At 39.3% G+C, this 57144-nt stretch overlaps 2 protein-coding genes across 3 annotated transcripts; both read right to left on the bottom strand.

Moving 5' to 3' along the window:
- Nucleotides 1-6483: 6483 nt before the first annotated feature.
- pi4kaa (phosphatidylinositol 4-kinase, catalytic, alpha a) lies at nt 6484-41983 on the bottom strand. 2 transcript variants are annotated; one of them, XM_063477981.1, is made up of 54 exons: nt 41785-41983; nt 38185-38301; nt 37989-38082; nt 37814-37902; nt 37467-37539; nt 37091-37353; nt 36936-37002; nt 36657-36805; nt 36515-36580; nt 36329-36425; nt 35234-35425; nt 35045-35145; nt 34451-34580; nt 34236-34365; nt 33569-33664; nt 33313-33496; nt 32656-32756; nt 32129-32297; nt 31535-31585; nt 31320-31428; nt 28291-28427; nt 28069-28202; nt 27839-27921; nt 27687-27757; nt 27023-27147; nt 26835-26916; nt 26674-26757; nt 26302-26391; nt 26098-26217; nt 24399-24491; nt 23181-23337; nt 22934-23061; nt 22685-22843; nt 22434-22585; nt 22234-22341; nt 21514-21641; nt 20506-20661; nt 20073-20152; nt 19783-19982; nt 18821-18908; nt 18567-18734; nt 16971-17024; nt 16587-16707; nt 14152-14281; nt 13976-14046; nt 13061-13133; nt 12778-12958; nt 12579-12683; nt 11608-11733; nt 10624-10744; nt 10203-10362; nt 9925-10014; nt 9494-9577; nt 6484-9276 (listed from the first exon to the last, which is right to left on the bottom strand). In XM_063477981.1, the coding sequence occupies exons 1-54, from the start codon at nt 41881-41883 to the stop codon at nt 9225-9227; spliced, it is 6288 nt and encodes a 2095-aa protein (XP_063334051.1). In that variant the 5' UTR covers nt 41884-41983; the 3' UTR covers nt 6484-9224. The 2 variants fall into 2 exon arrangements, with proteins under 2 accessions (XP_063334051.1, XP_063334050.1); XM_063477980.1 differs by having other exon boundaries at nt 21421-21641.
- Nucleotides 41984-42469: 486 nt separating this feature from the next.
- slc25a1b (slc25a1 solute carrier family 25 member 1b) lies at nt 42470-53615 on the bottom strand. The gene is made up of 9 exons (XM_063480543.1): nt 53253-53615; nt 49721-49828; nt 48186-48285; nt 47441-47579; nt 46216-46300; nt 45925-46029; nt 45708-45823; nt 45550-45623; nt 42470-43946 (listed from the first exon to the last, which is right to left on the bottom strand). The coding sequence occupies exons 1-9, from the start codon at nt 53362-53364 to the stop codon at nt 43832-43834; spliced, it is 954 nt and encodes a 317-aa protein (XP_063336613.1). The 5' UTR covers nt 53365-53615; the 3' UTR covers nt 42470-43831.
- Between the last annotated feature and the right edge of the window lie 3529 nt (nt 53616-57144).

Genomic DNA, 57144 nt, shown 5'->3' on the forward strand with positions numbered 1-57144 from the left:
CGAGAAGCTTCTTCAGTTCTAAGGTCAAATGGCCGAGAGTCCCAGATTTAAACCCAGTGGGAGTATCCCCCCAAAGAGGGACAAAGGACCCCCTGGTGATCCTCTAATCACATGAGCCAAGGTGTGAAAGCGGGTGTGGGACCTAATCAGCCAGGGTTTCGGGTGAGCTCATTGTGAAACCTGGCCCCACCTTGTCATGTGAATTCCTGAGGTCAGATGGCCCAGGATGTGAGTGGGCGCTAAGGCGTCTGGGGAGGGAACTCAAAACTGGATTATAGATGGCAGACAGTTGGTGTCGTAAACCACCGCCTCTGTTCAAAGATGGTCGCTCACAGTGGACATAGATTGCCTCTTTCACTCCTCTTTCAAACCATCTGTCCTCTCTGTCCAAAATGTGAACATTGGCATCCTCGAAAGAGTGACCTTTGTCCTTAAGATGCAGATGGACTGCTGAGTCTTGTCCTGTGGAGGTGGCTCTTCTATGTTGTGCCATGCGCTTGTGAAGTGGCTGTTTGGTCTCTCCAATGTAGAGGTCTGGGCATTCCTCGCTGCACTGTACAGCATACACCACGTTGTTAAGTCTGTGTTTTGGAGTTTTGTCTTTCGGGTGAACCAGTTTCTGTCTGAGTGTGTTGCTGGGTCTGAAGTACACTGGGATGTCGTGCTTGGAGAAAACTCTCCTGAGTTTCTCTGATAGAGAACTTTTCAGACCGGAATCTCACTGAACCTGAAAAGAGGGTTTTAGCCAAAGGACTCAATTTCGCCATTTCTCCGCAACAGTTGCCCATAGTGGACCTCATCACAGCCACAGAAACCGCCATACGGATTAATAAATTATCACAGACAGAAGCAGAGCAAATCAGGATGAAAGTCTCAGCCACCCTTTCCAGTGCGAAAGTCCCTCCGTCTAACCTTACATTACAAGAAAAGAAGGCCGTCGCTTCCCTGAGCAAAGACCACAACATCACTATATTACCAGCGGATAAGGGAAGGTGCACCGTGGTCCTAAACACAACAGATTACCACACAAAGATCACTACTCTCCTCAGTGACAACAACACCTACGAAGCTTTAAAGCGAGACCCCACAAGCAGCTACAAAAAGAAAGTTATAGCTTGCCTTCAAGACCTTGAAAAGGACAAAATCATTGACCGCATTACATATCACCGCCTTTATCCAGGGGATGCCATACCCTGCATTTATGGACTTCCTAAAATCCACAAGGAAGGGGTCCCACTCAGACCCATAGTCAGTAGCATAAACTCAGCCACTTAAAACGTTGCGAAACACCTTGCTACCATCCTTGCACCTCTGGTGGGGAACACCCCACACCACATCAAGAACTCCACCCACTTCACCGACAAGGTCCAGAAACTTACCCTGGATCCAGATGAAACCATGGTGTCCTTTGATGTAGTCTCTCTCTTCACTTGCATACCCACCACGGAAGCAGTGGAGACTGTCAGAAAACGACTACAAGAAGACAGCTCCTTGGAAGACAGGACCAACTTCACACCCGATCAGATTTGCACACTGTTAGACCTCTGCCTTACCACAACATACTTCAAATACAACGAAGGCTTCTACAGACAAAAACATGGCTGTGCCATGGGCTCCCCCGTGTCACCTATTGTAGCCAACCTTTACATGGAGGAAGTGGAAAGGAAGGCTCTTGGCTCTTTCAAAGGAAGAGTACCCAGCCACTGGTACAGATATGTAGATGACACCTGGGTCAAAATCAAGACACAAGAAGTGGAATCCTTCAAGTTCACCAGGGAAGACACAAAGGATAACTGTTTGCCTTTCCTGGACTGCGCCGTGCACATTGAAGAGAATGGCAACCTCAACATCGAAGTTTACCGGAAGCCCACACACACGGACCAGTACCTCCTCTTTGACTCCCATCACCCTCTGGAACACAAACTTGGAGTAATTAGGACCCTACACCACCGGGCAGAACATGTTCCCTCTAAGCCTGAGGGAAAAAAGAAGGAACACACACATGTAAAGGAAGCACTCAAAACATGCGGTTATCCTAACCGCATGTTCATAAACCGGGTGTTCATAAAGTCAGCAAAGAGGCACAGAAAAGAAGATCAGACACCAGCGAGGGAGGATAAGAAAGACAGACGCAACAACGTTGTCATCCCCTATATAGCCGGTGTATCAGAGAAACTCAGGAGAGTTTTCTCCAAGCACGACATCCCAGTGTACTTCAGACCCAGCAACACACTCAGACAGAAACTGGTTCACCCGAAAGACAAAACTCCAAAACACAGACTTAACAATGTGGTGTATGCTGTACAGTGCAGCGAGGAATGCCCAGACCTCTACATTGGAGAGACCAAACAGCCACTTCACAAGCGCATGGCACAACATAGAAGAGCCACCTCCACAGGACAAGACTCAGCAGTCCATCTGCATCTTAAGGATAAAGGACACTCTTTCGAGGATGCCAATGTTCACATTTTGGACAGAGAGGACAGATGGTTTGAAAGAGGAGTGAAAGAGGCCATCTACAGTGGCTTGCAAAAGTATTCGGCCCCCTTGAACTTTTCCACATTTTGTCACATTACAGCCACAAACATGAATCAATTTTATTGGAATTCCACGTGAAAGACCAATACAAAGTGGTGTACACGTGAGAAGTGGAACGAAAATCATACATGATTCCAAACATTTTTTACAAATAAATAACTGAAAAGTGGGGTGTGCGTAATTATTCAGCCCCCTGAGTCAATACTTTGTAGAACCACCTTTTGCTGCAATTACAGCTGCCAGTCTTTTAGGGTATGTCTCTACCAGCTTTGCACATCTAGCGACTGAAATTCTTGCCCATTCTTCTTTGCAAAACAGCTCCAGCTCAGTCAGATTAGATGGACAGCATTTGTGAACAGCAGTTTTCAGATCTTGCCACAGATTTTCCATTGGATTTAGACACCAGACAGGTCAGGGATAAAGTTATTGTGAAATTTAAAGCAGGCTTAGGCTACAAAAAGATTTCCCAAGCCTTGAACATCCCACGGAGCACTGTTCAAGCGATCATTCAGAAATGGAAGGAGTATGGCCCAACTGTAAACCTACCAAGACAAGGCCATCCACCTAAACTTACAGGCCGGACAAGGAGAGCGCTGATCAGAAATGCAGCCAAGAGGCCCATGGTGACTCTGGACGAGCTGCAAAGATCTACAGCTCAGGTGGGGGAATCTGTCCATAGGACAACTATTAGTCGTGCACTGCACAAAGTTGGCCTTTATGGAAGAGTGGCAAGAAGAAAGCCATTGTTAACAGAAAACCATAAGAAGTCCCGTTTGCAGTTTGCCACAAGCCATGTGGGGGACACAGCAAACATGTGGAAGAAGGTGCTCTGGTCAGATGAGACCAAAATGGAACTTTTTGGCCAAAATGCAAAACGCTATGTGCGGCGGAAAACTAACACTGCACATCACTCTGAACACACCATCCCCACTGTCAAATATGGTGGTAGCAGCATCATGCTCTGGGGGTGCTTCTCTTCAGCAGGGACAGGGAAGCTGGTCAGAGTTGATGGGAAGATGGATGGAGCCAAATACAGGGCAATCTTGGAAGAAAACCTCTTGGAGTCTGCAAAAGACTTGAGAGTGGGGCGGAGGTTCACCTTCCAGCAGGACAACGACCCTAAACATAAAGCCAGGGCAACAATGGAATGGTTTAAAACAAAACATATCCATGTGTTAGAATGGCCCAGTCAAAGTCCAGATCTAAATCCAATCGAGAATCTGTGGCAAGATCTGGAAACTGCTGTTCACAAATGCTGTCCATCTAATCTGACTGAGCTGGAGCTGTTTTGCAAAGCAGAATGGGCAAGAATTTCAGTCTCTAGATGTGCAAAGCTGGTAGAGACATACCCTAAAAGACTGGCAGCTGTAATTGCAGCAAAAGGTGGTTCTACAAAGTACTGGCTCAGGGAGCTGAATAATTACGCACACCCCACTTTTCAGTTATTTATTTGTAAAAAATGTTTGGAATCATGTATGATTTTCGTTCCACTTCTCACGTGTACACCACTTTGTATTGGTCTTTCATGTGGAATTCCAATAAAATTGATTCATGTTTGTGGCTGTAATGTGACAAAATGTGGAAAAGTTCAAGGGGGCCGAATACATTTGCAAGCCACTGTATGTCCACTGTGAGTGACCATCTTTGAACAGAGGCGGTGGTTTACTACACCAACTGTCTGCCATCTATAATCCAGTTTTGAGTTCCCTCCCCAGACGCCTTAACGCCCACTCACATCCTGGGCCATCTGACCTCAGGAATTCACATGACAAGGTGGGGCCAGGTTTCACAATGAGCTCACCCGAAACCCTGGCTGATTAGGTCCCACACCCGCTTTCACACCTTGGCTCATGTGATTAGAGGATCAGCAGGGGGTCCTTTGTCCCTCTTTGCGGGGATACTCCTACTGGGTTTAAATCTGGGACTCTCGGCCATTTGACCTTAGAACTGAAGAAGCTTCTCGGATGAGAGGTGAAACGTCTTCAAGCAACTTAAAGAAGTCCAGACGCTTTTCTTTGCAAACTCCTTTGACTATCCAATGATGAGTCATCACAAACAGAACCCAATCCAAACTTTATACCTAATGATGGGTTGTGGCAACCAGAGCCCAGTGCCCACTTTATACCCAATGATGGGCAGTGGCATTACTAAACTAGATCATTCTCAGGCCCAAAATGAGACACTCCACGAGATTGTGCAAGAAAAACACATAAAGGAGGCCAGCAATACCAAACAAGAAAATCCAGAGGCCAAAGATGAAAACATGTCCAAAAAGAAAAAGAAAAAGAAGCTCTGCTGGCTGCTTAGACTATTCACTTAACTGACTTCAACTCCATTTCCTATAAAATAATCAATTATACACCACTAAATATTAATAGCAAATAACTGTATTAACCAGAGAGTTACTTCCAGTGCCTAAAGGTCAATTTTAAGGCATATTTGCTTTAATTTTCTCACATATATAACCCCCTCCCCCCAAACCGCAGCAGATGCCCACCCGTTCCCCAGCCTGGTACTTTGGGATGTTTTCATTTCCACTGTCGCCAAGTGCTTGCTCACAAGGGATTGTTGTTTTTTTTATCTTTAATTCAGTTGTATGAAAATTCTGCTGAATTGATTAACTTCCGCTTATCCTTTTCAGGGTCGCAGGGGGCGCTGAAGCCTATCCCAGCTGTCTTAGGGCGAGAGGCAGGGTACACCCTGGACACCAGATCAACACATAGACCCACTTTCACACCTATGGGCAATTTAGTGTTTCCAATTAACCTAACCAAACACAGGAAGAACATGGGAACTCCAAACAGAAAGACCCTAGCCTGATGGTGGAATTGAACTGAAGACCTTCTTGCTGTGAGGCAACAGTGCTAACCACCTTAACTTAACACTAGAAATAAATATCTACTGTTGATAACCTTTGGAGCAATATTAATGAAATCCATATAACAACATGCCTGGCTCAATGGTTCATGGAACTATTAACAGTTAATGCACAAAAATATTATGCATTATTGATTTCAATATATTGATTTTTGTATCTTGCTACTAGCTAGCACTAAGTCCAGTTTTCAGAGTTTCAGCAAGACCAACTTGAACAAGAAGATGAAGAGTTCAGTTCTGCCAGCTATTTGTCTTGGGGCTTCTTTGTGAATGACAATTCATCCCACAATCATCGTGTTCTTTGTGCTACTGGTATAAACCACCAGTCTCTGTGATGCCCAGTGTTAAATAAAGGTTTGTTATTTTACAAATTTTTGGTTATTTTTATGGATATCAGATGACCACATTTAGAACATAATTACAGAAATTAAAAAAATCACATTGTTTAAGTATGGGGAAAAAACCTACTAAAATTAAACAACTGCACTTTGTGCTTCTTATTATTCCAACTGTTGTAAGGAGTCTGCTTAAGTTTCTTCAGATAGGTCAAAGGTCAGTGCCGTTGGCTTTATGGTCTTCCAACTCTTCCTTCTTGCTTGTCTTCATTCAGTGGTTGCCAGGCTCACATAACCTAACATTATCTGATACCTTCAAACACTATTATTTTAAGGAAAGTTTGATTTTCCAAAATATGTTTGCTATTTATCCCTGACCACTTTTTTACTGTTTGTTTTGTCTGCTATGATTGTCTGGTTTTTTTTACTTTTTTGTTTTTAAACTTTTCTTCTTTCTTTTTTTTCACCTCAGAAAGAAATGAAAAAAAGGAGTAGAGAAAAAATAAAAGAAAGGGGTAAAAGAAATAAACATTAACAAAGAAAAGTGACAAAAAGTATGTAAAAGAATGAAATGAAAAAGAAAACAAGGACGAAAAAAAGAAAACAAAACAAGGAACAGTTAAAAAAAGAGCCAATGTAAGGAGAAAGGAAACATGACAATGAAAGACAAAAAAAGAATTAATGATACACTGACAGTCTGATTCTGGTGAAATGTTGACATTTAATCTGACAATAACAAGTTTCCACACATTAGCAGGAAAAAAACGGATGCTCATCTAAACAATGCACTAAACAACTGTCCCCCCCCCCCCCCCCCCACACACACACACACACACACACACCCCATATGGCTATTTCTATGAGGGCATTAATGAATGCACTCCCAGGCCCTTAATCCTGACCCATACTTAGTTCTGTTCTGAACCCTAGAACAGCTCAATGAAGGTCTGTCACAAATGATGACCAGTTCAAATTCCCTGACTTCACTCCCAGCTAAAACCCAGACTGTACCTCACAAAGACAACCATATATGGGTAAAGCATGCAAGATGACCAAAGCTTCAGAGAGATATTGGTTAACATAAGGGATGACTTACATGTTTAAAATAACAGAATTTCAGTAAAACCTACTACTGACCTCAGCAAGGACATTCTCCCATTTAATTTCCATATACTCAAACACTTTGAGAAATACAATAAGAAAACATGGCTGCAGCATTAAACTTTTCACACAAGGACTAGGACAGAGGGAATCATTGCAATTTCATTTGCAGAACACAACACACAGATACAACATTAATACACATAAATATATATTGCATAAAGTTATTTTTATGTCAAGTATTACTACAGTTGTGATTCTACCATGGGAAGGAGAAATGGCTTTTTAGGTATAATCATCATCTGCATCAGTAAGCCAAGAGGATTGTTTTGATACAAAGATTAATAATAATGTTAATATGAGGAATGCTTCCAAACAGGGTTTTGCAGACATGTTGCATACATGTATTCTGACACATGCTATCAGACAGACAGAACAGTAGTAACCAATGGGTCATGGTCCAGCCTGTGTGCTGTATTTAAGCATTTAATACTACACGTGGGGGAAAAAAATGTAAAAACAAACAAACAAATAGTGCAGAAGAAATAAAGAAAAAGACAAGAAAAAGAAAACGAGATGGAGAAATAAAGAATTAAAGTAATAAGAAATGATAGAGTGACGTAAAGCTAAGTAGGAAAGAAAACTGAAAGAAAAAGGGATCGGAATGAAAAAATTAAAAATGGAGAGAAAATTTGGAAGAAGGGTAAAGAGCAAAGTAAAAAGTGAAAAGAAATAAGGAAGTAGTAAAAAGAAACTGAAAAAGTAGGAAAAATGAATTTCTTGGTTAAGTTTGTGGGCCTATTTTAGGTCTATTCACTACAACACCTTGTGCTTTTATTTCTAGTGTTCTCTAACCTGGAACTCCTTTCTGGTGTAGCAGCTGATTCAAGTTTGGCTCCTCTCGAGTAATAAAGTAGGCAACAGATGTTAAGCACTGTGTTTCAGTGTACAGGGAATTTCACATTTGGACTACCTGGTTTTGCCACCTTTTTGGATCCATTCCAAGAGTTTATAAAAATTTCAGTGAAACCAAAGATACATTATTTGCTCTTTTCCTCTTGGAAAAATATTGCTGCCACCAAATTGTTCGGGCTCTTATTCATTGCATTTAATGTACTAGCACCATGGCCCCTCAAGTAACGACAACCTATAACCACTATAAAGTAATCTTATTTTTTTGCTCATTAACACTGTAAGTCAAGATAAGATAAGGTTCACTTTTCTTTTTTTTTGTCTCAGTTGTGCCTCTATTTTCTAATCTAAAGACAGGCAGTAGCAAGAAAAGACGCACAGTCCTGCACAATAAACGCTGCATGAAAGTCTTTTAATATTGCTCATATTCGCGTATGTTAATGTAACTATTTTGTTCATACAAAATAAGTTTTGTATTTTGATTGTGAGTAACATATGCCATGCACATTCCAGCTGCAACACTTGCTCTCTTTATGTGTTATTTAACAGTAATTACTTGTACTAACGTGAGCTGTTTTGCAGATTAAGTAAGTGCTACTTAAATGTATAACCTCGCAGAACTTTCTACTGTGTGCATCTGCTCTAGACAAATAGAGATACAATGACAACTATTGGTAAATTAGTGGAAACAAAAGGCTCAACCAGAACCAGTTTAGTGTAAAAATGCCTCCATACAACAGATATGACATATAAAGACTCGCATGAAAAGGTGTAACCATCAAAGTCGCACAGTTAAAAGTTTGTCACACATAACTCTACACATACATCACAGAAAACCGCCTGTGCTGATGTGATTCTACAGCAAATAATCTACAGTACAAGCTACAGCATAAGTATGTCTGATTCTCTAAACACCTTAACATTTCTAAAGACTACTGTTAGGTTAAATGTTGATTGACTGCTGCATTCATTTTGGATGAATTTAAAAACATCTACATTTCTTCAGAGTATTTTAATGTCTTACATTTCAGCTTTAATCTCTCGACTGTAGGCAGGTGAAGCTGCAGAAATACTGTACTCAATAAAGTGCATCAAAATGGGTAACAGCATAGGAACAAAATGATAACAGCTGCTTTTTACAAACACTGTAAAGATGGCTCCCTTTTAGGCCAAGTTCCTCTAATGTGACCCTTAAGTTAGTGTTTGCACAGTAACAAGTAACAGCATCAAGAAAATACTTAAAGGGCGTTTCAGATACCTGTTTAGTAAACGACACACATCATTTTTCAGTCTTGTGTAAGTAATTACATGAGAATGAGATGATTTAGCGTTAAAGTGCATCATTTTTGCCAAACTCTGAGGAGCAGAGTAGTGTTCGGGACCGCCACCTCATTCAGTTTTATAAAAACACAGCATTGCTCGTTTGTTCTGGATGCACAGTGGAAGGCTGGCAGATGATCTTCAGTATGGAATCTGGTTTTGGTAATACTGCAGCATGTCGTATGTCTTGCTCCTGTTAAAATGAAGTTAACAAATATTTATTAGAAGGAACAATGTTAAAGGAAAAAGGTGTTTATATATTTTTATTATTAACTATGGGTGTGTTAATAAAGTTCTTTAATATCCCAAAATGACACTATACAATATTTGACCAATTTTGGCAATAGGCTTATACATTTGTCTTCTGTAACAACTGCAGCACAAATTAAGTAATGCAAGTATTTTGTCACCTGCTACTGAGGAAACAGCTTTGGATGACTTTGATGATGAATGCTGCCGCTTCTTTTTCACTCATTTGTGGATTAAAACGTCCTCTGACAAAAAACAAAAGAAAAAACAATCAATGTGAACACATTTTGGGTGGAAATAACAGTTTCACAGTCCAGTGGCACTGGAAGTGTGCCTTACATGCTGCACTCATTGTTTTTTTTAACTCCAGGTGGCTGCGCTTTGTTTGTCTTCCTTTTTTGACACCTACAGAATAGCTGTCAAAACACATATTACCAAATATTTATTTCTATACTATTTTTTAATAGTGCTCTAGTCTCAGATAAATTGGCAGGATTTTACTGCATGGGAGATTTTTGACATAATATTGACTACATACAATATAACTCACCATAGAAGCAAAAACACTCGGATGTCACACTGTTGAACTTACTTGAGAAGTTTTATGGTTTGTCCTCTGAAACATGGGAGTCCAGTGTCCAGCATAAGGGTCACCAGAGAAACTACTGCATCCATGTATGGGCTGTTTGACCAGAGAAAACACAACATAAAGTTACAATACCGACAACTTCTTGGCCACTACTTTCTTCACAGATGAATCCCATGTAGCACAAAAATGAATTGACAGAAACCTTTAAACAACCATGAAAGCCTTTTTGTTTTCTAAAAAGTACTTGAGACACTTGTTTGTTTGTTTTTTCAGCTTCATACCGTACAGCCAGATATCCTCTGACACACATCTCCATGAACCATTTAAAAGGTGTGGCCTCCATCTTGCCTCCCATGATCATCACCATCTCATCTGTCAGCTTGATGTCTGGCTCCCAGCCCAGGTTACCTCCAGGAGAGCTCTCAAACATGAAGCCAAAATCTGCAAACAAAATATGCCAAACCTTCACCATTACTCTGTAAAATTGATGAAACTACTCTCTGGTGTGTACAATCTTGTTTTAAAACATTGTGCCCAGATTTGAGCAATAATTAATAAAAGTTAATAATGATCATAATTACTGAAACAATAATAACTACTGTCCATCAAGTGTGGACATTCAAGAAGCTTACAGTTTAAAAAAAATCATAAAATAATAATAGTTGAAAAAGGAAACATCCAGATCAAACCCATACACCCCACCTATGTGAATAAGGTGGCCCTTGCTGTCCAGCATGATGTTGCCATTGTGTCTGTCTTTGATTTGCAGCAGGAACAGCAAAAGGCTGTAAGCGGCCATACTGCGGATGAAGTTGTAACGAGCCTGCAGAAAGAACATACATGTGATAATGAGGTATAATTATGCCCATTTCTCACCACATTCAAAAATCTCTCAGATGACAGTCCATGAGCGTGTTCCCCAAAGCATTCACACAAGGATCATGGATATGCCTTTTTCTTTTCATGTCAGGAACTCATTATTAATTTTATACACATCTTATCCATTCTCACAAGGAACATCATAAAGAGTAAAGAGTGGCAGGTGTCAGATTTTACTAGTGTTTCAGTACAGTTTTAGATAAGAAGGTTAAGTTTGTCTATTAAGAAAAGTGACTGTTAAGAAAGCTTCACAACAAAATTATTTTTCAGTTAGGTCTTTTGTATGGCTGGTTACACTCAACTATAGCTTGATAAGTAGTTAGTTTAGTTTGTCTCATAAGATGGCTCCTGTGTCACGCTAAGAGATAAGAGAGTCATATATCTCTGCTGTGACCACACAAACAATGTATGTGCCATTTGTGATTTCTCTCGCTTAAACCACAATCTTGTGTGTTGAAAACTGCTTTGTGCTACTATTGGTCCACACATGCTGGTGACTGTTACTGATGTTTAGGAGTCTTAGCAGACTAAGCTAGCAATATACACCTTGCTTAAAATGGCAGACCGCAAACCACCAACCACAACGTGTCCCTGTGATTACTAAATTTCAGATTAAGACACTCATGATACATGTCTGTAGCCATATGGCTATTCCACTTTTACTTTGAAAAGACTTTTTGGCAGGCCATCCTACTAGGCTAGCCTGTCATACTAGAACCATCTATGAATCCTTCTGAAGTATTAATAAATCCTCATTATGAAATATGCAAAACTGATTTGAACAGTCCCATAATTTAAGCTCCATACCTTCTGGAAGGCGAGGGTGGATTCATCACCATACTGATTCCGGAAGTAATCATACATCCCAAAGTCAGTCTGTCTACCGAGCTGGTCTCTGGATTTACAATCTGGGATGCACTCAATCACACCACACTGAGGAAGAGAAGATGTGATGATGTGTGACGTTTATCAGAATATCCTCCATTATTATCCCAAATCAGCTACAGAAGATTACAGGAAAAGTAACTTTGTGGCAGATGCACAAAATGTCAAGTCGACAATTTTCTCTGATGTACATTAGTTTGTAAAACATACACCATGTTTAGGGTCACTTTCCAACATGGTCTGTCTTTAGAATAACAACTACAACAACAAAACTGGATATGCTCATTTACAGTATTAAAAAAATAATGTGGAAGCTTACTGGCATTTGTTTTACACTTAAAGATGATATTTTATACAAAATTAATGTTTTCATTGTTTTAGAGTACAATTACAAAGTATGTAATATGACGATAGCATTGTTTTTTCTTTCTGTGTATCTGAACACTGTACTGGTTTACAGTGATGTCAAAACAGGACAGGTATGCACAGCTGGAACAGAGCCAAACTGGCAGTTGCTTTGCATTCTAGCATTATATTTATTTTTACTGAGTAACTAGAAGAGTTGTTCTAGCATGTTCCAGTTTGTCAAGATGCTGCTGACCTGCACAAACACTGAAACAATAGGGGGATGTAGATGTGTCAGAATGAATTTTACATGGTATTTTAAGCTGTAAATAAAAGAAAACATTTTGGGGACAATGCAATTTGAATTAGAGCTACATAGAGCTGTATTCCATTCCTATAGTGTTCTATTTGGATTGTTTTATTATTTTTATAAATAAAATTATGAAAAATCTTTAAAAAAAAAAACCATTACATTTTTAATACTTAGTACTGAAGTAAATGGGGAAAGGAGATGAAAGCAGAAGAGATAATAGAGAAAAGAGCCATACCCCTGGTGCAGTAGCCACCACTCTGTAAGGGAAGACGAACAGATCCAGGCCGACCAGCTGGAAGATATTCTTAAAAAGCCCTATGATCTGCAGTGCAAGCATATCCTGGAGAAAAGAGAAAAACACAAAGGGAAATTAGTCTGAGTATGAAGTATGAAATGTCAGACATTGATCAGACAGTCAAAGAAAAATGTTGTACCTGTCTGCAGTCATCTCCCACTTTGAAGATGGCTGCCTGCCAGCAAACCTTCTTTGACCCATCTGGATTCTCCTCTCCATCTTCCAGAGAGTCTGATAGGCAGCGGAGACCCTCCCTCTCTAGTTCACTCACTCCGCAGCGCTTCACCTTGAACTTGGCCAGATAGGGAGCCTTGGCAGCACTGCAAACACAGAAAACACACACAAACACAAACTCCCATAAGTTACAGTCATACTTATCATTGAAACTACTCTATGAAACACAAATAAAGACCCAACACTACCTCTGCATAGGTGTTCCAGACTTGTAATCAATGTCCAGTACTATGGCTTCAGGATTACTAGGCAGGTAACAACCTAGAAAACAGCAAGACAAGATACAAACATAAGACTCAAACTCTGAAAGGACAGAAGGGCCTGAAGCACAATGATTAATTCACAGCTTCTGCCCTTGCAAGCAGACTAACATTTCAGCACTGCTGTGTCTTTGTCAGAGTAAACAGAGCAGTGTTGTAACCTTAAATCTGTTTGCAAAATTAAAGGGTGTAAATTAAGCACTTTAATCTGTCCCTTCAAAGCTTGCTCTCCTAAGAAGCACACTATATAGGCAGGAAGAAATGCCTGACCTTATAAGAATACACCTTTATTTTACAACACAAAGGGCTTATGCAATGTTTTAATATCACAACACAGGCATGTGTTTGTCTGTATGGACAAAAGGTATTATATATTGGCCAAGTGGTTGGAAACAAAACAAACTGATTCTGTGAAGATATTTTATCAATATCATTTGACACAATGAAAGAACATTATGTCAGTCTTTAAGGGACAGTCTGTAAATAAATAGCTGCAGGATCCTTATTCAGACCCATACAATATGACTAAGAGCAAGCAAATACATTTATTCATCTTCATATTGATATTTTTTCTTTTTTTGTGTTCGGTACAAGCTCTGTGTACAGAGTTTTACGTTATAATGTATTATAATGAATGTAAAGTACTGGTGGATGCTCATAATAAACATGACCAAAGTCATTTTTTCTACTCTCTATATGATGTCATTTTGAGCACCCCACCCTGTTTATACAATGTGATTTTAAAATATTTAGATTAAAACTGTTTTCACAGAAGATTTAACTGAAGTTTACAGTTTACAGAGTCAAATAGGCACCCATATTTACTCTCAGACAGTTCCTTACCTGGCTGCACTTTGATATCGGACAGAGCTTTGAGGCAAGCTCTCTTTCTCTCCTCGCCCTTTGGAACTGGCCTGGGGAAAAACGCAAGCAGCAAACACAGCAGAATTTAAACTTCTCTGTGGTTGTGGCACATACATGACCCTGACGAATAGCAGAATACTAGCTAACAGACTTACTTGATAATAGCAGAAACGTTGGTGATTTTGTTGAAGAAGTCAAACTCTCTCTGGTAGAAATCTTTGGCAGGACCTGACAGTGAACCTGTGATCTCCTCAACCATCTGCTCCAACAGCTCCCCAATGTCAGCTATGCAGAAACATTCAATTTTAATTTTAATTTTTTCTACTCTACTTGAGAACGCTCTTTATACAGCGTGTCTTATTCACACACACACACACACACACACACACACACACACACACACACACACACACACACACACACACACATGCGTGTGGGTTTGCTATCCTCGTGGGGACATCCCATTGACATAATGCTTTCCCTAGCCGCTTACCCTAACCCTAACCATCAAAAATGAATGCCTAACCCTGACCCTTACCCTAAACCTAACCATAACCTAATTGTAACCCTGACACTAAAACCACATTTTGAGTGTGAAAATTGCTTTCAAAGCAATTTTCAATGTGGGTCCCCACGGTGCAGAAAGTCCCCACCAGGATAGTAAATGTCAGGTTGTGGTCCCCACCAGGATAGTAGAAACCCGTACACACACACACACACACACACACACACACACACACACACACACACACACACACACACACACACACACATTTTTCTATGTCTAAGTTCTTTATATATATATTTCACACAGATTCACATTTTGAGAAACACAGTAGGGGCAACTCATGTATCATGCCCAAGGATACTTTAGTATGCAGACTGGAGCAACAATCAACTTTAATGGTAATTAATAGATGACCTGCTCTGCCTTCTGAGCTAAAGCCACCCAAAGCTGGTATTTAGCATTGTGACCAATATCTAAAACAAGCTGGACATAACACAGTATTAGTTTGGACTGGTTACATGGTTGATGTGGTTGATTTCGGAAGAGAGCACAAATAGCCTCCACTTTGCTTGGCTTGGTTTCATCTGAAGGGTGAATTACCCTTTAGTACGCTTAAATGTCTGATGTCAATAGGAGATCAACTATGGTTTCTCTTTAGTGCAGCAGGGAATGTGGCTGAAGACAATATCGCGGGAGCATTTCTCTGGTTTCCAGACAGTCGATCGTACCAGCAAAAGTCGATCGTACTGGTGGTGAAAATATTCACCACCAGTATCTGTCTATAATTTGAACTGAAGAACTAGGGCTGGGGAGCGTGGGCTCTATTGCTGGTGCTTCACCACTTCATTTGTCTCATGGGTTGTGGCCTTACAGAACACATGACTGGACTTTTCAATAGTGGGCATGAGGTACAGCACCTATGTCGATAGACATAACTGGTAAGAACTGCAGAGCTGATCTTGAATAGTGCAGTAAAGAATTAACTTCAAATTCAAATTCAAATTTTATTTGTCACATACACAGTCATACACAGTACGATATGCAGTGAAATGCTTATACAACTGCTCATTTCACTGCATGAAATGAGCAGTTGGTAGCTTGGTCTAGTAGCTTTGGTGTAGAGCTCCTTAAATGTACTTTTAATAGGTGCGAACATTATTGTAGTTTGGTTCACTATTTGGTAATGTCTTGGACATTATGGTTAGTGTGGCTTGTGATTCTAGTTCTTCAGATCTGGAGCAACCCTTTGATTTTTTTTTTCCCCGCTATTATGAGGTTTAAGAATTTTTCTTGTTGAACCTATTTGCAAGAACAGATTTGCAACCTGGGGGAGATACCACTTGCACTCTTCTATATGCCAGTTACACTATTAGAAATCTCCAGCTTGGCCATGCCATATTACTATATCTAGCATTTTTACTAGCGTTTTCTTTTTTCCTCCTTGAATTTGATCCAGGTTACTCATGTTGCTGGCTAGAGGAATTGGATTTGGTAAGGGTGTTGGTATCAGCTGGCTTGATGGGTCAGCTGGCCATTTTATTAAATGGGATATGTTTTAATGTTGCGTTATTGTTAATGAATTATGATTTTTTTTAGATTAATTTCCAATGTCAAGGTGGAACACTGATTTTTTAAGAATGGGGGTGTAAAGCCTGGTCTGCTGTTACTGATGACTGGCATGGGAGGATCGTCAGCTAATGCAGCTCACCTCAGGCTATAAAAGTTGGCCCCGAAAAACTGTTAAGTCTGTCTCTTCCAATCCATCTTGCATCAATACATGGCTTATGGTTATCTTTGTTTTTTTGGTTAGGTTATGTTGAATAAATTATCTTTTATTTAAGTAAACTTTTTGTGTGAAATCTTTCTTGGACTTAACTAGGTTAACTTTGTACGAGACAGTTGAAGGAGCTTGAAGAGCTGAATAGAAACAGTTTCATGTTTTACTCTGAAAAAGTATTTTTACTGAGTGTGTTCATGTAGGTTTTAATATAACCGGACGTTAGGGTGAAACTAAATGTTTTTCATTCTTTTTTTTCTTTGTTACTCAGACTAACTAACGCAATTTGATAAGTCTCTACTCACGGTCTTTTTGGTGGCCCTCTTCATCCATAAAGATGTTGGTCTTCATGTTCCAGATGAACTGGTGGGCAAGAAGCTGAGACTTCTGGGCTGCCCACAGGATATATTCTCTCACGTAACCCATCTAAGCGAGACAGAGAGCAGACAAAGCTTATATTGTTATTATTATTATAGTTAATTATATCTCTCTCCTTTGCCTTTAGCAAAAACACAAATATCTGTTGATAAACTCATAGTTTAAGCTCCCACAATTAATGATCTTTCTTTTTTTTGGAAGGGAATATGATGAACTTCTTGTAGAAGGAAAAATAATCTCCCAAGTTATCACAGAGTAAAGCATGGAATTTTTAGTCATGAAATCAGCAAAGGTGGAATTGTTAATATTACCTTGTCATAACGCAGAGCCTGAACAATCTGAGGAATGTAGAATAAGATGGCATCCTAGAAAGAACAATGAAGAACTATTAAGAAAGATTTGTTTTTATGAAGTTGTATCCTCCATCTTGGTGCTGTGACAGTGTTAAAGGAGGAACAAAGTAAGTTCTCCTCTGAAGTTGCTGTCATACATGAACTCAGGTCAAGACACTGCCTCACGATTCTCTCTCATGTGGCCCATCGGAAGCTTGTTTTATGCCGGGAACACTATACCCTATACTGCCAAAAGTATTCACTCACCCACTCACATAATTGAATTCAGGTGTTCCAGTCACTTCCATGGCCACAGGTGTATAAAATCAAGCACCTATGCATTCAGACGTCTTCTACAAACATTTGGGAAAGAATAGGTTGTTCTCAGGAGCTCACTTAAGTCCAGCGTTGTACCGTGATAGGATGCCACCTGTGCATTAAGTCCAGTTGTGAAATTTCCTCTCTACTAAATATTCCACAGTCAACCGCTTGTGGTATCAAAACAAAGTGGAAGTGATTGGGAATGACAGCAATTCAGCCACAAATTGGTAAGCCACGTAAAATCACAGATTAGGGTCAGCAGATGGTGAGGCCCATAGCGCGGAGAAGTCGGCTTTCTGCTGAGTCAATCGCTACAGACGTCCAAACTTCCCATGGCTTTCAGATTAGCTCAAGAACAGTGCACAGAGAGATTGGGAGAATGCGAGCCAATGCAAAGAATGCCACGACTGGAATCTAGAGCAGTGAGGATGTGTTTTCTGGAGTGACGAATCATGCTTCTCTTTCTGGCAATATGATTGACGAGTCTGCTAAGAGAACAGTATCGGTATTTGTCTGACTGCACTGTGCCAAGTGTAAAGTTTGGTGGAAGCGGGATCATGGTCTGGGGTTGCTTTTCAGGAGCTGGGCTCGGCCCCTTAGTTACTATGAAAGGAACTGTTAATGCTTCAGCATACCAAGACATTGTGGACAATTTCATGCTCCCAATTTTGTGGAAACAGTTTGGGGATGACCCCTTCCTGTTCCAACATGACCACTGCAAAAAGCAAGGTCCAGAAAGACTTTTATGAGCAAATTTGGTGTGGCAGAACTTGACTGGCCTGCACAGAGTCCTGACCTCAACCTGAACACCTTTGAGATGAATTAGAGTGGAGACTGTGAGCCAGGCCTTCTTGTCCAACATCAGTGTTTGACCTAACAAACATGCTTCTGGAAGAATGGTCAAATATTCCCATAAACACACTGAAATCTTGTGGAAAGCCTTACCAAAAGAGATGAATTTGTTATAGCTGCAGAGGGCCAACATCATATTAAAACCTATGGATTAAGAATGGGACATCACTAAAACTCCTATGAATGTGAAAGCAGACGAGCAAATACTTTTGGCAATATAGTGTACCCGATAATTACTAAGCAATTCTTGGCGCAAACCCACATTGCTTTGTACAGGAGAGCTGGCAGTTTAAAGAAGACATTTTAATGTCTAATAATTTCAAAAAGTTCAGCACATTAATGAAAGCAGCTTGAGTCAATGCCATGCTGAGCCCAAAAAACCAAAAACAAATCTTGACCTACTGGAGGAAAAGAGCGTAGCACTTTAACCCCATACTGAGCAGTAAGGGGATGAGGAGGGTACATGCTGCTGAAGTAGGACAGACCAGTGGGCGGGTCAGCCGGAGCCCAACACAAGATGTGGCTCAACTCAGGGGAGTCAGCATCAATAGTGTGCCATGTCACCAGGAACTAAAGAATGATAATTATATAACATTCAGTCACATTAAACATATAAGATTTCCAAACTCAAGCTTTACAAGAACACCTGATCTCACCTTGACAGCCTCAGGCACATCACTGACTGCACCGGGGTCCAGTCTCACAAGTCTGGTCACTTCAGCAACAATGGCGTCATTCTTAAATCTGGAAAATAAGACATTTAAAATGAAAATCTACACTCTAGTACAAGAAGGATAGTCACACCTTTACATTAAGCACTGGTTTCTTCTTAGTCAGAATTTCGACTATTGTTTTTCCTACAAGCAGCAGACCACAAGGAGGGATGTTATGTCTTGACCTTTTTTAGTGGCAACATTGTTTTCAAAGCTTATGTAGGGTGAGTCAAGTTATAGGCTGTTAGGTTTAATGTATGTGTTGTAGGTTGCCATTTAAAAAGCTACACAATGCCATTTAGAAAGCTAGAATGCTTCTGTTTGCTATCTAGGTAACCTACGCATATGACTACGTGCATGACATTGATAAGGGGAACAAGCAGCCTTGAGAAGAACAGATTCTACCAACAACAATCTGGGAGAGTTGCACTCCCATCATATAACCACACACAATGTATAATCATGCTTGCACAGCACAATCATGCTTGCACAGCACAATCACACTTTGTAACCAGTTATAGTAATTTCTCATAGGTAATACAGCAACAAGCTTTATGAATATTCATGTGTGTAACCAATAAAAACAACCTGCAGGGGGAAAGCAAGTTGAAGTGGGTTGGAGACAACTGCTTTCCTCTCGCGAGTGAAAACTTGAGCTCTGTGTGACCTCGTTCCTGAGTGAGTTTCTGTTTATCCAGCAGTATCAGGGGTAAAACTCTGACATAGGCCTTTAAGATGATTTGATCTATCTTATGCACAAAATGGACAGTTGGCCCTGATGACCCAGAACAGTGCTCTCATGGATTTAGTTAATGTGAAATTAAATGGCAAAAGCGGTTTAATACTCATTTAAACAAAGAGGCATTTACGTCTGTTATTAGAGATCATTCTTAGAGATTGGCCACCTTGTTGGTAATTGCATAGCCAGGTATGGAGCGATACTCCAGGCCAGGTTGACGTGGTCCTTCCACTGTTTCTCTGTCAGGCTGATGTATTTGGACCTCCAGTTGGCGATGCTCGTCTCCACTGACTGCTCTGTGGCAATGGCCAGCTCTTGTGTGGAGAGGGGGTTGTACCACGTTGTCAACCGTTCGATCTCACTAGCCTGGGTACACAAACCAGAGGTCAAGAGCATTAAGAAGGTTTCATCATGAACAGGCATCTTAAGTGCAGTCAAAACACTCATATTACTCACCAGTAATGCCAGCAACAGAGTCCTGCGTTTCATGTAGTATTTGTGAAGCTGCGTTCCTCTGTTACTTTTTTTGGATGTGCCTAGAAAAAGAAAAGGTACAAAAAGTCAGTCCATAAGTCCTTTATGGACTGACTTTTTGTACCTTAATGTCTCACAGACATTTCCCATCTGTGTTCGTTTCTTTGATTTGGAAAAGGTGATGGCTTGGATATTTCACCAGTTCAAAGTCTAGAGTAGTGCAGTCCAAATGACTGCAAGAGTTTTTGCTATATCAAAGATGCTTTTAATGTCCATATTTTCATTTTACATTTTATGATGCCACCCAGACCGAAAGGAAATGTCAGTCACACTGAAGTGCTATTATCAGTTTCGAAAGGCTCTTGAATAAATATTCATTCTTTGTACTGTCCGAAACACTGAACCTAGGTTCTACCTGATTTTTTGGATGTGGTGGACATGCCACTCGACAGCGGGTACGTATTGATCCATCCCTGGCCAGTCTGTTGGGTGCGGGAGCTGGAATCCATGTTGCCCCTTAGATCAGCAGCGTTCATCACTGACAGGCTGTTCAAAGATGCATCCTGATTATCTGTTCAAATGCAAACAGAATCAGTGTGGCCATGAATGCAGTGGGTTACTTTCAGCACATCTACATCTGTGCTTTATTAAACTTATACAAGAGCGTTCCTTACACATAAAACATTAAAAATTCTAAACAGTCACAAACAATATGAGCGATAATGAGGGAGTTGTTGAAGAGCGAGATGAACCATGTCACTTAGCCCTCTGCTGATGTCATGATCATGTATTTGAAATCGAGGGACTCCGGAGTAAATGTAGGTAGCCGGTGCACTGATACTGAGGACCTGAAGAGGTATGCTCTGTATGAGTATGAGACAATGTCTTTTGTCAAGGTCTTTGGGTATGAAGAGGAAGGAAATTTCTTGGTTGGAAGAAAAAATATTTTTTCAATTTATGGTTTCTTTAAAAATGATCACTTGGGGGGGGGGGCAGACTGGTGGGCTGATATGATGAGTAGTCATGCATGTTGACGCAGCTGACAAATTTGTGCTTTTCCTCACAGCTTCTAAATATTTAAGACAAAAACTGACTTAAATATTATGGATCACAAAGTAGAGGAAATGAGTTAAGAAAAAGTAGAAAAACTGAGCATATGGGAGGAACCAAAATAAGAACGTTTAGGGAAAAGAGAAAAGAAAAGTAAATTAAATCAGTATCAAAGATGCATATATCAGGAGGACTGTGAGGAAAAGCAATCTCAAATTTGACCCACGTAAAAGCATGCCACTGCTGCAATGCAGTTGAAGCTCCACTGCTTTAGGCTTACTTAAGATAGATATTGGAGAAGTGCTGGACACGATAAGCGATCCAAATATCCCAGCAGAGAGCGTGCTCGGGGCTGGGGTAGTACCAAGCTCACCAGGTGGGACCAAATGAGATGCTGCCAGGTACTTCTTGTCAGACAGGATGCTGGCGTAGAAACGGATTATGATGCTGATGTCCTCACGGAGACGCTTGTCACCCTGGGTGGGGAACTTTGGAGCCACACTAGAAAGACAAAAACATTAAATGTCTCACTAGGGTTAGATTAGGGCTAATACTACCTAAATCCTGAGTTAGGGTTAGGGCTAACCCTAAGGCTATCTTGGCTCTAAAGGTTGGAATGCTGGTTAACTTACTTCTTTGGTCCAGATTAAAAGAGCTCAACAAGTTAAAGACAGCGAGAATGACAGAGACCTGACTTTCGTTCCAAAATGGTTCAATTTTTTCCCCTTTTCATGCAGCACTTTTTTAAGTTTTACATTTTTTTGTGATTGATTAACTGCCTTGCCAGTTGTTGGATGAATTGACACTGGATTTAATAGAGACACATGGCATTAGATGAAAAATCACTAGTTTATAGTTTATTTATAAGTTTTTACTTTACAAAGTAATAATATATAGGATGGTTTGAAAATTTTCAATGTAAATTTAATTACAAACAATAACAGAATACAAATAAACAAAAGCTAGGAGGTTGGGTAAAAGATTGAAGACAGATATGCTGAAGTTAGCATGCTAATCAGCTAGCACTGAAAAATGTTAACTTGTTGTAAGCCTAGATTTGATTGAAGAAGAGCAAGCATCTGAGTCTGACTACCTGAAGTAATCAAAGGCAGTAGAGTAGATCTTCTCCCGGAGCACATTTCTTACAGTTGCATTGGTGACGACGTCAGAGTGGAGCAAAGCCAGACCAAGAGTGAGCAGCCTAGAGCACAGAGAAAGATGGTTTTCATAGTGCAAAGAGATGTTGTATAAGCACACCATAAATACTATGTAAACACTGTGACTGGTATATACCTGAAGCGAGGTCCAATGGCAGCTACATGGCGGTTGAGGCTACTCTTAGCCCCACCAACATCTAGAGACAGAGAGCGCTGCATCAAACTGCCAAAGATTTCCACTTGATCTGCACTGGAGTATTTTGCGATCTCAAATCTCTGGACCAGAAACTAGTTGAACAGGGAGACACAGAACAAGGCGAGAATTTAAAAAGAATTGACTAACAAGATAACACATAAACAACTCAAGCAGATTGGCAGTTATCCAACCTCTATCCAGACATGGTGAGGGGTGACATTTGGAGGGCAGGGGATGGGCTGGCTTTCCTCTGAGGCAGCGAGAGGATCAGCCTCCACCTGAGCATCCGAGAACAAGCCCATCTTCAGCTCCACTGTCATCTGCCATGCTCCTGCCATCTCTCGCATGAACTAAGCAGGCATACAGGATACTGACACTATGTATGCAATTCAAGTATACCGACAGGAGAGAGAGGTTTTTGTTTGTTTGTGTATATGTACCGGTACTTCCACTCCTATACGTGCCGCCAGCAGCCACTCCCAACAGGCAATTGCTGTTTCCATACCATGTTCTGTAAACATCTTGAGTGGAGACCAGCACAGGTGGTGCAGGAGCTGAGGATCACAATCTACAGGCAATTCAGGAGAGAAAATGCCACCCCCCAAAAAAAGAGAGAGACATGAATTTGATACCAACATCATCACTTGTGCCTGCAAAATACCAAAGTAAATCATAAAGGAAAATAACCTTTGGTGCTAATGAGCAAGGCAGTCAGTTTGAACATGGCCTCAGTAAAAGCCTCAGGCTGTGCAGAGTCTAATGCTTCTCCCAACTGTTTAATCATCAGTCGGCCCAAATCAGACTGTCCCCGGACTGCCTGGGCAAAGTGGATCATACCTGATACCTACAAATGAAAGAGAACATTTATGAGTATGAAAAATGTATCTAATAAACAGATGTTATGTTTCCAAAATCTGCCTGCATCGTATTCTGGTTTCACTCTGGCACCGTTATGAGCCCTTCAAGATTTCAGCATTCACCAAACAAAATTTCAGAAGGATCTGGGTTTCTTTCAACCAAAATAATGTGGCCATGATCACTAACGCAATAGCTAACGCAGTCAAACTTTTCCCCTTTTGATTACATTACAGAGATTTCTGGACCATTAGATCAGGTACTGGTCCATTAGAAGTAGCCATTATCCACAGTGTTATCAACAATGGCCACCGACAACTCAACTAGATTTTGGAACCTCCAGGATCAAAAATTAAGCCAACACATAAATGCCAAAAAACAGCCTCCAGATCTGTCTAGTAGTATTGCTTGTGATGTTAATTATACTAACAACTTACCCAATGAATTAAACTCCAGTATTTTACTGGCATGTTACTTTGTTGTAGTTACTCTAGCAAGTATACGTTCCTGTGTTGTGCACTCATAACTGAGGCTATTAGCATTAGCTGATCATTTCTCAGGCCACCCTTTTCATGACAATATCACCCCTTCGCACTTGGGGGGGGGGGAATCTACCACAGGTGGAGGACGGACTCAATCTGGGTGACTATTCTCTTATGTAGTTTGGGACTTTGCTGAATGCTGGAGTAGGTGTAGTTTTTCCTTTGCTGTGGAGTCAGGTGGGCCACCATGGGCCTAAACCTCCCTGTCTTTGGTAGATTTCGGGGAACAGGGGTGCCTATGGGGGTTAGTGGTTGGTACCCCAAAGTACCTCCTCTCTGGCTTCAGGGAGGGAGTACTTTGGCCACCCCGATCCTTTCCTCAACCATCCCTAATGGCTTCTCTCCTCCCACTTCATCACACCAACACACATGCAGGGCCTTGGGGTGCATCACTGAGGTTCAGGTTTCTCTCCCTCTGTTAACTTTCTCCCCAACTTCTCTTTCTTTTTTTTTCTCCATCCCCCAGTCTTTTAGTGAACATGGGTTGTAATATTTATTGTGACTTTACCTCTCCAGCGTATCTGTTCCTGAGATTGAGGGAGGCCATGAAGTTTGAGTAGTCCTTTTTCACACAGGCTGGCCTCTCAGTTAGTTGAGTGGACTAAAGGAGAAAGTGACAAAGAAGTGCCTAATAAACCACACTGTTACTATAACTATAAGCATAAACTGTTACTAATAAAAAACAGTCATAACTCATTTGTGCTCAACGTGATATGACAGTTACCAGAACAAAGGTTTATCTGTCAAGTGTGAATACCGTACTGGATAACTTGTTGCAGATTTGCTAACCCTATTGTGTAAACCAGAGCACTTTATATTTTAGGTCATATTTTATGCACTACTGACATCTTAATGTAATAAAACAGATTTAACGATTCACATGCATAGTTGTTCAGTTAAAGACAAACAAAAGCAACAGAGTTATTACACACAGCAATGTTACCTTTACAATGACAGAAGGTTTATTTGATGAAGGTTTTTAAATCACATTTCTGCACTAAGATCAGTCCATAAAGAAAACTTAAATGGCAAAACTCTCCCAAAATCACTAATAATGTACTCTGATAATTAATATATTAAAATATCTAAGAAAACACAGCTATTCATGTGACTGACTGCACTGCCACTAATGCTAGCGCAACTTTGGGTGTAAACATCTGCACAGACAACATGCTATCACAAGCTATCAAACAACCCAGGGTGATGTAAAAGTCGAGTACATGCCAGCCAAAAAAACACAACCAGAACCTGGTTGTGTTATCTGCAACAGATAACAAAAGCTGATATAAGGAGTCAGGCTTGCAGTATTGCAGCCTTCATTTCTATCTGTACATGTTTCTGCAGAAAAATCATTGTAAATACATTTTAATATTAAAAGATAACCAGAATAAATAAAAAAAATTGAGTTTTTAAATAATGACTTCATGACTTCATAAAAACTGTGTTCTGTATTTCTGTCCAAAACTAAAATTTGTTTTATCTGAAACATGTTAGTATGAAAATTATGCACAAATAAAATCAGGCTGGGGGAAAATATTTTTTGGAGCACTGTATGTATGCCCTCCTTATGATAGGATTATGTACTGGTGTGTGGGACCGTTATCTCAGGTTTACATGGCTGACTGATAGTTATTTATTTCAGGTGATGTTATGGAGTAACTCAAAGGTAATGTAACAAGTAGTGTAGAGTAGTGTAGTAGTAGTGTTGTAAAGGCTCACCTTTCAGCACACTCACTTCACCAGATGCACCTTGTTTCTTTTCCTCACCTTTGATTGGGTGTGGTGCTTTCCCTTAATTGCACTCACCTGTCACTCGTTATATAAGGACTGCACTCACCTACAGCTCACTCTTTCTTCACTCCCACATGGGGTGGCAGCTGAGGTGAGTTTCTGTTTGAGTCTCCTGAGTTCATGTATTATTTTGAGTTACTAAGTTACTTATATCACACTTTATTTCCTTTCAGAGATAGCAGTCCTTTTGCTCATTATTCAATAAAACGAAAAACCCTGCAAGTGATTACTGACTGTTCATTCTCGTTCTGACCGGATGAGCCCATGATGGTAACAATCTCCAACCTCCTCTAAACCTTCCTCCAAAACAAGTAGAGAAACTACTACTAAAATAACAAAACATGTGTAACTTTTTTTTATTTTTTCGTAGCAACCCCAACACTTGAATTTGTAAAAATGATGAGTGAATTACCCACCCCGAGTGTGGTGCTCTGCCTGTTGTAACCAGCAAAGTGCAGGATGCTTTCCGTGGCCATGGCTAGGCCTGTGTGCTGGGAGAGGCCTGATACCCAGTTCTGATGTTTGTTTAGATACTCCTGAAAAGACCAGGTAAAGCATGTTTAAGGCAACATGTGGAGTTTTGCATGTTACAGATTAGAATGTTTAAAAATAAATGTTACCTGTAGGTGGGATTTGGTCACAGATGGAGCCCACTTCATAGCCTCTTTAAGAATTTCTCCACAGCGTGCTGCAAAATCCTTCACTATGCTCTAGAACCAAAGAGACAATAGGTCTTTTATATATGAGAAAAAAAAATCTACTACATAGACAATACATTACAAAAATCTATTATCTAATAGTGCTTGCTCATAGGGGGTCATATGATTCTTGGGTTTTTCTCTATTATTGTAGGATCTACTGTACAATATAAAGTGCCTTGAGGCGACTGTTGTTGTGATTTGGCACTATATAAATAAAATTGAATTGAATTAATACATATATAGGGGAAAGAACTGAAAAACAGAAAAAAATCATAAGTAAAGCAACATTACCTCTCTGGCTTCATACGTGTCTGGGACAGTGATTCTGTATGGTGTATCTGGGATGTCATAATAAGGCTGGTCTTTATGAATGTCCTGCAATAGATCCAAATTATACAGCATAAGTCATGGTATGCAAATGCAGTATAACAGTCTTAATGATCATCACATACTGCACTGAGTGAGAGGGAAAGAGTCTGCAGAATGTCCAGCATAGTCTTCAGCACACGGCCACTCCACAACAAGTGGGGGAAACTGAGTAGAGAGAAAATACAGTCAATTAGGAACCTGCTTTTGTACAGTTAATGTGACTCTGGGTGATATTTTAAGTAAATTAACATGTGCATCAAGTCATGCTCACGTTTCAGCCAAGCCAGACAAGTATTTGTCAGCCACTCTACGGATCCTTTTGTGGATGTGGTTGAAGTTCACCAGGAGGAACTGAGCGTGGCGTTCAAGCTCCTCCTCATGGGCTTTGGTTTTTGGCTAAAAGTGTGACAATATGCAATTTTATTGTAGAATATTTTCAAGATTATGTCATTAAAATAGTTTACAGTGATATACATGACATGAAACTGAGAAAAGCAGTAAATCCTCACATTTGAGAGCTGGAAATGATTAACAATTCACATTTCTGCACTTTCACCAAATTGCTTCAGTAAATCATGTAAAGCAGATGGTGCTGAGGGAAATCAGTCCTGTGGGCTGACTCTTCTGTACTCATATCCTATCCCCTTGTTTGCTGACTGGTAGAGCACTCTCTTTTGTTTTTGCATGCACAAACTCACTCATACATTTTCCCTGCAATCAGACACTGCATATATACTGAAAACCAATATTTGTTTTTTTATTTAAATAAATCATTTAACAGCAACCTAATGCTATGTATGATCGCCCTCTTTTGACACATTCTTTTGAGTCAGGTCATGACAAATAATATGTATTTAACCAAAGAACATATTGAATAATAAAGTAAAGATATAAATGCACTTAAGATATACTTTGACTTCTAACATCTTACTTACTTTTTCAGCCATCATTTGCAGGAAGACCTCAAAAACCTTGTCGCTAACAGCAATCACACACTGCATCATACCTAAAAACAATTGAATGTGCAGAATAAATGATTACCAGTAAATTGGTATTTTTCAGTGTTTTTTTTTTTTTTAGTTCTTACCAGATTTATCCTTCTGTATTGCTCTGTCCTCAAAGTATCGAAACATAACCTGAAAGCGGTCCAAGTCCAGAGAATGCAGCATCCTAACAGATGTGAGAAAAACAAACCAGAATAAAGGTTAGATATATATACTAGTCAAGCTAGTGAGTCTTATTTGTCTAGTACAAACTGGAGAAGACGTGCATGAGATTTTATATAAAAATAAATAAATAAATCTCACGCTGGCTTACCTCATATACTCCAATCTGTAAACAGACAGCAAATATGTGGACATGGCAAAGTCCAGCTTGTTGATGAGAGCAGCCACCTCTGGAGGAGGATCCAGCAGGTTGATGATGGTACTGCGTAGATCATTCAGCTCTGCCTGGAATTCAACAATCAATCAAAAACTAGTGCCAGCAGGTAAACTACAAAATATCTGGGTGTTTGTCTGCATGTGGGCATTCTCATACCGGCGTGACAGTATCATTCTTCAGGGCAGAGTTGTACTGCAGCTCTGAGCGTAAAGGTTCTCCACTGGGAAACGTGAGCAATGGTGATTTGGTCGCTATCTCACAAACCCCTTCATACCACTCCTCTGGCCACAAACCTAAACATTTCAACAGCAGCAAATTTAGGATTTACATCTTTAAAATGAATGGTGTCATGTGAGTAAATGTCCAAATGGTTAATCTCATCCACATATTACTGTATTTTTCATAGCTTCCTTACTAACTTACTAACAAATATATCACCCAACGTCTGTTAGAAAAAAGAAAAAAATTTAGAAAAATAAAAACTTCGACTCCTTGGGAGCAAAATGTGGTTTGAATAATATCTAGCTAGCACGGTTAAATTTGTTCATGTAAATAGGGTGTCTTCTTCATTATGGAGTTCCCCAGGGTGCTATGCTGGGACCCGTTCTATATACGTTATATATTCTTCCCTAAAGCTGTATTTTTAGAAGGCATAGCATATATTTTCATTACTATGCAGATGAAACTCAGCTTTATCCATCCATCCATTTCCTTCCGCTTATCCGGGGCTGGGTCGCGGGGGCAGCAGCCCAAGCAGAGAAGCCCAGACGTCCCTCTCCCCAGCCACCTCCTCCAGCTTATCCGGGGAAACACCAAGGCGTTCCCAGGCCAGCCGAGAGATATAATCTCTCCAGTGTGTCCTGGGTCTGCCCCGGGGCCTCCTCCCAGTGGGACATGCCCAGGAGGCGCCCAGGGGACATCCTTGTCAGATACCCGAACCACCTCAACTGGCTCCTTTCGATGTGGAGGAGCAGCGGCTCTACTCTGAGTCCCTCCCGAATGGCCGAACTTCTCACCCCATCTCTAAGGAAGAGGCCAGGCACCCTTCGGAGGAAGCCCATTTCCGCCGCTTGTATTCGCGATCTCGTTCTTTCGGTCACTACCCACAGCTCGTGACCATAGGTGAGGGTAGGGGCGTAGATCGACCGGTAAATTGAGAGCTTCGCTTTTACACTCAGCTCTCTCTTCATCACAACAGACCGGTACAGTGTCCGCATCACTGCAGCCGCTGCACCAATCCGTCTGTCGATCTCCCGCTCCCTTCTCCCATCACTCGTGAACAAGACCCCGAGATACTTAAACTCCTCCACTTGGGGCAGGGTCTTGTCCCTGACCCGGAGTGGGCACTCCACCCTTTTCTGGCTTTATCTATCTAATATATTCTATCTATCCAAAGCAAAATGACACACACAAATTAGTTTAACTGCAGAAATGTCTTAAAGACATAAACCTGAAATTCAGATGAAACAAAAAAGGTTGCTGTACTTGGCCCTAAAAAACTTTGAAAAATGGTGTCTCACCAGAAACTTACTTCGGATAATATTAACTTGGCCTCCAGTAACACTGTGAGGAATCTTCACGTAACTTTTGATTAGGATAATTCTTAATAAATAAATAATAAATATTTTGGACTGCTTCCTGGCATTTGCATTGTATCTCTAAAATTCAAAACATCCTGTCACAGAGTGATGGTGATTGACTAGTTTATGTATTTACTATTTCTAGGACGGACTATTGTAATTCATTATTATCAGTTTGTTTTAAAGGCTCCCTGAAAAGCCTTTAATGGATCCAGACTGCTGCAGCAAGAGTAGTGAAAGGGACTAGAAAGAGAGAGCCTATTTATCCCATTTGTTATCTTTGCTGGCTCCTTGTTAATCCAGAATCAAATTAAAAATCCTCCTCCTCATATACAGGCCATGATATACTACCTTTTCACCGCAATAGAGCACCAGGGTATCCTAGGGTATTTTAAAGTAAAATAAGAGGCAGAGACCTCAGCTCGCTATGGAACCAGCTTACAGTTTAGATATGGCAGACAGAAATCTTCTCTAGTTTTAAGTATATGCTTAAAACTTTCCCCCCTTTTTTTTTTTTAAAGCTTATAGTTAGGGCTGGATCAGGTGAGTCTGAACATTCCCTTAGTTATGCTACAAAATGCCTAGGCTACTAGCGGGTTCCCATTATGCACCAAGTGTTTCTTCTTCACTCACAGCTTTTCATTGTCTATGTGTATATAAACCACTTTGTGGAAGAGAGCCAGAGTTCAATAGTAACTAATGATTAAATCCAGTGTCCTTTGTCCTATTTCTTTCCCCTCATCCCCAACTGTTCACAGCAGATGGCTGCCAATCCCTGAACCTGGTTCTGCTGGAGGTTTCTTCCTGTTAAAAGGGAGTTTTCCATCCCACTGTTACCAAGTGCTTGCTCATAGAGGGTTGTCCGGTTGTTCCAGCTTTCTCTCCATTATTGCAGGCTCTTTCCTTTACAATATAAAGTGCCTTGAGATGGGACAATCACCGCACCACTAGCACTGTTGCTTCACAGCAAGAAGGTCCTGTTTGATTCCACCTATCCTGGCCGGGGCCTTTCTGTGTGGAGTTTGCATGTTCCCTGTATTTGTGTGGGTTCTCTCCGGGTACTCCGGCTTCCTCCCACAGTCCAAAGACATGCAGTTAGTGGGGTTAGGTTAATTGGTAATTCTAAATTTCCCATAGGTATGAATGTGAATGCCCCTGACCCTGACAAGGATAAACGGAAGAAAATGGACGAATGGATAAATAAAAATGAAATTAAATATATAAAAAATAAGGGGTGGATTAAGACTTTTGCACAGTACTACATTTAATCCTAAAAAGAAGCTACAGATATATGAATTCATTAAGGCTATTATAATAAATTAAAGATAATGGTGATTCCAGGAATAAAAAAACGTTTGCTTGAAATTTTTCCCACAAATTCCCACTGCATTTCCTAATTTAAAACAGACTGATATGATGAGACTACTAAAATAAACGGGAGACAAAATAGTAAAACTGACATTTTACGGGACTAAAGATGTAAAACAGAAACAGAGCTACAAAAATTTCAGTTTGCTTTACAGTGATAAAACAAACTAAATTTTGATATTTCTGATATTTTTGAAGACAACACAACAGAAAACAGAAATAAACAACTCCTTCTACCTGAACCCTCCACAGCAAATCCCATGACTACGGAGTAGAGCCAGAAGTCTCTAAAGAGCTTCTGCAGGCGTGGCTTTGCCTCCTTTATTGGTGGTAGCCTCTTTGTCAGCTAAAAACAGAAGAAGAGGAGGGATAACAGACCTTTTAAAAGTGCTAGGTTTACACTGACTCTGAATTATCAAAGATTATATGATGAAAATACACAAATCACTTACCACTGCAATGACTGGAATAAGGACTCCAAGATTTCCGGCACTGCTTGATGCCTGGAGGTACAGAGCTGAATTAGCCACTTGAAAATAGACTACCACTTTATTTAATTAATGAGTTAACTACATATTTTCTACACAAGCAAAAGTTTCAGTGTTTAACAAATTTATTACACACCCTAGCATAAAAACAAACAAGAAACCTGTAAATTCCCATGCTAATAAAAATATTAAAATTTGAAAAATGTAATTTATGGAGCACTGTATAAACTATAAAGTCAGGGGGTTGGGATCTGAAGGAAACTAAATACAGTGTGACTTAACAGCTACTATATGCATCACCTATGTTTCCTGGCTCTAGCTACAGGAAAACTGTACAAATCTGAATCATTTCCCAATTATAGTATGCTGTTATCTTATGAAAGCAGATTGCCAAGAAAATGAAGCAAAGCCATTTAAGGTAAAACTTCCTCTTGCGTGTGTTGACTTGACTTGACTTGTTTGACCTTATACCTAACTACCCTATATTTTTTTTAGTTCCACTTGTGTTGTTTTTCCTTCCCATTATACTGGAATGTGCAATGTGAGTGTGTGCCATACCTTCAGAGCTGGGCCCTTGTCTGAGGCCCTTTCACTGGCTCTCTTGCCCTCTAAGCCCAGCTGAACAAAGAGTTCTAGCAGGTTGACTAGTAGTTCGTCAACCATATGCTCAGCCTGAAGGTTTGCTGCTATGTTACCCAGTGCATTTATAACAGCCAAGGAACAGTGTCTGCAGAAAGAGGAAGGAACATTTATGTACGAGATAAGCAGTAGCACATGCGTTTCTGTAACAGCAGGGTATGGTTCACATTCAGGCTCCCATAAGAGAATTGATACAGTTTTTGCTTGCTGATGCTCAAGATGGAGAAAAAAACAAAAGAAAACTCAGCTGCATTGAAGCTTGAAATAAACTTTTGAATGCTAACACAGGACTGTAGAGCAAGTGGCCAACACTTGCAGTGAAATGACAATAGTAAAGAAAAAAACATGATGCCAACGTGAACAAGCAAAACCATAACACCAGGGCAAAAAAAAATGCTGTTTTAAGACTTTAAAACTCCTCATCTGCCCTATAAGGTGATTCTTACCTGTATCCATGATCTTTGTAATCTTTGGTAGAGTAAACCATGGAGCTTGCCTTGACACTGATCTGCTGGAACAAATTCCAAACTTCCTGGTAGATGTATTGCTAAAGTGGAAGGAAAAGAGAAAAAAAACACAAAGTTCCCCTTCAAAAATAAAAATTACACTTTAAAAAAGTTAGATTTGGGTCTGATATCACTGCATATGTGGTCATATACTGTCCTTCCTCTGAAAAAGAAAGCATACCACAAAAGCTTGATTCCCTTGTATAACTCACAATTGTGCGTAAGTATTAAAATGAACTGCACTGCAGTGGTTTAAATCATAGAGATGATCAATTCCAATTTCTTAATATAATTAGGAAGCCTTCTTCACATGCAAAAGTTAGTAATGGAGTTCCACAGGGTTCTGTGCTGGGAACCAAATCTGTTAACATCATACATGCTTCCCTTGGGCAATATTATTGTAAGACACAGCATACATTTTCACTGCTATGCAGATGATACCCTAGTTTTGTTTAGCCATGTCTTACCCTACAATATAAAGTGCCTTGAAGCAACTGCTGTTATGAATTGGCACTTCATAAATAAAATTGCATTCAATTGAATTACTCTAGAAGCTTGAAGTTCTAAGACACATGAAGTTTGAATATAAACACTCACATTCCCTGTGATGACCATGCAGCCAAGTTGGTCTATGATGAGGACATCAAGCTGGGAGGGAGGCTGGCAGAACTTCTGCTGCAGAATCTGAAGGATGGGCTCCATTACTCGGGGGGTGTCCCGTAAGGCCACAGCAATGTGACCCAAAGCCCTGATTGTGTGGTCTGGAATCAAGTGAGCATCCCTGTGGGGCAATATCTTGGTTATTTTGACTTCACAAGTCAAGAGCAGAGTATAATTTCGGTGAGAGGCTTACTTGTCATTTTCCTGATAGATATAAAGACGATTAGACAGACTGGCGAGAAAAGCTTCAACAATGACATTATCCATAGTCAGGCCAGCTTTAAGGCACCTGAGAGCAGAAGGAAAGACTGGGAGTGAAGGCTTTGTTGACACTGACATGTACACGCAATTGGGATGGGTTTCGTTCAGCAATGCCTTATATTAAGCACGTTGTACACCTGTGTGGATTCACAGTGGACATTTATCACTGTTTTTAAACACACTTTCATCTATTTGTATGTTATAACTTCAGAGTTTTCCACAGCTTGCAGACAGACCAACAACAGCACAAGCAAAAATAGCCCACATACTGGTCTTGATGCATGCTCAATCATCCAGGTAAGTAAATCTCCAAATCTGTTCCAGATGAACAGAATCAACTTTTGGAGAGCACACATACTGGTTATAACACATATTTTTAGCACTGCCCACATTTAACAAAACAGATGCTCTCTGCAGATAAACAAGGAGTCTGCAGGTTCTGTGGTATGCCGATGCACTACAACTGCTGAACCATTATTTCTCCTTCATAAAAACTCTGTGGGAGTAAATTGGATCTTAAACGGTTATGTTTATGAAGACTTCTGTGAAACTGGAAAATGGAAAGCTCCAGTGCCTGATGTATCTGTGGGGAAACTCACCTGCAGATGTTATCAATGGAGATATCCCGAAGCTGCTCATACATGGAGGGCTGGCTCTTCTTGCTTGAATGGGTGCTGAGTGTTGACTGGGAATGTTCATTGGTCACATGAATCTTTATTTCACTACCACCTTAAACAAAATCATAATCTTGTAAGAACACATTAAACTGGAAGGAACATGGCTGGCTGGCTGGTAGTGGTGGAGCATGAGTTACCTGGGGTGTACTGGCTGTGATATTTGTACAACTTCACCAAAACAGGAGAGGGCACCACCAAGAAGTCTCTCAGGGATGTGGTAACAGAGTGGGCCACCACTGGAAAGCGTTCACACAGACGACCCAAACCCTGAACACAAAAAGTATTTCTAAATGTGCATTTGTAATAATAATATTTGCATTCCTCCCAGGTTTACAGCTATTTACTGTGAAGAAAGCAGGAGAAACATTCCAACAGGACAGCCACACTAGATGTTACTTTAAAGCTTTTCATTTCTGATTTGATACAGTCTGTGATTACCTGAAGCATCAGTGATAACCCAGAAAATCAAGTACCACTAGGTTTCAGAAATTTGTTATCAACACCAAACTACTGATCGTTATGGCTCTAATGTGAGCATCTTAGCCCGATTTCAGCATTGTCAAAATTCTCCTGCTATACCTCAGAAGTATAACCCATACTGATCGGCTTGAACAAAAAAAGAAAAGAAAGAAAGCACTAATCTGTCAAAGAGAAACAAAATCTTAACAGGACACAAAACTTTTCTACTCCTGCTCCCACATCATTTTCTTCCCTCTCTGGTAGTTCTTTACCTGTAAGCAGCAAATGAGGAGGGGCATGTGAGCAATGATGACTTTACTGGATGTCTTTGATTGCAGTTTCTCTGAGAGCTTGGTGCAAAGATTCTCAGCTCCTGGCAAACAAATAAAAAAAGGTTTACGATGAAGATTACTGAGACTGATTACTCACTGTTGGACTGAGATACAGGAAGCAAGACTTACCCTGCTCCTCAGTAACAGCCCACACCATGAGGTCCACACAGGCGGCATTAGCCTGACAGCGCAGTTTGAGTGGGCTCAGTTCACTCTGGAGGTACTCAACATCATGAAGAATCCTTTGCAGCTCTGACTGGCTGCTGCTAAACTGCTCCAGTACAAAGTCATGAACCTCCTTCACATAGTCTGTCTGAAGTTCTGACAGAAAACAAATTATGTTAGTATTATTATTATTATTAGAGAGATATTAGGGAAGGGTTATTGAATAATATAAAAGGCACTTATTGTAACATCCTTTGTTTAAAAAAAACAACTTAATTTTAACAACTCCAAAATCAGCTAAAGCTATCAACAGAACATAAAGAAAAGTCTCCTATTTTCAAAAGCAGCAGTACTTTCATCTAACTCCATTTTGAACCAGAAGATGATGCGGTGAGTCAACGCAACTTGCATCCACTTTTTCTTCACCAAACATGGAAGGGAGACAAAATACAGATACTACTGTGAAAGAATCGATAGGCAACCTTGAGAGCTGAACAAGGAAGCTAATGTGTAAGTTGTAATAACTGCAGTTCCTCTAGGAGGCACTTAAGGCTGTAGTTTATGAGGCCCACACTGGCCCTATGTACTAAGAGTCTTAAACTGGACCTCTTCACTTTGTGTGTATGATTCAGGCAGCTTTTAGAGTATTTTAATCAAAAACTTAGATTGCCAAGTTAGGGTTAGATCACGGTAGATTAAAAAAAAAAATCACAAAATTAAAAGACAATTTTAAAAATAAAAGTTAGAATATTACTGGTTCTCATTCTTGTAATCAGTTACAGCCCTGTTTATCGCCTGTAATTCTGGCACCATATTTTTATTCCTGATCAAAGTGTGCAATTGAGAATGCAGACCACCACTGTTTCTGTAGTTTCTGGTTAACTTTTCTCTTCTTCAAATAAGGACTTTATGAGAAACATAGCACTTTTTAGATACAAATAGCAGAGTCACCTTGGTAATTTACCACTGCCTGAAGATGTTGAACGTATTAGTTAGATTTTGTTAAGGGTAATTATAAAAACTACCTTTAATGAAAGGATCTATTACAGATTTCCTTACCTTTCATATTATAAAGAGTGTCTCTCAGCATTTTAAATATGGCTACATAAAGAGGATCACTGAAGGTTTTGTAGTAGAGATGAAGACCAGGATTCACCTGCAAAGAAAGCAACAGAAATTTACAAATAAAGCGTAACATGAAAAGTAAAGTGAAGAGAAATCTCTGAGTGGACTTGAGAGGCATACCACTTGAAGTTCTGCCAAGGTGTCATCCAGTGATTTTAAAAATGACTCCGAGACAAACTGTTGAACCTGTTCAAAAGAAGTAATACAATGTTCACCTTGCATGCATGTACAAAACCAAACTCTGAGTGTGGTTACTGCTGACCATGTGAAGGAGTTGTCTGAGCATATCTAGAGGGACATGAAACTCTCCAGTGCTGCTTCCAGTGAAAAGAGGGGACACAGAGAAGCTGGAGCTTATGGTGGAGAAGTAGTAGTCAGGGTCCACTGCACTGCCATCAGGGAGGTAAGAACCTTAACATAGAGGGAAGAATAAATTATGTACCGTAAAAATGTCTATTCTGTTTGCGGTAAAAGACAAAACAACTTCTGAAAGCATGAAATACTGCACGCAAAAAGAGGTGTCACCCTGATCTGAAATTACCTTCAAAGTACTGTGCAGAGGGATCAGCGGGTGAGTTGGGTGTCAGACCCGCTCTCTCTGGACTGGCCTGAAAACAAAATTAGGATTTCATTTTTTTTTTTTTTTTTTAAACACATGTTGTTAGTTTTGCCTTCTTGCCTGTTTCATTTTATTACCTGCTGTGACACACTGGACACAGAGGAGCCTTTGCGTTTCAGAGAGTCTCCCTGACAAACTGTGAGCAAGGAGCTTGGTAGGATTGAACGGAAGTCATTGAAGGACCGTCGGCGGACAGTATCGTTATCATCATTTGTGGACAGCAAAGGAGCAACTGGTCGAGGAAACAGCTTGGATAGTAACGGCTCGTCAGTGTTGCTGTATCGGCCAAATGCTCTTGCAACACCAAGCAAGGTGGGCACAGTGTACCTACATAGGTATTCTGTACAAGAAAAAGAATAATACAAGAATACGTACAAGAATACTGTGGATGTTATTTAGCACTGGAATGATCTATAGCAGCACTTAACGGAAGAACGAGGTCTCTGTTGGTACCTTTGTCATGAGCTTCTGGATTTTTGCAGATATCTTGCAGGACCTGCATGATGTCCATAACTGCTTCCAGGATCTGATAACATAATCATTTAAATAATATTTATTAATATTTAAACCATTTTGATTTTTACTCTTCTGAAGCAACAAATAACTTCCAGGAATTGCCAGCACACATGTTAACCAATTGGGGAATATTTTTTTTCTTCCCTAGCGACCAGTGGTTGTCAAATGGTAGCTGACCAGTCTCTAGGCCTGTGTGAATGAGAGCTTAATGTATTTAAAAATCTGAGTACACATGAGATAAACAGCATCTATACCCATGTATATATAGAGTCATTACCACACACCTGCCCTCGTAAGGTTTCATCACATTGGGCGACATCCGACAACAATGTCACAAGACAAAAGCTGAAGTTCTCTGCCACAGGAAGGGTATCTGCAACAAAAATAAAAAATGACTAAACAGCACCTATAAAATGAAAAGAAATGACAGGATAAAGTACATGTAAGACTGTTACCCACCCCTTCCTTTGCGTTCCGAGCTTTCTTCAATCCACTGAACTTTAGGGAGTCCTTTAAGCAGCCCAAGAAGGTAGGGAACAATAGCATCTTTGTGCTGAAATACATGTATTCCAGAGTATAAGAAAATTAACATCCTTAAATTAATACAAGCACAAAAGTACGACAATGAGGAGAGGAAACCAGGTACGATATTTACCTGCAGGTTTGACTCGACTAGAAAAATGCCAAGTGCAATCACAGCATCTCTCCTCCTTTCATCTAGCTGGAAGATTCCTCTGAAGTCCACTGGACACATGCATTGTAGCTTCTGAACCTGTGGGAGGACAATGTGGGTGGATGAAGAGGAGTTGTAAACATTTCTCAACTTTAGGAAGCTATTAAATATAACAATATTTTAAATATAAAGAAATTTCTTGCCTACCGGGTTTAAAACAGGCACTTTGTTGTCCCATTAATGTTAATGATTTTGACTATCTAAATGGGCCTCAGGATTTGAATCCAATTAAAAATCCAGTTGAAAACCTGCCTGTGGCATTAATTAGCCCCATGATTGAGAGTTCAGTGAGGGATTAACCACCATTTAAACAGAGAGCAGGGCCACTACTTCCTGTTTGTTTTCCATGAGAGGAGAGAGGATAATTTAAATGATTAAAGCCCAAGGGGATGTTGTGGAGACTTCACATAAAACATTCCACTAAAAACTATTTGATTTCAAAGCCAAAGACCAAATCAATCATCCTGGTAAGATGACTGATTTGCTTATTGAGACTAAATAATATCTCAATAAGCTTGAGACAAAACACTAATAAATGAAAGAGAGGGAAATAAGTATTCAGCAGGTTATTAGAAACTGCTGCTGTCTTTTTGGCTTAGACACCATTGAAATATTTCATTAAATCTGACTTTTGAAAAATATCAAAGAAAAGATAAGCAGAAATTAGATTAATAGGACATTTCCAGTTTACAAACTGATTCTGAAATCAAACAAAAGAACCACAGGCCATTCTAACATCCACTGAAAGTAACTCAGTAACTCAGACAACAAGCAAGAAGTATAATAATAATTTATTATTCATTACTATTTTTAATCTTCAGAAAGAGTTAAAAATCCCCACTCAAAGATGGCTTTTAAGTAGAGTCCCTCCTCTACAGACACTGTCTCCAATACCAGATGTAGTTCTTGGCTAAAATTCTTTCATCAGAACAATGACTAATAAATAAATTTTGTTTATCAGACAACAAAATCAGACAACCCCTTAAACATCCTACATCTCTAAAGATAATCAATACGATCACATACAGATTTATAGAGCAGGTTACTGCAGACAGAAAAACAGCAAAATAAAGTCCACAAACTGACACACACTTCTTACACAATGACACAATGGGCTGACGGGTTATTATATTACTGCAGCCACGGCTCTTTATCAAGGAGTGTACTTCCTATTTAGTGTTTCTTCCTGTTTCTGATTCTCAGTAAATGTATTTTCTAATCAGTTCAACCTCTGCATTCTTGTAGAATTTTACAATACACTCAGCTGCTTAATCTCTGATCACAAATCCTAACGATTCAACTGAGTAATACTGGCTCATCCAGAAGAGAATTGGCTGTACAATTTAGGTTTCTCAACAACATTCAGTGTCACATTTTCAAGACTGATTCACTGTAATAAAACAATTTCAAATCAGTGTTTGTTAAAATCATGCCATTCAAACAAAACCACTTTTTGCTAGTTGGCATCTGCAGTAGGTTTTGGAACTAGATGGACTCGTGTGAAGTTGACAACCTTAAGGTCATAATTTGTTCCCTCTTTGTGTACCTCTCGCCTTGTTCCTCTTAATTTGAGAGAACAGGGAAGTTGCCCCTCTTTCCTGTCATGAACAGATTAACCTGTTTGAGGACCTTGTTACCCATCAACTACACTAAAAATATCACCACAGATGACAGCTTTATCCTACTCCAAAAGGGGACTCGGAATCGAGCTAGTACTCCTATAGTGAAACTCCACCTTACCATATATTCTGTTACCTTCTGCCAGCAATATTAACACTATATTTGTCAGCTAAAATTTCTGCATGTGACTATGGATTAAAATATTTCTTCAGCCCTCATCACTGAAATGTTTGGGAACAGGATCAGAATTTATTGGTCTCACAGTTTCTTTCCCTGACATAAGACCTGGACACATTGAATACAAGCAGAAGTGAGAAAAACTGAATACACTTGTTGTGTGAGCCATGTTGGATTTGGTAACATTACACAACACTGGACAATGAACTTAAAGTATGCTGACACTGTATTAGAGCAACTGATATGCCCTAGGCATAGCCAAGTCAGAGGGTGTCTTGATTTTTTGTCAACCATTCATTATCACTGTAGTGTACAACAACAAGGAGGTAAATACTACATCATTCATCTAAATCATTCTGTCAAAGTCAAATGCTGGATACATATGCTTTTGTTAACTGAGTGTAAGCAGTTAAAGAGTTTAATTGTTTTACACCCTCAGCCTCTGGACGACCACTTCGGGTGATAAGGTCATGATGGCACGATATAAAATACGCTATTGGAGCTTATTGGAAAGACTAAAGATGTCATTCTAGGTACAGATGCTGAAAATATGCAATAAAACTCTTTCTGAAAGTGCAATTGAAAAAATAACTCATGACATGTCAACAGTTTTAAGCAGATATGAATACAGCTGTCACTATAAATTTTGGCTTTTACAAAACTTTGAAAACCACAAGGCTAAAGCTATGACTACCAATTATTAACCTTTCCCATTAAATACAAGAAAACAAAAAGCCGATAATGATTTGAGCTAAAGTACAATTTTGTCTTGGTCTTAGTTTACTTACTTATTTACAATATGCTTACTGTACTAAACACACACACACACACACACACACACTATTACAACAGCAAATAAGATGTTGCTGACCAACAGTGGCTAATATATAATTTATATCTTGATCTGTGTGTCTATTTTGACGGTAAAGAGTTTAAAAGCAGTCATTTTTTACATAACTCTCTTTGTGTTTTCCTGCCACAAATAAATAACAATACACACTACACAAACAAACAAATACATAAATACATTTAAAAACAAATTCATTTTGAAGTCAGCCAAATAAACAGCTCATTGTAACAGCTCCAAAATATTTAGGTGACTGGACAAATCTTGACTGCGCCATACATATTTTATTTCTTTATACATCGTATAAATTACAGATAAGTAACGCTTTTTAACATATTTTCATAACACTTGTATTTATCCCTCACCTCTCCTGACAACATTGACTACACACGTTGGTCCATTCAAAGAATGTTCGGACCACAATGATTAAAGATCTGGTGGCACCATATTTGGTAATGACCCTCAAACTAAAAGTTTAGAATACTGTATAAATGTATAACTGTACATACAGCGGGTGTTCGACTGAATCAGGACACAAAAAGGGTTTGCTTTCCTGTGCCAACATGTACGGATGAAGAGTAAGGATCTAATTGTTCACATGAGGGGAAAAGTTGGGTTTTTTTAAAGGAAAACTACAGGCTAAAAACAGCTAACGTTAGCCGACATTAGCAAGGTACCAGTGATGCTATGTCGCGCCCCTTAATCCTGAAATAACTCTATAATTTATATATTGACAAAACAGTCATGTTTAGAGTCTATTCTGATTCATAACACAGACCACACTGATAGAAAAGCGGTCTGTGACGGGCCTTACTGTCAAAGACTATTTAGGGTATTAGCTGGTCACCGGTAGGTCGCTAGTCTAACTGAAACGTTACCTTGTCTATCGGTGCCTGCCGGTGAGCTGCCAGCGACCTTGCCAAAGACAGGACAGTGTTGAAATAAAATCCTCTGCTTCCGCCTCCATTGAGAGACATGTTAACTACCCTTGGAAGAACTACAAACACACAAGCATCTTCTTTCAAGCGTCTCTCAACGAGTAGCTAGTGAATACCAATGACTGTCATTGGGCTGTACTGACAGCTACGGCAGGCGTAAGGTCCAAGAAGGGCAAATCGACAATATGCCAACAAATAATCCATCCATGGAATACTGGATTTTTAAGAGAGTTGATTATTTCTGATTGTTTGCATTTGTATTTATTATGAAGCCACATCAGAAGTTTGATAGCCTTAATCTATGGTTCCCAAATGGTATGCCTAGTGGCAAGTCTAAGTGTGCCTAGGGACTTTGTGTCAGCCTTACATTATTGCTGCAATATACATAATGAATGTAAAAGCATTTTATCACATTCTGTCAATGATAGCTAATGTCTGTTTGGTGACTGTTAGCAAAGAAGATAACATTTGTGCACAGAAAACCACAAATAATCACCAGTACTACACACAACAGTAAGTAATCACAAAAAATTAATATAGTACAACACAAATAGCACTATTATTATTAACCCTACACATTTAAAGAATACAATGCTTATTCTGACAAAAAGCAAAAGTTAGGAGAAATTTGGATGATGGATTGAAAGAAAAAAAGACCATACCAACAGTCTGATCCATGTTTATTTCTGAGCATTCATATTAGAATTAAGAAGATCGAAGGCACAATACCAGCTTTTAACTCCTGGGTAATTCATATACTATATATATAATTCATATAATATTCACCTGTTAACAAGAAAACCCCAGAAATATTTAAAAAATCTGTGACAAAGTGTGACGCTCCTGCAGGGTCTGGTTAAACGGGAGGCTGAAAAAGGCAACATGTGGTAAACATTGTGTCTCCTCCACAAAGAGATAAGATAAGCAAACTAATTTAAAGGCATTGCATGTAAACAACCAGACTCCATGTCTAGAACTCCAGTTAATAGCATGGCATTATATTTTCAAGCAGCAGTTGGCACATTGGGTCATCAGTTGATTAAAAAAGAAAAGGCAACTAATATTACACAGTTAAGAATAAAAAAAACTGCATTAAAAGTTAATGAGAAAGGAATAAGATGGAAGGCACTAATAACACCATTTCTCAATGCATGAAAAAAAAAACCTAACAGTTCGAAGGATAATAGAAGACATGAACTTATTAGACACTGACTGGAACAGAGCAGTGTGTGTAAATTATTCTAGTCTTTAGTGACAACATTAAATAATCATTCTTATTCGCAAAACACCACAAAATGAATTATACGTAGGCACTTTTAGTGACATTAGTAAGTTAACTGATTTAAAACATCTCTGCAACTTAATAGTGAACCCTATTTACCCACAAACACTTTCTTTATGGAAATGTGCATTTCTAAATAATGTGAACATGTGTATTATCATTTAAAGAAATGCTGCATCTTCCACAACTGGTTACTCTGTAATCTTGACTTCAGCCATGCAGTTCTTAATGTACCTGCAGCTTTTGGAGCATTTCACATCCTCACAATGGTTTCTAACCTCTCTGACAACTTGCATATAAAAGGGGTTTAAATTTTTGATTCAATGAATTTGAGTCAACTCCCCATAATTTTTTTAACCTATAGTTTAAATATTACATTAGGTAAGTAACTGGTTTGTCTTTGATTCAGTACGTAAAAACTTTAGTTCCTTGTTTGTGTTGAGAGCGCTCTCAGTTCTCTGATTGAGCAGGATGAAATAATGTTCTGTGGAATTTTTAAAAAAGAGCATCCGTAAGCAGTGATTCTGCTAGATAATAGTTCCAACTACTGATTGCTGTGCTATAAATAAATCAAGAACATACCAATCCCTTTCTTTCTTTCTTTCTTTCTGAAAAATCACTTGGAGGTAGATATTTGAACCTAGAAACAGGATTTAAGGAGATTGGCCTGTCATGACAGTCCTGCTTATTTAGCACCACTTGATTTCAGTCCGTCTTCCAAACCAAGTTCAGGAGCTTCACAACTTCCTCGTAGATAATGAAGACTATTGCGACATCCATACACACCCGACCCAGCCGAGGCACAGTACCTTTGTAGAACCTAATGAAGAAACAGACAGTGAATGTTACATTAGGCAACCATGATATCAGAGTTTCACAATACTACAGGGTCAATAAAAAATAATTTTAAAAAGTTAGTGGCAATAACGCTATAAGCCACATTTAGTCATTTCTGACCAAAAATATCTATATGAAGCTGTAGATCATAGGTGACAGAACCTATAAGTATAAATTCAGCTTAACTAAAGTTTTAAATATTTAAATTTATAATAATATGTTGCTACTCTGCAGTAAATTATTTTTATTTTTGTACTTTGTATATTCATTTATTCATTCCCTAGCTTTTGTTATATTTATGAAATTACAGAACTGTAATGAACTGTAACGAAGTAATGACAATGTAAGGCACTTGCAATTATACAATGCTTTTCTAGTCCTACTAACCACTCAAAGCACATCAGACTATAAGTCACATTTAACCATACAATAGTTTATTCAATATACTTTGCACACTTCATCTACCTCACACCCAATATACAGCCACAAGTTAACCTAACATGGGCGCTGTTAAACTGTAGGAGGAAGCCAGAGCTATATTTTTATTATATATATTTTTTTACACCTGATGATGTCACCCTAAATGAATTTGTCTCTCCTGGGGATCTTTTGCTTGTTAGACAAATGTGTAAACTGCTACATTATTGAGCCACTACGGAGAAGGCTGGAGTACAGAGGAGAAACCCCCACAGGCACAACAGAGTGAACATGCAGACTCGACCCAGAAAGAGCCCAACCAGTGTTTGAACCGGTCCCGTGACGTTACAGTGCTAACAACTCCACTACTGTGCTGCTGACTACTTTTTTAAAGAACAGTTATGAAGTGGAGGATAAAATATCAATTAGCAGCTGTAGACCTAGTCTGAAACAGAACACCTATAAAGCTATACAGACGAGCCATACAGAGTTTCCCTGTGAATCAAACTAAAGCAACTTTGACATTAAAGATAACACAACACCTTGAAAAAACGGTCAAAAAAATGGTCAAAATGAAGATAAGTGAGTTTTCAGTTTGTGTTCCTCCAGTTATCCAAATCTTGCATGATTCCTCCTGCGTTGTATCTGTCTTATCTTATTTTTATCTGTCTTATTTTATTTTATTTTTTAATTTGTGAAGCACTTTGATCAAAACTGTTGTTTTTAAATGTGCTATATAAATAAATTTTGATTTGATTTGATTTGATTCTGATTCTGAATTGTCTGTAGATGTGCCTGTGAGCTTAAATACACCTGTGTTTTTATTATCCCTCCAATGAACAGGCTTAATCTCAGTCTATAGTATAAAGTGGGTTAATGGATAGATGGATAAGTCACCACACACATAGGATTCCCTTCCTGAAACATCCTCTAAGGGATGTATGTGTCCTGCCAGGCTTGAACCAGGTATGTTAGGCAGATGTATAAACCACTACACTATGCAGTCACTAACTAAATGACATGATGTTCTCACCAATATAAATGTGGTAACTGACAGTTTAACAGTTCAAACAAGGCCAGCTCCAACAGTGAGAATAAATAGATATATATTTAAAACCTTTAAATCATTTTTTTCCCAGAAACTATATCAACCAGGCACATGAACTTACGCCAGTGGTCCCTCATGCTTCAGGATCTTGACCGCACAGTCTACTGTGCTTTTGTACTTGTGCGCTTCAAGGCCCTGTTGGAAAATATGCATATATACATGTTAGTTGGAAAGCTAAGGGATAAACTAGGAAAACTGGAAATATGTTAAGGCACTAACCTGCATTCTGGTCTTAATGACATCCAGGGGAGTGTTTCCGAAGACACTGGCAGCCCCGGCAATAGCTCCAAACAGTCCAGTTATCAAAGGGTTAATGGCTTTGTTGGGGTCATCACCTAGGCGTCAGAAAAAAAAAAGAAACAAAAAAGTTTTGTTTGTTTTTTTACTGCATTTTTATTTACATCAAGTGGTTGCAACGATGTATTGACTCCCTTACCTTTGTACCAGTTTCTTAGTGAAGTCATGACATAGAAGCGGATGGCCTGGTTTGAGCCTTGTTTTAGGACAGTGGCTGTTAACCCTTGATAAGTCCCCTTTAGTCCTAAAAGTGCAACAGTAAAATCATCACTTTTTCATGACAACCTTCATTACAGCTTTCATATTTATCACCTAAAATGAATTCATGAACTTCTCAGAAGTCATAAGGAGGATAATTATCTAAATAACACATGTGGATAAATGGTAGGAACAACAGGTGGCAGTATAATGCAACTGAAGCCCTTCTTACCTTGGGATCTAATAATCTCCCTCACCCCATGGAAAAATCCCCTGTACTTTGGATTTGCTGATGTCTGATCATGGATGAATTTGACCTGCAAGGACAAAGCTGAATTAACTGTGTAAAGTGACTGCAGTATCCCATAACTTTAATTTTCCAATTGTGTTCGCACCAGGGATATTAGTTTTGTGTTTTTATTGTGTTTATATTTTTTATTTTGATGCCTGAAGTTTTTAACCGTATAAAAGGTTTATGTTTGATTCCGTTTTAGTTTATTAGTTTCCATTTTAGTATATGAATTAGATGTTAGATTGACTAGAAGTGCTATAATACAACAATACATGCACATCTTACTTCACCCTAACTAATTCTTACTGTATTTCGCTGTGCTGTACTTCAGATCAATATAAATGAGAACCATGGGAAAAAAAATGGTGTCATTCCAAAAATTTAACATATAACCTATAAAATCAAATTTATTGCATTTTATGTTTACTCTCTGGGGAGATGATTCAGTGTGAAAGCTTTCATTCTACCTGTTAATGCTTTCAGTGGAATCTTAACCAGAGGAAAATGATCCAATTTAGAGTTCAGCTGTGGGTTCGACAGCCTGTTTACTGAAAATTTAATACATGTAGCAAGTTATGGTACGAAATGGAAAATGCACCTATGATTAACATTACCATTATGCACCACTGTCAGTTTTGTCGATGTTTTTTGTGAATGCACCACTCTGAACCCTTGGTCCAGTGTATTTATTGCTAATAAAGCTAATTAAGGGAGAACTGAAGCACTTTTTCTCAGCATTTAGAGAAATCAGCTAGCCTTTCTTGTGGCTGCCACACAGGTATTTCTGGGTCATTTCACTTAGTTTGGAACCTGTCTAAAGAAACTTTATCAATGTTAGGCTGACAAATGTACCTACCCTGGCAAAGGCTAAAACTAAGAACATTTCCTCTATATTGTTATTTTATGTTACTGTAATACCATGCCAAGATTCATATACCACACAAGTAAGTTTACTTACTCCACTAAAAGCTACCTTTGGCTCCTCCCTTATTCACAAAGGACTGAACCAATGGGTTGTTCCATTTATTTGATTTGATTTGATTTGATAGAAACACCAGATATCCTTCCTGATGTAAGCCCAGAGAGAATTGTATCTCCACCACACGTAATAAAAAAATATTTGAATTGAAAGACACAACATGATGTGTTTAATTTATTTTTTTACCTTAATTGTTTCCATAGGACAGACTACAACCACAGCCTCTGCCACTCCAGCTCCAAGGCCACAGAAAAATCCTCGCTTGCTGTCTAGTTTGCCGCTCTCATCACGCATCTTATTACTGAGGAACTCAAACATCCCAAATCTGTAGAAGTGAGAGAATTTTTTTAAACAAACTCAGAGATACATTTCATCTCACTTAGAAGCCATTAATAGTAACAACTTTCGGGCTTTCCTATTGTGAATTGCACTAACTAATGAATTAACATTTGGCCTTTCTTACTACAACCATGGCCTGTACTAGGAAACTCCTGAAGAAGCTTCAGGAGAAGATAGATTAGGTCTGGATGAGAAAAATCCTGGCAAATCATCAATCATTATTCACAAGTGACAATCAAAACTAAGAACGAATAAAAAAAATAAGCAATTACCTTTATTTACTCATATTGCTATAAATTTTAAATCAACTGATCAAATATTCAGTTAATCATAAAGCAAATACAAATCAATGACAAATCTTTCCATAATATCGTGTGATATCTACAGTTTGCTTCAAAATTAGAAACATTTTTATTTTGAGTTTTGATGGCATGATGTTATTCCTACACTGTAAAACAAAGTGAAAAACCCTTTAAAAAAATCCTGAAGTTAAGTTAAGAAAAAAAGTTGCTGTAAAGTTAATAGATGACTGTGCACATTCCAAAACATGTTTAGTGTGCTCATTTGCTTTTGGTTTGTGGCGCTGCAGTACCTGACAGCTGCTTTAGGTATAGAGCCATAGACCAGCGAGCTTAGACCTCTGTAAAGACCCCTCACACCATGACTTTTCACTGTCTGCTTCACACAGTCAACTGCAGAGGGAAGGAAACAGGATAAATGACAAGAGAAAAAGCAAAAGGAAGCAGCTTTTAAAAAGAAATTTACTTTGATCCACTGGTATCAAAGATCAGTTGTGCATATGCACAGTTATAAAAAAAAAAACTCTAATACTGTTAACAGATAAGACTGAATTTGATGGAAACAACAAACAGTCCTTTGTACCGAGGTTTGAACTGTGTACTGAGTTTCAGTACGCAAGCACGATTTGTGCCAAAGTTCATGAGCAAAGATCAATTTACTACACAAACACTATTTGCTAATGTCTGCGCACTCACAATGCTTGTTATTCCAGGTGTGTAAGTCAGGAGAGCTGTGCAAACAGCCCAAAAGATTGCGACAACTTCAAATCAACATAAATGATTAAACAATTAATGATTAACACCCAGTACAGCTGATCCTTAATCATTTCAAGTAGCCATTAAACAAATACGTTTTTACATCATTGGAAATTCTGCATTGAGCTGAGTCGTGGTATCTTCATGCAAACAACTTTAAATGTGTTTATTACAGTGTTGGTGTTATTTGCTTGTTCTGGTTTTTCATTTTCAAACGCATTTTCTGTATTGTCTACTGTATGCGTCGAGTAATAATTTAAAGATGATGTTTTGTTGTGTTTTTTCTCACCCATCTGAGCCATTATAAGGACCAGTCCAGAATGCCCATTATCATTGTTTTGTCAATGAGTTGAACTTTTATCTATTATTATGCCATGTTTAACATCCTTTTCAGCTATTTAGATCAGCATGTGCAGCTTTGATTCTCCTCCAGATCCAACAGGAGGGAGTCAACTGCCATAAGTACAAAGCCTGATTACTAGGGGGTCAACTGTCTTGTGAAACTGGCAGAGCAAAGTTCAAAGGACAGAAACGGTAACTTGGCCCACCTCCTCCACGTTGTCTGCTTGTAAGGGTCGCCCACAGTCATTCAGATCTAGATTAGCCACCTAACGTCAATACTTGCGCATACATAGCTCCTAACCTGACCTGAGAATTGCAATTTTGTATTTTAATAAGTAAAGAAATCCTGAAAGTATTATTCATTCAGATTTTTTCCTTCAACAGTATCTATCATTTCTGTTTAAATAATTAATCCTTGAGAATAGATGGAGAGATTCAGAAAGATTTCTATGGTAGTTAGATAAGAAGACTGATACCAGTTTTATCTCTGTGAAGTTACAGATACTCTGCTAAACTGACATCCAAATTACCGATGCTCTGAAGCCACTATAACAACACATAAGTTCTATTAAAAATGTTAACTCTACATCAGCACTGTACTTTATGTAATATAAAGTACTGAAGCATCATAAGGTATGGTAAATATGTTTTTTTTTTTAAATTGTGATATCATCAAAAGTGCTAGAACTAAATAAAAAAAAGAAAAAGACAACATTAAACAAGGACTCACCAATGCCTTTGTATTTAGGAGGATTGGCCTTTTCATCTAGCTGCAGTTGTGTTTTAACATATTCTGTTGGGAAGGTGATGCAGATCTCTATGCCTCCTGCAATCCCACCTAAAGAACGGGCAAGGAGGAGGGGGAAAAAAGAACATGCTGGTTTCAAAAGAGTCAAAACGAGCTATTTAAAAGACTAAAAGATTTATTTTTGTAGCTCACACAAAATAAAATGCAATAAATTAAAAAAAATCAAATAAATAAAATACACACAAGATGCAAGCCATGTGACCATTTAAAAGAAGCTCAAAGGAATACAGATAAAAACCTTGGTGTGGTTAGATGTGAAGGATATCTGATACGGTTTGTAGAATAAAAGCAAGTGTGAAAAGAAAAGTCGCTTTCAAAAATGTTAGTGAGGTGCACATTAGCATTCACCACATCTACACCGCACCGTTTCACGGATGCCTGCTATACAGTTTTTCATGTACAAGTGCAGACTAGCTCCACCTTAAAAGCCTGGTTGCTACAGATCTGCAGTTGAACAGCTAACAAGCATCCTGCAGCTGATTGGCTCAGCTGTTTTTTCAGTTGTTTTCTGACTACAGATACTCCCCTTGGCCCATCTCCAACTCAAGGGGGTGTGTAGTCTCCATACACATTAATGTGCAGCAGGATGGATTCAGCAAGGTGACAGCGGCCCAGTTCCTCGACTACCCAGAAGGGACAAGTTTGAATTACAAGTAGTAAACTGTCAAAGCATTAAGAATTGTAAAAAGTGGGGTAAAACAGGGGAAAAGCTAGACAAAATATAGGTTTTTTGGCCAGTGTGCTTCTGGGTTCAATGAAGGCCTTGTGTTGAGAGTATCTGGCAATAACGGGGAAAACTAAGAACTCAGTGGATGAAAATAAAGGCTTTAATGTGCTTTTTCACTCATATTTGCTTTTGGATTCATTCACAATACAAAGTTCAGTTCTGTGTTGTTTTTTAACATGCATTCTTTCAAACAAATGTCATGCAGAAAAATCCAACACAGCAATGGTTCTAGCTCACACGCAAACAAGCAAGCGGGGCTGTTTGTGAAAAAAAAACAACCCCTTATTACAGTCTGACTAACCACTGTCTTCACAACAACATCAAACATGGTAGCATTTTGGCTACCAGCTCATTACATAAACGGTGCCATTTATGACACACCCAGGCATAATTCTGTCTAAACAGAAAAAAACAAAACAAAAAAAACAGTCCACATCAAGACGCAGCTGAGTAGTACCTGCAGCTCGTTCCCCATATTGAAGCTGGAAAAAGATACAGAACTGGTTTATTAAGTCCAGCATGTACAGACATACCGAGCAGGAATTCTGAAACTACTTTTTCCTTTTTAAAATTACTTGCAACAATAACAAAAATGATTTCTATAAAGAGAAGGCACGTGGTTCCTTAGGCAACATTAAAACAGCAATATTTAGTAGTATCTTTTGCAAATGTTACAGTAGGAAGGAATGTAAAACAGACCCAAGATATTACCGGTGTAAAAGGTTATTAACATTATGACCTGTACTTTTTCAGAAAGAAAAAAAAAATCATACATAAGTATTTAATTTACATTTACTTTTTTTTTTTTTACTTTATACTAGCAGGATAAGAGTGCATATTGTGCCAGTAAGCTTATGAGGTAATAGCAGCATATAGTAATTCTAATATCTTTGAACAAGCCAGGCTAACTGCTTCATCTCAATGCTGTGTTAACCAGTGAGTGACATAAAAGTGGCCATGTACATCTTTTACATAGTCTGTGACATCACATGGTGTGTGGATAATCTCCCATTCACACTTGCCAAACACTATCCAAGTGAATAAGAACTTCAACTTTCACATGAAAGCTATATGAAAGCTGTATGTTTGGAAAAATGCAGTGAGTCAAACTGTCAAACTACACCTTTAAAAAGAAGAAGAAGAAAAAAGGCCTCATTAAAAAGAAAAGAACAGAAAAAAAAGTAGAAGATGGCATTTCAGTGCCAACAGAAAAATGGGATTTCTTGGCAAAAATGCCTCAACAATAAGCTCCATCTATGTACATCACATATATACTGGGTTATTAATAGTGTGTTTTACAGTACTTTTGATACAGCCAGATTATTCCCATTATACACAAAGTTGGATATATAAAGTCCTCTTCTAGTGTGCTTCTAGTCAACAAGTGGTCATTTCTGCCAGGATTCAATGAGAGAGAGCAGGAGCAGGGGAACCATATTTGTGGCTGGCATGTTGGTGAATGCATGCAAAGGGTGAGAGAGCAATGTGCTTTGTCACTGTGGCTCATTATAGGGAACATGGAGAGCTGGGCCTTTGAGGACACCATACACAGCCAGCACATCAGCAGAAAACACCCACTGAACTGCTGACTGTGACACAGAGAAAAATCACACGGACATGTCCGGCTTTATCTTTGAACTTTTATAACAAGTTTCACAAAAATGGATTAAAGCTGGACCTAAAAGCAAAGTTCAACAGAAAGCTCCACTTGAAATTTATAATCTAGGACCAAGCTTAATTCATGTCTGGCATACAACCAGATCCTAATGTTAAAAAATAAGCTTAGTAAAACTGGAGCATGTGTGTGCATGCTAACAATGTTGCAATGTTGACTGTCCTGTAGTACACACTGAGCTGTGCAAAATATGTGTATGTCACTGACTGACCAGTGAAACCTGCAGGACACCAGAGTTCATTTCATCAGCTGTCTGAATGCTAGAGTCTACAAGTCCCAGATCATACCAGCTCCTCTGGCCCCAAGCTGAGGAGCAGGGTTTGTCACAGCAGGCTGCTGTGCTCTGTGCAGGCAGGTAAGTATTTTGTACCACAGCAGACTCACATGGACCTTCTGTTCATGTCTTAGAGGCCATAATTATTCCTCTGTTTAGAAATACTTTAAATTTTGTTCTTACCACATCAGAGTTTGCTTGCTGTAATTATTGCTCCTATTCAGACTGAATCCTGGTTTAATGTTGAACTCTGACATTATTTTTTTAAGACACTTGAAAACTTCAGATATGTTTATCTACCCGCTATCTCCTGATTATGGTGTTCACAGATAAGCCTGCTCCAGTCGACTATAAAGGGTGGACTGCTAACTTCTCAAAATAACCATGCTGTACTTGTACAACAGTATAATACTTAGCAAAATAGTAAGACGTGTGCAAAACCCCCTTTCCTGGACCCTGGGTCATAAAGAGGCAGACTTATTTTAAGTTTATCATTTACCAAATTGGTAAATGTTTTGGCTGAACAGACCAAATCTACCAAATGTCAGGTTTTCTACAACAAAAAGAGAAACAAGCAAACACTTTAGCCTGAAAAGATAAAAAGAAGATAATAATAGTGATAACCATAACACAGAGGCTGAGCAGCAGATGTTTGCCGGAGACACTAGGAAGTGATTACTGCCATACTCTGATCCCACCTGCAATTAAAGGCTCACTGTTGAAACTTCGAAACAAGTTGCAGGGCGGCCTCTGCTCAGTCCCACATCAACTTTCTTACCTGCCAAAATGGCCTTGCCGGGATGGGTAAGTTTGGCTTTCCCCGCCGGAGCTGCAGCAGCCAAACACTGGGGTCTGTGAAACGGGCTGACAAATGTGTTTTGTCCAGACATGACTGTGGTACCCCGGCCTAACTTTCTTTTTGAAGTCAATCCGGACCTCCTCTATCGCCGCAAACCCAGCCAGCTGTGAGTCCTGGTGCAGTCTGGGTGTTGAGTGCAGCGGCGGCGGAAAAAATAAAAAGGCGAGCAGGCGGTGCTGAACATTGGACTTTTGATGCTGGCTAAGAGTGCATGTCTGTGTACTTTTGACAGGGAACTTCCCTCCGTGCCATACAGAGGTTGGCAGCGTCGACTCAGTATTTATTCAGGGCGGGGCAGGACGTGTCACTTTCCCCCCCAATACCGCAAAACGCCATGTTTGTCACAAACATTTAAGGAGGACCGGCCTCATTAAGCGACCTATTTGACACGCCTCTAGAGGGCGCCGTTTCTCTTCTTTTCATTCTTCTGTGCGGCGATTAACCTCGTACAATTGGACTTATTTCCGCCACCTGCTGGGCTGGAGTGAGTGTACGGTACAGAACTTTATTCTGCAATATTGCAAAAACAGTTTGTACAAGTTCTAATGAACTTTAAAGTCAATATTTCATACGACTACCTTTATTCTTAACACGGGCCGAACTTTCTTATTCCTTGTTTCCCTTCGTCAAGACAGTCACCTTGCCACTGAGACCATTTCTGATGAGGATTCAGGAACAGCATATGGATAAACTATAGGGTTAGATTCACCTCTTAGTTCCTGTGTCCTGTGCAAATCTTTTTCCTTTTTCAGATTACTTTGAAAATCTGCTGTTGATTTTTTTAAATGGTTCCTAAGTGACTTAACAAACAAACAAACAAAACGTGTCTGAAAACGGTAAGGTACAAGGACTTGACTGAAAATGACAAGCAGCCAGTGTCCAGTGAAACACTCTAAATGATGGAGAACTATTTCACAGGACCACTTTAAAAATTACAATAAGGTAACTTCTTGGAAGTAAAATATGATGAAATATGCAGTGGCTCAAGACCTCCGCACAGAGCTCTAGCTTAACCATTAATTTTCCTATAACTTATCTAACATCACATTAACTGAAGTTGGATGAAGTTAAACTTTGATTTGTATTAATGTTTAACCCTGTACCCATTTCTTCAAGAGGCTTTGCCTTTTCCCAGATGCCATTTGGGGACAGAGAGAGATTGAAGTCCTCCCAGCTTCTCATCACATCTGAGGGTAAAAGGTCTTAACATCCAGCCTTTTATGTTAAAAGTGATGCAGAGTGCTGCAACAGACTTTTTTCTATATGTGCTTTTGCAAATATAGGAAATCATCTTTATTCTTAATCAAAGATATAATAAAAGCATAAGTCTGATTAATGTGCTGAATGAGAAATGCAGTTTGAGTAATTAAAACTGTTCTAATGTCTGGATTATGTAGACATGATCCAGTTTGGACTTTGGAAAATAATGGTTCTAATGACAGGCCTCTCACTGAGAGTCTGACTTTGGTGTGTGTGAGTGAGGGAGGGAGGGAACAAAGCTGAAGAGCCACTGATCTAAAAGAATATCTGATTTTAACATGACTGATTTGATAAAAGAAATTGTACTGAGTATAGTGTGATCAATAAACACTGAGTTTGAAGTGAGAGAAAGTATTCCTTTGTATTTGAATTAAAAAGGGATTTGCTAAAATGGATGTACATATGAGAATAAGCTAATTGAAATAAAATTGCATAAACTGAATGAAACATGAACTGAAGTGTATTTATATTTGATTGAATGTTCATATGTAATAGAATTTTCAACACAAAGAATAACAAAGCAAAGAAGAAAATGTAATTAAGTGATTTTAAAGTTTAAACTTTGCTTTAAATCATGCATGTGGAAAAGTCAGAGAGAGGATGATAAGGTGTGACTGGACACCGGGTGATCAGTAGTCAACAACAGTCTATGGATGTCAGAGTGGGTGAGGCCAGATGTCATCTCAGAAAATGTGATGTCCAGAAAGAGAAGGGATGACCGGGTATAAAAATCTTGTGCAGATGAGATAAAGATTTCTGCCCTTTGTAAGATGTTCACAGCCGAAAAGTGCTGCAGAGACGCCAGAGGATTTAACAGCTGCCCAAACTATTAACCTGCAAATTGGTCTTGTATTTTTTGCCTTTTCCTCTGCTCATTTTTGCCGTGTTATATTATAGAATCAAGAGGACTTCACAGAGCACAGAGATAAGCGCAACTTCAGATCTGGATGTGCCTGTTCTCTCCAACTTTTCTCCTCACAAAGATCAGACAAAAGTTAGCATTAGCTCAGAGTAGGTTCATTAGATAAGTATAATTCAGATGATTTGATTCCCCTTTGCTTTGTTCCTGCTAAATTGTTCTAATAAAAAAAAATCTAAGGAGTGGACATTCCCTTTTTAACCCTTTGTGAAACAGTAAAGGTTAAAACCTGAGTATTAATCTGCATTAGTATAAATAGCTCGTACAGGTTACTCCAGCCCTTTAAAAGTAACAGACCCTTGGGGCTTAGTTTTCCAACCTGTTATATTTAACACAGTTAGTTACCAAGTGCACTAATCTACAGGGCAGTTGTCGGAATTGGTGTGGCTGGTAAGATACTGACCGGGCATGTAAAACTACTCAGAGTCTGGTTTTTATCTGTGGAGGCAGGGTAGACACCTGGATGACTTTTGAGGCAATTAGAACTGGGCGAGTCCCCTCAACCATCTGCCCCATTTAAGCTCTGTATTGCCGACTGGGTAATACTCATAGGATCAGAGATTAGGATTAGTTAGAGAGCGGATCCAGACTTCCTGTATTGGAGTGCTGGTCCCAGAGATAGACAAATGTTCTTTTGAGTGTTTAAATAAAAGTTGCATTGACTCACTATACCAGTAGAATGGGTCATCTATCAAACTGAAGGTTGATGGATCAGTTCCCCAGCTACTCCAGTCTATATGTCGAAGTGTCCTTAAGGAAACCACTAAATCCCAAGTTGCCATCTATCGGAATGTGCATGAAGATTAGACAAAGTGCTTAGGTATAGAGAAAAATCCTTGAATGAATGTCTGATGTCTGCTTGGGTGACTGAGGCTTATAGGAAAATGTGCTTTGAGTGCTCAGTTTAAGCACAAGGGTTCTATAGAAATAGCATTTAAAATCCATTAAAAAGTGGTATTACATGAGTTCAATTTGAACTGGCATTTCTTCAACACCAAAACTCACAGTGGTTCTTTCCTCACAATCTGTTTACAAGCTGATATATCAGGGTAATTCAGTTTTATTTCAGATAACAGCACATAAAAGAAAATGACCAGAATATATGTCCAAAAGCACAAAAACTGTATGACGACTGATGTTTCCACATTCATTGTCTTCCATACTTAACAACAGGATGTTGAAGATGGAGCTGCCAGTCAGGAAGAAATGATCAGTCATTCCTCCACTCTTATACCTCACCCTATGTTCCCTCCTATTTTTTAACTTTGTGTTCACCACAGCTATTTTCATCCTTTTTCCAAAATCCACTACCATCTGTCCTACATTTCTCTCTTTAACACCACCCCTACCCAACCCATCCTTATCACATGTCTTCCGTTCACATACATTTCCATTCCATCCAAGTCTGTTCCAATCACCAACCTATCTATCCTTGGGACACTCTCTACCATTTCGTCTAACTTACTAAATTCCTCTTTCTCTTCTTTCTCTTCCAACCTCTGGGATATATGGATTGACAACATTTTACATCACCCCTTCGATTTCCAGCTACAAACTCATGCCTCATGCCTTCTCTTCCTTCAAAACTACCTTTGCTCCATTTCTCTTCCCAGGTGGAAGGGAAGGCCTTGC

Source organism: Pelmatolapia mariae, linkage group LG7 (assembly GCF_036321145.2).
Source record: "Pelmatolapia mariae isolate MD_Pm_ZW linkage group LG7, Pm_UMD_F_2, whole genome shotgun sequence".
In the NCBI taxonomy this organism is placed as follows: Eukaryota; Metazoa; Chordata; class Actinopteri; order Cichliformes; family Cichlidae; genus Pelmatolapia; species Pelmatolapia mariae.

Bases quoted from the DNA above. Each gene is read 5' to 3' on its own strand.
- slc25a1b (XM_063480543.1), bottom strand. From the start codon at position 53,364: ATGTCTGGACAAAACACATTTGTCAGCCCGTTTCACAGACCCCAGTGT. The intron at 49,829-53,252 runs GTAAGAAAGTTG...CCCGTTCTTTAG, and splicing joins CGGCAAGGCCATTTTGGCAG to GTGGGATTGCAGGAGGCATA. The intron at 46,301-47,440 runs GTAAAAAAATAA...TTGTCCTTGCAG, and splicing joins GTCCTATGGAAACAATTAAG to GTCAAATTCATCCATGATCA.
- pi4kaa (XM_063477980.1), bottom strand. From the start codon at position 41,883: ATGTCTCTCAATGGAGGCGGAAGCAGAGGATTTTATTTCAACACTGTC. The intron at 22,844-22,933 runs GTACATATACAC...ATGCCTGCTTAG, and splicing joins GTATAGGAGTGGAAGTACCG to TTCATGCGAGAGATGGCAGG. The intron at 10,363-10,623 runs GTGGGGTGTATG...TTTTGTTTGCAG, and splicing joins GGGCCACCTTATTCACATAG to ATTTTGGCTTCATGTTTGAG.